The sequence below is a fragment of the Grampus griseus genome, assembly GCF_964374135.1.
Source record: "Grampus griseus genome assembly, chromosome: 3".
NCBI classification, from domain to species: Eukaryota; Metazoa; Chordata; class Mammalia; order Artiodactyla; family Delphinidae; genus Grampus; species Grampus griseus.
In genome coordinates this window covers 854,695-919,787 of record NC_139019.1, presented here as the reverse complement: position 1 = coordinate 919,787, position 65,093 = coordinate 854,695, and the positions used below count along the sequence as shown (strand labels likewise).

General features: G+C 58.1%; 1 protein-coding gene across 1 annotated transcript; it reads left to right on the top strand.

Moving 5' to 3' along the window:
* Nucleotides 1-5,991: 5,991 nt before the first annotated feature.
* On the top strand, nucleotides 5,992-42,211 carry SLC6A3 (solute carrier family 6 member 3). Its single transcript, XM_082652329.1, has 15 exons — nucleotides 5,992-6,034; nucleotides 7,914-8,233; nucleotides 9,360-9,491; nucleotides 15,093-15,318; nucleotides 19,542-19,680; nucleotides 21,119-21,253; nucleotides 25,104-25,207; nucleotides 26,618-26,742; nucleotides 30,145-30,257; nucleotides 31,415-31,543; nucleotides 32,181-32,280; nucleotides 34,639-34,739; nucleotides 35,886-36,053; nucleotides 36,893-36,964; nucleotides 42,114-42,211. Exons 2-15 carry the CDS (start codon nucleotides 7,948-7,950, stop codon nucleotides 42,135-42,137), a joined length of 1,854 nt encoding a protein of 617 aa, XP_082508455.1. The 5' UTR covers nucleotides 5,992-6,034; nucleotides 7,914-7,947; the 3' UTR covers nucleotides 42,138-42,211.
* The last annotated feature ends 22,882 nt before the right edge of the window (nucleotides 42,212-65,093 follow it).

The following is a 65,093-nucleotide window of genomic DNA, read 5'->3' as shown; positions in this document are numbered from 1 at the left end:
CAGATTCAGCTCAAACATGCTGAGTGGGAGGAAGAGACCAAAAAACAGCCCTTCCTGTAGGTTCCACTTATATAAAATCCTAGGAAGAAAAAAGGAATCTATAGCTGTCGGACGAGCGGTTGCCTGGGTGGGGTGGATAAAGATGGATACGCAGGAGCTTATCACGGACATGGTCTTACCACTCCACTTCCTCCGGCCCTTTTAGTTCTTCAGCTGTGTCTAGATTTCAACATCCACGTCTTGCACGCACGCATTTTATGCCTAAGCATTTTGTTTCGGATACTGTTGTAGATGAAATTATTTTAAATTTTACTTTAAAGGTCATCAATTTCCCGATTTTCTTTGAACTCCCTTATCACACAACCAAACACTAGCCAATGTGTAAGAATCACTGAGACCCGTACCTCTGACTGTCTTCTTCCTGGCTAAGGTACAGCCCTGTGCACTGCTCAGGTATCTGCCCACTGGGAAGACTTCCCTGTGTCTTCCGAGCGTGGCTGCAGTGCTGCAGGCTTCCACTCCCCGGTGGGGTCGGTACACTGTGGGATCCATGTTTCCGCAGTCAGATGGTCATAAGAAACGCCCGTGAAGCCCAGGTACGGGTTAACGGGGTGATACCGGTGCAACAAGGGGGGCACCTGTTCCTGCAGCTTAGTTGTGTCTGCAGCACCCGCCCGAGCCTGAAAGCGTGTATATTGCCTCCACTTGGTGATGGCAAATTGCTGTCAGTACCAAACTTTATGGGTTGGCTGGTTAATTTATGCCAGGCAGCTCAGCTTATATGCTAACTGAGTTTCTTTGAGTTTCTACTACGGCTCAGCGGTATATAATTCAAACGGAGCATAAGGCTTTTCAGAAGACTGTTTGGTTATTCTCCAGAACTCCAAGTGTTTGCACTGAGTCCCTGCAGGGGCTGCCGGGGGCTCCACGCTGCATCTCTATCTTCCAGAATCTTCCACACCCCATGGGTCCGGCCAGGTCAGTGTTTCTCAGAGTGTGGCCCCACAACCAGCAGCAGTGGCATCCCCCGAGTTGTTAGGAATGCAGGTCCCCAGGCCCCACCTCAGACCTGCTGACTCAGAGTCTCTGAGGGTGAGACCCAGAATCCTTGCTTTGGGTGCGGGCCAGGGTTTACGCGGGTGACTTGGGAACCGCGCTAGGTCACAGCCCCCTCTTGCCAGTGCCGCCTGCTCTGCGCTCCCCTCAAAATGAACCCCATGAATAACTTGGGAAGCAGGCTCGCCCACGGGCCTCCTCCTCCGTCTCTGCAGCTGCCCCTGCGGGCTTGGCCGGTCTTCCCACCGCAGACCCTGAGCTGGCCTGACGGAAGCCCTTCGGGAAGCGCAGTCCTAGGCTCCAGCCTCGGCACGTGGGAGCTTGGGGTGCAGGGTTCAAGCATCTATCCGGACAGATGGCCACAGCAGCATGGAGTGCCCGGGGGCGCTCCCAGGCTGCTGGCGGCTTTTCTTTCCGTCTGCTCGCTGCCCTTTGTCCCTCGGTGAGGAGAAGCCAGGCCAGGGTGGCCAGGACCCTCTGAGCGCAGGAGGCCGCTGAGCACAAAGCCCGGTGCTGCCCTGAGGGTCGCTGCCGGAAGCGATCGTTATTTCGGTCCCTTTCGCACCGTGTGAGGGTGGTCAGCAAGCAGAGGGGAGGACGGAGGCTGGGCCACCTCACGAACGTCGTGTGACCTGTGAACTTGGGGCGAGGCCTCGTCCGGCCACCTGGAGCCCGGCATTCTGGTCTGGTGTCGATGCCTGCAGCAGCGTAGGGTCAGAAAGGGCGAGGGAGCTGTAGCAGAGGTGCTCCCATGGGCTCCGAGCCCAGCGCCCAGGGAGGGTCCAAGCACCACGGTTCTGCTTGGCCCCTTATGTCTAAAGCAAAGCCAGAGGGAGCGAGGCCTGAACTGAGCCCCAAGGGCCCTGCCAGTGCCCTGAGCAGGGCATCTTCTCCCACCCTCTGTTGGCACCGCCCCCGAGAGTCCCTTCTTCCCTGGAAGCAGCAGGACGCCTGAAGCCAGCTCTCCTGCACCGCACTCCTCCCCCTCCAAGGCTTTGCGCGTCCAGATTAAACTAGCCTGAGCTGCTGGGACCACGTGTCGGGAGGCTCCGACGTGTTCTAAGCTGCTCCCCTCGAGAACGGCCCTGTTAAGGTTCTTCTTTGTTGTGGGTTGAACTGTGCCCCCAGATTCAGATTGTGAAATTCTAAGCCCCAGGACCTCAGAATGTGGCCTTAATTGGAGCTGAGGTCTTTGCGGAGGTAATCAAGCTAAAATGGAGCATTAGGTCCGGCCCCGATCAACATGACACAGACACACACACACACACGCACACACACACAGAGAACACCATGTGAGCGTGAAGGCGGAGATGGGGCGACGCTTCTACAAGCCAACGACGCCAGGGATGCCAGCAAACCCCCAGAAGCTGGAGGGGGGCCTGGAACTGACTCCCCCTCAGTCCTCGAAAGGAGGCAGCCCTGCCGATGCCCTGATCTCAGCCTTCTGGCTCCAGAACAGAGAGGACGCTATTCTGTCGTTTAAGCCACCCCATCAGTTACGGCAATCACCCTTAAAACCCAGCCGGGGACCGACCCCATCACCAGTGTGGTGCCACCTGAGCTCTCCAGCTCTTCCTAACAGAGCTTCGGGGTGGCGGCCCTCCAGCCAGGCACCTCCTGACAGACGTGCATCTGGGGATGAAGAAGCACCTCCCCTCTGCTGTTGGACTGCTGTGCTCACCGGGCACCACTACCCCGGCCTCACCTGCAGATGGCTTTCTGAAGCGCAGATAGAATTCTGCGTTTATCCACCATGGCTCCAGCCTCTCGGGAACCTCGAAGGCCTTGACATCAGCGTGTGGCCTTTGTCCTCCCGTGGATGGGCCCCCTGTCGGGGGAGCACCCACGCTGCCTTCCAAGTCAGGGTGAAGCAGGCTGCTCGAGACAGGACACAGGGCAACGTCCAGCAGCGACCTCCTCGGTTGGCGGCACCCAGATGGGTGTCACCAGCGGGGCAGAGCCGCTCTGGGGGCAGCAGCTGGGAGCCAGAGCCCCGGGCTCTCCCCTGGGCCCCCCCACGGGCTCTGCGGCTGCAACAGGTCCACAGCAGACAGCGAGCGACTGCCCTGAGGGTCGGCAGGACGATACTCTGAGATACTTCGTCCATCCAGGGCTCTGAGCCAACAGCAGCCACGCCAATAATAAACCTTGGGCAAAGCTCCAAGCATGCGAAGGCCGCCGTCTAATCAGCTCTAACCCCACAGGTTCCACCCGCACAGGTGCCGACAGGGAGGACCCTGCCGGGGACGATGCAGGTGCCGACAGGGGGGCCCTGCCGGGGACGATGCAGGTGCCGACAGGGGGGACCCTGCCGGGGACGATGGAGGTGCCGACAGGGGGGGCCCTGCCGGGGACGATGGAGGTGCCGACAGGGGGGGCCCTGCTGGGGACGATGCAGGTGCCGACGGGGGGGCCCTGCCGGGGACGATGGAGGTGCCGACAGGGGGGCCCTGCCGGGGACGTTGGAGGTGCACAGGAGCCGGGCAGCTGCCTGCTCTGTCTTCTGCGGCCAGGCTGCGGGCCCAGCTCCCACGTCATTCTGCTCCAGCGCACCCGGGCTCCTCATCCTGCGTCACCATTAGAAGAGAGGGGCGGGTGGGGCGGGGCGGGGGGCGCTCCTGGACGCACGCAGGACTCTTCTCCTCGGTGCAGGTTCGCTGTTGGGCTTGAGCCACAGCTGCTCCCACCTCCCCGGCCCCGGCAGGGTTTGCTCTGCTTCCCAGGTGTTTCCATCTAGTATGTGTGCTTTTTTTTTTTTTGCGGTACGCGGGCCTCTCACTGTTGTGGCCTCTCCCCTTGCGGAGCACAGGCTCCGGACACGCAGGCTCAGCGGCCACGGCTCACGGGCCCAGCCGCTCCGCGGCATGTGGGATCCTCCCGGACCGGGGCACGAACCCGCGTCCCCTGCGTCGGCAGGCGGACCCTCAACCACTGCGCCACCAGGGAAGCCCTAGTATGTGTGCTTTTAACATACACTGCTGAGCTCACTGGCTCTGCTCTGTGTTCCTGTGACCCTGCCCATTAGGCCCAAACCTAGGATCACTCCTCTTTCTTGAAACCCATTGTGGAGCATCTGTGGGGAGAGCCCGCCTGCTGTGATGGCCACTGGTCACAGATTCAAGGCGGCACATCACCATCTTCTGAAATCCCTGCCCCTCCCCGGGTGTACGGAATGAATTGCGTCCCCAGAATTCATGCTGAAACCCTAACGCCCGTGCGATGGTCCTAGGAGTCGGGCCTCTGGGAGGTGGTCAGGTCACGGGCTGAGCCCTCATGAGTGGCCCAGTGCTCTCATAAAGGTGGTTCCAGAGCACTTCCGCCGTGCGAGGACTTGACTTCCAGCCAACACTTCCCTGTGCGTAAGCTGCCCCGCCTGTGGCGTTTCTGTTAGCATAGCCCCGCCTGTGGCGTTTCTGTTAGCATAGCCAGCGGAAGCCGGGACCCTGAGTCGTGGGGTCTTCCACGGATCCCAGTCCTGCCTGGAAGAGCAGCCCCTGCCGGTGCTTCCCCGGTACCAGGTACCAGCCCTGTCCTGGGCACCAGCCCCTGGTGGGGAAGCTGCCAGAGGGGCAGTGAGATGAGCCAGGGTGCTCTGCGGGCCCCTGTACAGGGTCACTGCTTCTGCGGCACCGCCGAGGAGGGACATACGGCCCAGACAGGGTGGAGAGCAGCTGGCGGGGACGCCCCTCTGCAGCCAGCGCAGGGCAGGAAAATCAAAGCTCACACGGAGTGGGGAGGGGCGGGTTACGGCCCAGGCTTGGGTCACCAGGGCCTCCACCATGTGCAGAGCCAGGGTGCCACCTACCTTGATGCTGTCCTGCACCTGGGGGTCCTGGGCCTGCTGGGTGGTCTGGGGACTCCATTCCTCCGCGTCATGAATGTGCAGACTTGCTGGGGGTCATCTCAGCAATGATTCCGAATCAGTCCGTCCTGAGCCAGTATCGACAGCTGTGGCTTTCCGGGCTGTCCCTGGAAATCGTGTTCCGATGCGAGTGTGATTCGAGCCCCTTGGTTCCAGTCGATTCGCTCTCCATGTGGGCAAAGCGCGACGACGCTTCGCTCCTTGCTTGACGCGCGCGGACACTGGGTCCTGCGAGGGGTCGGCTCTCGGGCCACAGAAGGACCCGCGTCCCCGCAGCCCGGATCCGGGCGAGGATCGGGTACCTCGCGGCCGGGGCGCAAGACCGGAGGAGAGAAGGCAGAGACCCGGGCGGGGTCTCCGCGGCCCGGCTAGGGACGCCCACAGGACCCCAAACGCCAGACGCAGGACCCCTGCCCCCAGGCCGGCCCAACTCGAGTGGGACCGGCTGGTGGAGGTTATGCCCCCAGGGCGCCAGACCTCGGGATGGGCGGCCGCGGGGGGAGGAACGGACGGAACCGACGTCTGGGGAGAGGGGTCGGTGCAGCATCGGGAACGCGGCCCCTGCGGCAGCGGCGGGAACAGGGAGAGTGGGCAGGAGAGGGGGAGGGAGGCAAGACCCGGCTCGGCCCCGCGGGATCCCGCGCTGTGCCCCGCGCGCCCGCCACCCAGCTTCCTCCCCGGGCGGAGCGGCGGGTGGGCCAGGGGAGCCCCGCCCCAGGCAGATGCGCGGGGCAGCCCCGGGGGGCGCAAGCTCGAGTGGAAGGAGACAGAAAACCGCCCGTCTCGGTCCTGCGAGGCCTGCGACCCAGAAGGGACCCTGCTGTCACTCGCCCCAGGTTCCGGGACGCGCGAGGCCTCGGGCAGAGCGCGCTGCTGGCCGCTGACTGGCGCCGGCGGTCGGGTCCCGGGGGGCGGGGCTCGGGGGCGCGTCCGGGCTCGTCCTCCGCCCACCCGGGGCGGCACGGAGGCGGAGCCAGGGCGGGTGAGCGCCCCCGGTGGCCGGCGGGGCGGGTCCCGGCGACAAGATAAGAGCCCGGAGCGCAGCGGAACCCGAGCGGGAGCTTCCGTGGACGCTCGGTGTCAGGACCCCAGCAGAGTCGAGGCTGGGGCGCACAGGTGAGGCCGGGCCGCCCCGTGGCCCGCTCCCCGCACAGGTGCCCCTGCGCATCCTCCGGGCGCTCCGCTCCCGCCTCTGAACCCGAAGGCTGCGGCCGGGGGGCGCCGGGCCGGGGCGAGCACCGTCGGGGAGCGCCGTGTCCCGCAGGCTGCGGCGTCTCCAAAAGTCGCCAACAGTTGGGGTGCACAGCGCCGCGACAGTGCCGTTGGCGATCTTAAGGTGAGGTGGCCGAGAGGTGCGAGCCCCGGAGCGGGCACGGGGCTGATGTGCGCCCCCGTGGCCCCTGGCCCCATCCTGCCCCAGGCTCGGAGAGACGGGGCAGGGGCCGGCTGTCCCGGCTTCCCTGAGGCGCTGACCCCTCCCTGCTGAACCAGACCTGCCCGGGGTTGGGGGCACCTGGGCAAGCGGCCCCCAGAGCCAGTAGTGGTGATTTTCTCAGCCATCGCTTCTTCTCACAGGGCTTAGTCTTTGACTTTTAAGGCGGGGCAGGGGTGCAGGGTTGTGGGGTGCTGAGCGTCCAGGCTGTAGGGTCGGACTGCGGCTCTGTTTCTGTTCTCGGTGCAGAATCACACTTTCTAAGCACCACATTCGCTTTCTGTACCCAAACCTGGCCTCTGAGGCCGGGGCTTCAGGGGTGGGGTGAGCTCACCACAAATGCAGAGCCGGGGTCTCCCTGGCAGGTGGTCCCCGATGCGCCTGCGAGGGCCGCTGTCAGAGCAAACCGGCCGGGATCTGGAGCCTGCCCGGCCCTCTCCGCTGGACCCCGCTGCAGGCCCGTCCCTCCCGCTTCTCCCCACCCCCGAGTCCCTTCTGTCCCTTTTCATTCATCTCAGGAATGTGCTGTTGTGTTTGTCACAGGGACGTGGTGCATACGATGACGTGTTGTGGGTTTCTGTTCAAACTTGGGTGCAGAGGAAAATAACCCCTTTACCACTACCATCCTGCTACCTGCTGCTTCAGAGTGTGTGTGTGTGTGTGTGTGTGTGTGTGTGTGTGTGTGTGCGCCTGTACACGTGCAAGCGTCTGCAGTTGAAACATCCAAATGCCAGAAGAAGTCATATTTGAAGCTGCCCTGGGCCTCGAGGGCCGCGTAATTTCTGTGTTACGCACTGTGTGTAATTCCTTCTGTTCTCCTTGATTATGTTACCCAGAGTTTCAAGAAGGTAACCTGGAGATGATTTCCCTGGTAAAGCTACTACGTGCAGGAGCTAGTCCTGTAAACCCCCAGGTAAATCCTGGCTGGAAGGATTTACCTGACCGGGAGCTCTTGTCCCTGCCCAGCCCTTCCAGGTGTGGCCACAGGTGGACGTGGAATGTGCAGCCATTCCTTGAAGGAAACTCTTGTAATCGTTCCTTTGAAACTTTGAATTCCCGTGGCTGACTCTGGTTTTAGAATTTTGCTTTTGCCTTTGGTCTCTGAGTATAAAGCATGTATGTGCACTGTCGTATTTGAAGATTGTCGAGGCGGGGCAGGGGTGCAGGGTTGTGGGGTGCTGAGCGTCCAGGCTGTAGGGGTGCTGCCAGTTACTCCCTGGCCATGTGGGGAGTGCGGAGGTAGCATCTTGCATTATTACTAAATTAGAGAGGACACAGCCTTGCACTTGGATGGGAATGGAGAGGGGTGCGTGGGAAGGAGGGAGTGGAGCAGAGTCTGTCCTGAGGTCTCCACGGCCCGTCTCCCAGCCCCACGAGGAGGGCAGCTCATCTCCTACTGTCCTCAACCCTGGCTGTGTCCTCCTGGGTGCTTGGAGTGCGTTTGCTCTGCCCCCCAAAAATGGCTGGAAATGCCTCAGATCTGTGCTCAGGCCACCGGGTGCACCGTGATCCGGCTACTAAATCAGTGCATCCCTGTGTGTTTCTCTTTCATGCTGGTTGTAGACCAAGAGGGAGGAAGCTCTGAGTCCAGGAGGCCATGAGTAAGAGCAGGTGCTCTGTGGCACTGATGTCTTCCGTGGTGGCCACAGCTAAGGAGGCCAATGCCACCGGCCCGAAGGCGGTGGAACTCGTCCTGGTCAAGGAACAAAATGGGATGCAGCTCACGAACTCCACCCTCCTCAACCCCCCGCAGAGCCCCGCGCAGGCCCAGGATCGGGAGACCTGGAGCAAGAAGGCCGACTTCCTCCTCTCGGTGATTGGCTTCGCTGTGGACCTGGCCAACGTCTGGCGGTTCCCTTACCTGTGCTACAAAAATGGCGGGGGTGAGTGCGTCCCCCCTCCCCCGCGCCCTCCTGCCAGCCAGGGCCACACGGCTGGCATCTGGAGGAATGCGGCGTAAGTGGGGCGCAGTTTCCCCAGATGAATGTCCTGGAGCTGATGCTGAGGCCAGGAAGGCAGGGTCCCCGAGCGAGTGGTCAGAGGCACCGTGGCTCCGCTTTCTGTTTCCAAAGGTGACTTTCACTTTGGAAAAGAAAATTCTCCAAGGCCCAGAGAGTGGTATCTTTGGCTGATTTAACCCGTGTTTACAAGCATGCAGAGGCCCGTGGCCGTTGACAGCACCAAAGATGCCCTGGGAGTGTGCCCGTCCCCCTCCCCCTGCACAGCCGGTCCCAGAACTCCCGTGTGTGGGCTTGAGGCAGAAAACTAAGAGATGGGCCAGGGTCACCACGAAAATTCGAGCTGAGAACAGGTTGGTGCCTGTTTCCCGTGAGTCCCCCGACTCTGCCAGCCCCTGTCAGGGGTCACTCCATGCCCCACACTTGGGGCTGCGGCAGGCTTCCTTGGGGAGGGCCTTCCAGGGTGCCTGGGCGTGGGTCGGCGTTTTGGCACCCCACTGGAGACCTAAGCAGGTACAGAAGTTGCCCCAAGACAGGCATCAGTCTGGGGTCTCCCTGTCTCCCCCGCCCTCCCTGGAAGAGAGCCGAGACAAAGCCCTTATCTGAGGGGGAGCCAGAGGGCTTAAGGAGGCTGAGCCTGCGGGGCCTGAACTTTGTGCCCTGAGCGAGGCTGCAGGTTCCACATGCCAGGGGCCGGGCAGGGTCACATCCCGAGGATTCACGGCTCAGGAGGGGGGAGGGGGACACAGGGCAGGCCCTGCCGCGCAGGTGGGGAAGGGACGGCGCCCAGGAGCAAAGCCACGACGTGGGCTGACCCGTGACTTGGGGAGGGAGCTGACCGGAGTCTTGGACAGCGGGGGCCAGGCATGGAGGCAGGAAGCTCACCGCCCCTGCCTGCAGGGAGCTTCAGGGAGAAACAGGGACAGGAGACGGATGACAAGGGTCGTGCCCAGGACACACGTGGTCGGCTGGGACGGCCGAGCCCTCGCCCCAATGACAACAGGCCAGCCCGTCCTCGGCCGCAGGCTGAACACGCTGTCGTGTCCCCCAGGTGCCTTCCTGGTCCCCTACCTGCTCTTCATGGTCATTGCCGGTATGCCGCTTTTCTACATGGAGCTGGCCCTCGGGCAGTTCAACAGGGAGGGCGCTGCCGGCGTCTGGAAGATCTGCCCTATCCTGAAAGGTAACGGCGGGGACGGCCCCTTGCACGCGGTGTGGACCAGGGCAAGCCTGGAGCGATTCTGAAGCAAGTCAACCCCAGCTGTGTGCGTTCAGTCCTGCTTTGCTGGGTGTCTAGGCACGTGGACACATCCTTTTAATGTTGGTCCTGCTTTAAAGCTCTGTAATGACTAAGGATTTGAGTGTGTCTCCTTGTTCCCAGGTGAGGCCAGCCTGCAATGGATGAGTAGTGTTGTTTTGTCAAAGTGCTAAAACAGTAGAAAAGATAAAAAATACTCCTAGCTCTAGATCTGTCATCCGTCACCTATAATCTGTCATTCATCTATCTCTGCATCTGTATTAGTTTGCTAGGGCTGCCTTACGAAGTGCTGCAAACTGAGTGGCTTAAATAATAGATGTTTGTTGTCTCAAAGTTCTGAAGTCCAAACTCAAGGCGCTGGTGAGGTTGATTCCTTCTGAGGGATGGAAGCGGGGGGCGCTGCTCCAGGCCTCACTCCTTGGGTCGTGGGCGGCTGTCTTCTCCCTGGGTCTTCACATCCTCCCTGCATGTGTGTCTCTCCATCCAAACTTCCCTATTTACAGGGACATCAGTCACACTGCACTAGGGCCCACCTCTGTAAAGACCCTGCCTCCAAATAAGGTCACATTCTGAAATACTGGGGGAAAACTTCAACAAATGAACCTTGGAGGCCACGATCCAACCCACAGCACGATCTGTCTGCCATCTGTGGTGGAGTTCTTCCTTTTGGTGGCCTGCTGGGTGAACCCTAAGGCATGAGCCCCTTTCTCCTAGGCTAGATGATGCACAGCTCGCCCAGCAATGCAGCTGCAGGGAACCCCTGGCCCAGCTCACCCCACACGCCTCTGCAGGGCGAGGCAGCAGCTCTGGGTTCAGGTGCCAGTGCTGGGCGTCCCCTTAGCAGGATTTGCTCACAGCAGTCAAAGCTTAAGTAAGTCACTGGAACGGCCTCTGGTGCGCTCGGGGTTCCCGAGGGCGGAAGCGCAGGAAGCTGAGGCTGCGGGCGCCTCTTCAGAGCCGGGCAGGTCGAGGGCACGGCCGGTGTCTGCGGGCAGGGCCGATACCGTCAGGGGCGGCGAGTCCACCCTGACACTTCAGGACGCGTGAGTTCATCCTGTCCTCCGGGCCTGCCGGGCAGCCAGCATCTCCCGCGATGGGCTGCGCAGCAGTCGGTAGTTACACAGCACGAAGGTGCCGGGTCGGACGTGAGGCGGGCCCGCCCGCAAGTGACCGTCCTGGGGGCGCCAGGGAAGGACGCCGGCCGTGCGACACGTTTCCTTCGGCCTCTTTCCCGAGAAAAAGGACGCTGACCCCAGGGCTGCAGGCCCGCAGACAGAAGCACATTTCCAGCCGTGTGTCCTACCAGAAGAAGAATTTTCTCCAACAAAACTGCCAAAGTGAATCTCTACACTGCAGTTTGTAGAACGTCAATGAGGGGTCTCCAGGGGTCTCGAAGGACTAGTTAAGCCTGAAGAATTTGGTTACTGCAGAACATCTGACTCAAACAGTGAGAGTGTCAGCCCCTCCACGGGGAAGTTACGCGTGCAGCTGCGGGGCCGTCAGCATGGCCTGGCCTCGGAGCCTGGAGACCCGGGCAGACGCCAGCTGGCTCCGAGCTCTACTCCACGTCACGGCCCATCCACGCTGCTGCCTCCCAGGTCTGGAAACTCATCCTCCTGGAGGGCTGTGCGGGGCCAGTGAGGCCACATGGAGAAGCAGCTGCAGCGCCCGCGGGCTGGAGATTTGGGGAAATCGCACATCACAGGACGTCAGCCGTGGAGCCTTGGAATCCTTGTGTTATCAGCACAGGGCTGTTTGTTGCAGACCAGAGAATCAACGCAAGAACTTCTATGTGTGAAGAAGAGAAACCTTGAATGTTTGATACTAACAAAGCTACGATCCCTAGCAGGTGATCACCTGCTCATTCAGGTTAAGTTTCTCCATAGGATGCCCATTGGACGGGAGGTCGGCATCGCTCCTTGAGTGAGGTGAGGCAAACCGTGCTGTCCTGGATACCCTGATACACGTCTTCCTTTCCTTCCTTGTCTTAAAAAAAGTTTAACTAATAAAATTGCACGTACTTTCATGTGTCATCAAGTAGGGGGAACACATGATAAACGAAGACATCAGTTAAAATGCCCCAAACGGTCATCATGGGGCTGCAGGTCCTCCAATGGGCGATTGGCGCATCCGGGCCCTGCGGAAGGGAAGCCAGCTCTCCGGGGAGCCCTCTTCCCCGTCTTTCCCTTCCCTGGACCCGGGAGTCCTTCCATGGGCCTGACAGCACTGAGATCAACCCGAGAAGGCCAGGCAGTGACGCCCACGGTCAGGGCGAGGGCCCTCAGAGGGCCGTGCCGTGTCCTTGGTCCCCGGCACTGTCCCTCCAGAGGCTGTCGGTGATGCTGAGGGCAGCCAGTGTGACCACGGGGCCTGGGACGGGGTCTCTCCAAGCTCTCCCTCCCTCCCTCCCTCTCCTTCCTCTGTCTCTGTCTCCCCTCTCCCTCTCCCTCTCCCTCTCATTCCCTCCCTGCCCCTCCCCTCCCCCTGCCCGCTCTCTCTCATAGACACACGCACACACACACACACACACACACGTGCACATACATACGCACACACACACCAAGTAGATACGAAAGGCGCTCAGACCCACAGCGGAGGAATTCTCTCCTGTTTTCTTCAAAGACCTGCCAATGAGTCTTGCAAGGAATGGGAGCTGCCCCATCAGGGCGTGTCCTCCAGCCGGGGTCCTGGAATTACTCTTTGGCCCTGACCCCCTCTTCCTGCTGAAGCCAGCTCCGGGGCACGCTCTGGAGTGACCTGGCTTTAGTGGTGGAGGAGGGGGCTGTTGTCCCTCTTGAGGCCCGAGGATGCCCCGTTTCAGGTTGTCTGGTTAATTGCCTAAGAACCCCCCCCCCCCCGCCACTGTGTGTACGGCATGGAAAGCACCTATTTTAGCGACTATCAAATAATTTATTATATTTTGTGGTCAGTAATATTTTAGTGTGGTTTACCAACTCTCCCTCTTTCTAAAAAGGAATTTTAAGTGGCTTGAAAGAAAACAAAATGCATGCAGAGTTGATATTAAAAATACTGAACAAACTGAGATTTAAGAAAATTGACCTTAAAAGCTGTGATCGAAATTCACACTCGGTCTCGAGCCTCCAGGACAAAAGAGGAACACATCAAGTTTTCCTTCATATGTTCACTGGAAGTATTAGAGGGGACCGAGCCTGCCACCTCCTTGGGAGGGACGTTTCCTGTGACACAGAATAACAGAAGAAACGTATCAGGTGGGGCTTGATTTAGCGTATGTGATGACGTATGAACACTGATCGTTCACTGAACAGGAGCGTGCTCAGAGCGAACAGGGCAGTGGATTTCGTGCGGCTGGGTCTTAAGTGACAGAAAGGAAGAAGTTGAAGGGAGGGTCGGTGAGGGGCTGCCCTTGGGCGGCCCAGGGCCAGGGCTTCCTGGGGCTCTGTGGTCCTGGAGGACAGAACTCAGAGGGACCGAAAGAATGGCTGGCGCTCACAGCCACATTCCCAGGAAATCGCTCCTTCACGCAGGCCTTTGGGGCAGCTGGACGGCAGCGCCCTTGGATGGGGGACCCTCCGGGGCTGGTGTGCTGCGGCTGATGGGGCAAAGCCCACGTGTCCTAGGAGCCACGCCAGCCCGGGGCACCCTTGTCCCTCTGCTGTGACAGCGAGAAACCTGGCCTGCCCCGCGGAGGGCTGTCCACACGGCGGTGGGCTCTGAAGGACCGGAAGCGGAGGCAGCTCTCTCCGACCCCGGATTGGATCCGCTTTAGCGTTTGATCAGAGGCTCCGTTGAGTTCCCCAAACTTCAAGCGGAGGATTTGGTGTGCAGCGCTGTCACCTTCCCAAGATTTCCGGGCAGGCACCCACAGCCGCTCACCACCACGGAACACCTTCCGTGACGCACTTCCCGCCGACGTGGCTGCCGGGGCGAGTTCACGGGCAGCCAGCCTCTCCTAAGGAGCTCAGGGAGCAGAAGTGCAGTAAAGAGTTATTTCACATTGACGAGTCCACGTTGCAGAAGGCCTTCTGAAGGAACAGTTTGGGTTTTGCCATCACTGCTACTGAGCGTGTTTTCCAAGAGGGACCACGTACCAGGGACTGTTTGCTTTTAAATAAATCACTCCTGATACTGTATCTGTTTAATATCTACACATAAGTAAATTGTAGTCCCTCTCTTTTTGCTTTCAGAAGAGGAAAGAGAATTTTAATGAAGTGTCCTGAGCAGGAAAATAGCTTCTCCTAAGGGCTAGACCCATAAAAAACAAGCCAAGCCACTCCGCGAAGACGTCAGCTTGAAGGCAAGCTCCTCCCTGGACACAGGCGGGAAAGACGGGGCAGGGCGCCCCCCAGGTTCTAAGACAGTGAAGTTACAGTCAGAGCCCAAACTAGTCCTAGCAGCAACGCCGGGAAAGAATGCTGAAACAGGAGAGCTCTGCATGGAGCCTGTTACAGTCACCCGCAGTCGCGGGACCCGACAGTGCTTGTCCGACGCTGAATAGGGAAGAGGTCTCACTGCCAGACCGTCCGTCCACCACAGCCAGGGTGTCGCGTCTCCAAAGACTGCTCACCACTCTGTTCTGCTCCAGGAGCCAGGAGCCCCTCAGGGACTGTCAACAAATTCCAGGGCTTGTGATCCGGGAAAGGGACTCTGACAAGCCCTGGGGGCCCCAGCGTGGTCATAGGTGACCCTTGGAGACCCTGGATGGTCATGCATGGTCCTGGGTGATGTTGGGTAGACCCAGCTGACTCCGTTTGCCCTGAGTGGCCTAGAGGCACTAGGTTAGCTATGGTTAGCTATGGGTGGCCATGAATGGCCCTGGACAGCTCTAGGTAGCCCAGGTAGGCATGGATTGTCTTGGAGGCCCTGGGTGGTCCTGGATGAGCCTGGATGGCTGTGGAAGAGCGTGAAAGACCCTAGTTATCCCTTAGTGACTATCGGTGGCCCTGCATGGCTCTGGGAGGCACTGGGCATCCCTGGGTGACCCTGGATGGCCTTCATGGCCCTATTGGCATGGGTGGCCCTGGATGGCCTTAGGTGACCCTGAGCGGTTTGGGGTGGCCTTTGTCGACGTGATGTTTTGTACCCTTGGGTGTTCCTAGATGGCCCTGGCTGGGCCTGGGTGCCTGCAGACGATTCTGATGGTTTTGTTTGGCCAGCGGCCCTGGATAACCCTGGGTTGAGTTGCCCTGGGTGACCCAGCGTGGCCCTAGATGACCTTAAGTGAGCCTGGATGACCCGGACTGGCTGTGAGTGATGGTGGACAGCCACGGATGGCCCTCCGTTACCCCGTATGTCTGCGGGTGACCTGGCTGTGCCAGGGCGTCCCTGGATAGCCCTGCATGTCTGGGTAGACGTCAAGGGCCACGGATGGTTTTGGAAGTGGCAGCCCCTTCTCTGACCATGACGCGACGTCTGGGACCCACCCTTTCCCTCGTCTTCCGGCGTGTCCGAAGGCGCTGCCTGGTTCCGGGACAGCCCAGGTGGAGCTGCGGCCCGCGGGGGGAGGGGCACGGGTGAGCTGCTAATGGGGCCATGCTCTCCCCACAGGCGTGGGCTACACGGTCATCCTCATCTCACTCTACATCGGCTTCTTCTACAACGTCATCATCGCCTGGGCGCTGCACTACCTCTTCTCCTCCTTCACCCCGGAGCTGCCCTGGACCCACTGCAACCACACCTGGAACAGCCCCCGCTGCTCCGACGCCCGCGCCCCCAGCTCCAGCCCTGACCCCAATGACACCTTCAGGACCACCCCTGCCGCCGAGTACTTTGAGTAAGTGGGGCCTCGGGGTCTGATGACACCCCCGGGGGTGGGGAGGGGGACCCGGGCCAGCCACCCGCCCCTGCTGCCTCCCGAGGATGTGGGGAGGACCCCTCCCTGGCCAGTGCCACGTCCCGTTCCTCTGGGCTCTTGTGGGCTTATTTCTGACCCCGCCTCTAGCAGCTCAGCACGGCTCCTGCAGGGAGACCTCGCAGGGAAGGGAAACTGGATGGGCTGCCCCACCTGCTCCCTGCGGCCCTTTGGGGTCTGTTGGGGGGGATGGCCTGTGACCCTGCAGATGCCGCAGGGAGGAGGCGTGTGGGGCTGGGCTCCGGGGGCTGCAGCACTGCCTCCAGAGGGGGCCGGGCTCCCCTTTCCCAGTCACCTTCCCCGTTCTCCCTCCGCTCATGGCCCGGCCTCCAGCCGGAGGCAGGACCATCAGACAGTTGCCCGAGGTCTTCCCTGAGGGAAGGCACCGTCCCACTCCTGGGGCCTGTGGAGCTGGGTGAGACAGCAGGTGTGCAGGAGAGAAACTGAGCCTTCGGGCGCTGGGAGAATCTGTCGTGTGGGGGTAGGAGTGACACCGCCAGAAGGGCAAGGGATGTTCATGGAACCTGCAGACATTCAGCATCTGAAGTTGTGTGTTTCAGATACTCAGGGTCTAAGTCCTTTGCTCTAGAATCCCCGCCACACGTAGGGAACGTATCTCCAGGACTGGCTGCTTCCGAAAGTGGCAGCGATGGGCAGGAACGGAGCGAGGCGGGGTTTGGGGGGCCTGGGGGGACCGCCGGAGGGATGGGGTGCCTTTCTCAGGCATTATTGGGAAGAGCATGGTTAGCGTGCGGACGAGGGTTGTGTGTGATGGGACTTGTTTAATTTTTTGGAAGATACTCTTTTGGGCAGTTTGGGATTAGAGAGTGAAGGAGTCTGGGGAGGGCAGGGAGGGAGGTTCCGCAAAGCGGGAAAGAGAGGGGCCACTGAGAACCCGCCTGCCCGGAGGAGGGAGAGTCCAAAGCTGGGGCGTGAGGGCCTGGGTCTCCAGGAGCTCTCAGGAGGGGGCGAGCGGGTTTCAGAGGACGGGCTGGAGACGAGAGTCCACCTGGGATGGGTCCCATTAGATCTGCCTGAAAGACACCAATGCGGACGTACCCGCGAGAAATGGAAACCCAGGCCCTGTCACCTGAGTGTGTGGGCAGGACACAGAGCGACAAACAAGCAAGAGATGATAGATTCGTCCAAGTAGAGGAGAGCACAGCGTTCATCAGAGCTGCCTGTGCATTCTCAGGGGCTTGTTGCCAGCCGGTTCATTACTGCATTTCCCAAACCTAAGAGCATCTCATGGACAGGCCAAAGCCCGGGCTGCAAGTACTCTCACCAGTGGCCCAGCTCTCAGGTTTCGTGTGTGATGGGAGACGGGGGACCAGAAGAGAGAGAGGGAGGGGTGGGGACCCCTGCACCAGAAAGCAGACATGGCTGTGGGCGAGCACCTGGGAGCATCCCACCCGTCCCACCACTGACAGACGTGCAGAATCAGCTCTCGCTAGAGTTGGGTTTAAGTTATCATTTCACCAACAAAACGATGGCTAAGTTTTTAAGCTAGTGTGTCTTTTGCAATTTTAAGATGGATTTTGGTGCAATTTAGAATGTTTAGAAAGCTTTAAGAGATATCAAATGTGTCAGGTGAGGCCATTTGGGGATACTTACCTTTTGTTTGGGAGGTGTGGAAAGAGTTGATTTAAGTAAATGATTTTTCAGGTGAGAAAAATAGAGGGAAAAAAACTGATTAGTCAATGATTTATTATTAAGAATGCTAGAAGGAAACATATGTGATAGGTGAATTAAAAAAAAAAAAAAAGAGCTCACTAGTGAAGTCTGTTTGGAAATTCCAAGTCTGGAAGAGAAAGATTGAGCTGGAAAGCTGCCTGAACCCTCCACGTAAAGGGCTGTTAGCAGGAGCAGATGTCCAACCGTATTTGGAGGTGACCCTGGGACAAAGGCGGGGCCTTTGAAGGTTTACGACGAAGTCATAGATCATTAATGACACGATGAGTTATTAAACTGAACTGATGACACGCCAGGTGATTTCACTAACGGTGGTGACTGGGTTTCCCTGAGACAGGCCCCACTGAGTGTCAGGTCTGCAAGGGTTTTCTGGAATGTAAACCCACTTTATAAAGCGGATCTTTGTGGAAAGCATTACATGTTCTTGAAGGCACGTGTAATTAGGGAGCTCACATCCCACCATGAAATTCCAGGATAACTATAATCATTGAAGTAGTAAAGCTGTAAGTGCTACAGAGTGCATGTGGGCTTCGGAAACCCCAAAAGATTGGCCCCTGTAACTCCAACGAGTGTTAAATTTCCCTCAACTCCATAAACACTTATTAAAACCACCTTCACCTACTTCCTACTATAAGTTAGAACGCGATATATTTAAAGCTACAAACTTGCCTCTAAGAGACTGCTTTAGCTGCCTCCTGCACGTTTAGTATGTTGTGTATTCAAGTATTCCCTGATCTGCCTTGTGATTTCTTCCTTGATTCCCAGGAGATTTTTAGAAATTTGTTGTTTGACTTTAAAATACTTGGAGGTTTTCTAGATATATTTCTGTTACTGATTTCTAATTTAATTCAGATTTGGTGAGATAATATATTTTAAAAGCTCATTATTCCTAAGTATACTGAGATTTTGTCATATTGCCCAATATATGGTTTATCCTGGTAAGTATTCCACGTGCACTTAGAATGTGTGTCCCGCTGCTGTTGGGCAGACATGTTGGCTGGGTCCTGTCAGCTCCTAGTGCTGTTTAAGTTTTCTACATCCTTACTGTTTATTTGTTCTATCAGTTACTGTGAAAGGGGTGTTGAAACCTCAATTATAATTGTGGATTTGCCTATTTCCCTTCACAGTTCTATCAGTTTTTGCTTCATTCATGTATTTTAAAGCTCTGTTCTAAAGTGCACACATGTTTATCAAATCTTTTAATTGAGCCCTCTTCCATTATGAAATGTCCCTCTTGGTACCATTCCTCATTCTTTTTTTTTTCTTTCTTTCTTTGGCTGCATGGGGTCTTTGTTGCTGCGCGCGGGCTTTCTCTAGTTGCAATGAGTGGGGGCTACTCTTTGTTGCGACACGTGGGCTTTTCATTGCGGTGGCTTCTCGTCACGGAGCACAGGCTCTAGGCGCGCGGGCTTCAGTAGTTGTGGCACGCGGGCTCAGTAGTTGTGGCTCGTGGGGTCTAGAGCGCAGGCTCAGCAGTTGTGGAGCACAGGCTTAGTTGCTCCACGGCATGTGGGATCTTCCCGGATCAGGGCTCGAACCCGTGTCCCCTGCATTGGCAGGCGGATTCTTAACCACTGTGCCACCAGGGAAGTCCCTGTTCCTCATTCTGATGTCAGCTTTGTCTGATATTAATATGATCGCTCCAGCTTTCCTATGAATAGTGTTTGCATGGGATATCTTCTCCATCCTTATGTTTTAAACCTATATGTATCATATTTGAAGTGGGTTTCATGCAGACAGCACAGAGTTGGTTCTTGCTTTTTTATTTACTATGACAATCTCTGTCCTTTAATTAGAGTGTTTCCAATCAATAATTATCAGTATGTTTAGGGCTTAGTCTTTCGTCTTGCTTGTCCCACCGGTTCATTGTTTCTTGTTTCCTCTGTTTATTTTCTTTGGAATTAATTCATTATTTTGGCTTCCACTTTACCTACTCCATTGGCTAATAAGCTCTAGCTCTTCTTTTCTTGTTTTGTTTTGTTTTCTTGGCCACACCACACGGCATGTGGGATCTTAGCTCCCCGACCAGGGATCACACCCGTGGCCCCGGCTTTGGAAGCGTGGAGTCTTAACCACTGGGCCCCCAGGGAGGTCCGTCTAGCTCTGTCTTCATCTTCAGCGGCTGCTACAGGGTCTGCAATCTGCGTCTCTAAGTTATCACACTCTACTTGCTCCTGACCGTGCGGCCCTGGGCCAGGGCTGGGCTTCTGTGGGCTCCCAGCGTGCGGTGGCCCACCTGCTCTGCTCACCTGGAGGGTGGGCCCTGCATCTCCACTAAGGCTGGGGTCCTGGCCTTTCTGGGGTGGGGGGCGAGGGGTGGGGGTCTCCATCAGGCCAGGTCCCTGCTGCCATGCCGAGTGGGGGAGGGCGGGTCTCTGCACAAGTGCAGCCCCCTGTTCCAGTTCTGGGCAGGGAGGCAGCCCCCCCAGGACCCCCATCTCCTTCCTCTCCAGGCGCGGCGTGCTGCACCTCCACGAGAGCCAGGGCATCGACGACCTGGGCCCTCCCCGGTGGCAGCTCGCATCCTGCCTGGTACTGGTCATTGTCCTGCTCTACTTCAGCCTGTGGAAGGGAGTGAAGACTTCTGGGAAGGTGAGGCAGCAAGGCTCGCCAGCTGGGGAGTGGACAGGTGGCCGTGGTGGGTTGGGAGTGGACAGGTGGGCTGTGGTGGGTTGGGAGTGGACAGGTGGCCGTGGTGGGTTGGGAAGTGGACAGGTGGGCCGTGGTGGGTTGGGGAATGGATAGGTGGGCCGTGGTGGGTTGAGGAGTGGACAGGTGGCCGTGGTGGGTTGGGAATGGACAGGTGGCCGTGGTGGGTTGGGAATGGACAGGTGGGCTGTGGTGGGTTGGGAGTGGACAGGTGGGCTGTGGTGGGTTGGGAGTGGACAGGTGGCCGTGGTGGGTTGGGAAGTGGACAGGTGGGCCGTGGTGGGTTGGGGAATGGATAGGTGGGCCGTGGTGGGTTGAGGAGTGGACAGGTGGCCGTGGTGGGTTGGGAGTGGACAGGTGGGCCGTGGTGGGTTGGGAGTGGACAGGTGGCCGTGGTGGGTTGGGAGTGGACAGGTGGCCGTGGTGGGTTGGGAAGTGGACAGGTGGGCCGTGGTGGGTTGAGGAGTGGACAGGTGGGCTGTGGTGGGTTGGGAGTGGACAGGTGGCCGTGGTGGGTTGGGGAATGGATAGGTGGGCCGTGGTGGGTTGAGGAGTGGACAGGTGGCCGTGGTGGGTTGGGAGTGGACAGGTGGGCTGTGGTGGGTTGGGAGTGGACAGGTGGCCGTGGTGGGTTGGGAGTGGACAGGTGGGCCGTGGTGGGTTGGGGAGTGGACAGGTGGGCCGTGGTGGGTTGGGGAGTGGACAGGTGGGCCGTGGTGGGTTGGGAGTGGACAGGTGGGCCGTGGTGGGTTGGGGAGTGGACAGGTGGGCCGTGGTGGGTTGGGAGTGGACAGGTGGCCGTGGTGGGTTGGGACAGGTGGCTGTGGTTGAAGAATGATGTCAGGAGAGTGCTTTCAGCGTGAAGACAAGCACAACAAAATATTTTTGCTGATGAAAATATTTTGGTCCTTATCTGGGCGCCCAAAGCAACGATGACCAGAATGCCCCCGTCCCTCGGGCTCACACCTGCAGGGGCTCTCCAGCACCTGAGGGTCTTCCGACGGCCACAGGGGCTTCCTCCACACCCCCGCGGCCCAGAGTCCATCTTTCACAAGTGAGCCAGGTGCCCATTTGCACAGTCAGTGCAAATCACTCACATCTGCCTCATCAGGAGTTCAGCCAATGCTGCCTACTGCCAGAGCCCAAGTGCAGAGAAGGAGGGCTCCTTCCTTGCCAAATTGTTTGTCCATTTTAATCCCCGGGAAAGACAACATACTGGATAGAAGGCACTGGACAGTCTCGCTCCAGGAGGCATTTTTTGAGCTGGCGTCCTGTGACTGTTTGGGCGCCGGGCTTCCCAGTCTGAGGTCCCCCTCTCTGAGCACAAACCATGAGGGTGGCCGGGGGCCGGTGCGGCCTGGTGACACTGTGCGCTCCCCAGGTCGTGTGGATCACGGCCACCATGCCGTACGTGGTCCTCTTTGCGCTGCTCCTGCGAGGCGTCACCCTCCCTGGGGCCGTGGACGGCATCAGAGCGTACCTGAGCGTGGACTTCCATCGGCTCTGCGAGGCCTCGGTGAGTGCGCCCTCCGCTCGCGGCCCCAGTCCTTGTGGGTCACGGGGCTCTACATCCCAGGCAGGAGGCCCCAAAGGCTCACTCCCCCCGCTGTGTGCTGGGCCCACCGAACAGAGTTCCCTGTCCAGGTGACGAGGGGCCGTGTGGGCACAGCAAGCAGCTGAATGGACCAGAGTAAGGACATTAGGGGAACAGGTCACCCAGGTTTCTGCAGGGAGAGGGCGGGAGTCGGCTGCCTCTCGACCTCTTCGCCGTGGGCCGTGCTCTCCCTGGAGGAACGCTCCCGGCTCCTGGGATGAGCACCTGTGGGGCCGCCCGGTCTGTGCCCGAGGCTGTTGCCGCTCAGCTGGATCGCAGCCGCAAGCTCTGGCCCCGGATGCATCCTCGGAGCTGGGCTGAGGCTGCGCGAACTAGGGTCCCCCTCGGGGAGCCAGACCTTGATGGTCAAGCACCCGGCGCCCCCGGCATAAAGGCGCGATGTGACCGCATCGTGGCCAGAACTTACTCCACAGTCAGGCTGCAGGTTTCTTCAGCAAAGGAAGAAGTAATTCTGGGTTGAAATATGAGAAGACAACCTCATGAAGAGAGGAGGCTCTGCCAGGCAATGGCGGGGCGGCGGTGGGTGGCGAGAGAGAGAGAGAGAGAGAGGGGGGGGGGGGGGAGAGAGAGAGAGGCAGCAGCATCGCAGGGAAACAGGCCCAGAAGCGAGGAGGCTGGGCGGGAGGCAGGGTCACTGGAAAATCAGATGGACTAGACTGGGCAGAGGGAGGGGCCCCAGTGGCCACCCAGGGAGGCTGAGCTACCGGGAGCAGCACGAGGGCGAGGGCGTGGGGCCCGGGCCTGACGCTGCCAGGTTGTGAGAGGGTCGGCTGTGGGGCTCATCGGGCCGGAGGAAGCACCGCCTGGGGCAGCAGTGGGCAGGAAGGGCGAGAAGGGGAGGCAGACGTGGCTCCGACCCCAGGAACCGTGGGAATGGGGGGCGCTGGCAGGGCGGAGGTCGGGTGCCGAGGGGCAGCGAGAGGAAAGCCCCATGGTCTCGGCCCCACAAGCACACAGGCGAGGGCAGCCGTGAGCAGGGCACCAGCCGGGCAGCCCACCCGAGGACCGAGGCTGTGAGGACAGCACACGGGTCTCCACGGACAGCTAAAGGCAGAGTCCGTCCAGCAGCGGGTCCGGGGCCCCACAGCTGCAGAGCCGAGCCCGGGGAGCTGAGAGGTCAGCAGGGCATCCGTCCTCAGGAAAGCCCGTGGCAGCTGGGGGGTGCTGGCAGGAGGAGGTGGCCTTGGGCGTCCAAGGCCAGCTGGGCGTGATCTGGAAGTCAAAGAGAAGTGGGGCGTCAGGAAGGACAGGCGGCATGAGGGTGCGCAAAACAGATGCCAGGGGTGTGAAGAAATCAGAGAAAAGTAGGAACCGGTGGTTGTCACAAGCGAGGTAGATTGGCAGATGGACGAGACAGATAATAGATTTCAGTGGACGGATGATGGATCATAGGCAGACAGGCAGTGGATGACAGATGGATGACAGAAGGACAGGCGTAGGTGGTGGGCGACGGAGACACAACAGGACTGGACCTGACCTGAGTGTCCCTGCCTCTAACAGTCCCGTCAGCTAGGGAGGGGAAGAGCAGAGACCAGGACAGAGCAGGCCCACAGCACTGGGCTCCTGGGAGACCACAATCCCCAAAGGACAGGTCTATGCAGTCCCCAGCGCAGAGGCTGGGGCCGTTCCTGGTGCCCCCGTGGGGTTCTGGCTGACTCTGCACCACGTCCTCCAGGACAGAGCAGGGCCTGGGCCTCACCCGCTGGGCGGCCGTCCTGAGCCGTCCTCCCAGGACTGCTCCGGGCCCAGCGGCTGCCTGTACACCCTCTCCCAGGCTCAGGACAGCCTCCCTCAGAGACTGAGCGGCCCCGGCACCCTTCCCCTGGGGCTTGGCAGTGGGGGGCCAGGTCCCACAGGCCCCGAGGGGATGTGGTTGGGGACTGGCCCAGATCGGGGTGCAGGGCCCCAGCACCGTCCCAGGCTCATCCCTGCCCACCCCCTGGGGGTTCAGCCATGATGGCTCAGTCCAGAGGGGCCACAGGGAGGGGCCTGGCCAGGTCCTCACTGGTCCGGGCCGGGTGGGAGCAGAGGTTCCACTGAGGGGCCGGGCCAGCAAGTGGATGGGGCAGAAGTAACCGTCGGCTCCGTCCCTTCTTGTGCCCCTGGCAGCGGGGACCCTGTGCTGCTCTGACGTGGAGGCTGCCCTGCGGCCTGGGGCCATTGCTAGACCCCCATGGGGATGAAGGGGACTGCCTTCAGGGTCAGCGCCACTGTCCTCAGTGGCATCCAGAGGCCCAGCCCTTTCAGGCCGTCCAGACTCTCAGTCGTCATCTGCAGCTCTCGTGGAGCTGCTCCAGCGGACAGGCGGGGTCTGGGCTGGACAGAGTGCTGTCCGGGAGGGCTCCATGCCAGCAGGAGAGAGGAGGACGGGAAGTAAAGGAAGGGCAAGTCCAGGCCAGTTCTGAGAGGCTGCCCAGGCGGGCCCCAGGGTGGACCGTGGCCTGGGTCTGGAGCTGGGTCCTAGGAGCGGCAGTGAGCAAAGGCCTGGACAGATGGCTGGGAGGCGTAACCCGATGGGTGAGCTGCACGTGCAAAGACTCTGGGGTGGCCGCTGCCCACTGTGAGGACCTGGGGTTGAGAGGAGACAGGAGCCCCCCGGCGACACCGCCTCCTGTCCGCAGCTACCTGCCCAGACGAGCTGGCTGGTGACCAACACGAGGGGACCCCTCGGCCCCCTGCCCACCCGGCCACTCTAGGCCTTGAGCTGGGAAATGCTGTCCCCAGTGCTGGGGTGACCCCAAGACTGGGCGTGCTGCCCGAAGGACCAAGCACCACTGGTCCTGGCGTGTGGGCTCCACGTCCAGCCCCCTCACTCAGTCACACTCAGGCCAGCTGCCCTGTGTCTCCAGCTGGGGAGCTCTGGAGTCACTGCCTGAGGACCTCGGCCCACAGGCCTGCACCACGGGCTGTGGAGACAGCCCCCAGGACCTTCCGGCACAGCAGGTCTGACCAGGCCCCCAGGGTGGGCTTCCACTCTCTTCATCCCTGCCCCAGGCTATGCAGGACCAAGGGGGGCCCACATCGCCATCACCAGCTGGTCTCCACATCACCCTGACCAAGAGGGTCGTGTCTGACTTTTAAAATACCTCCTTGGTCCAGTATCGACTGCAGGCCTTCACTTGTCATGTGTGTTGGCACCCGGATGTCACCTGTGCCACCCCCAGCAAGCGCACAGTGTCAGAGCCACGGTCAGCTCCACAGGGCTTTCTTCACGTCCCCGCGTGCTCACCCTGCACTCACATGTGCTCACCGTGCTTTCACCGTGCGCTCACCGCGCGCTCACTGTGTACTTACCATGCACTCACCAGGCACTCACCCTGCACTCACGATGTGCTTCCATGGGAAGGACAGAAAGTGCGTGTTGGTGGGCACGTGTCTGATTGAGGCACGCACGTCACACAGCATTTTCATAAATTACTGCTGTTACCAGGGTCACGGGCCAGACCAACCCTCACCAGCTGGAGTAATGAGAAACCGCAGGTCCTGCAACAAGACGCAGCCCCCTGTGTTTCAGGCTCTCTCGGGCCAGCAACGCGGGAAAGGTTTATTCCCTGAGATGACATTTGCTTGTTGACAATGATGTCGAGTTTAAGTTCGACCCTGTTCCCTGGAGCCCCTGGCGGCGAAGGCGCGGCCGTCTGTGGGTCCACCCCAGTGGGTCCACCCCATGATCACTCCCTGTCCTCGGGCTGGCCGAGCCCCCCGCAGGGACCTCTCACCGCCGCTCTGTCTGTGTCCCTGCTCCGCGCAGGTCTGGATAGACGCCGCCGTCCAGATATGCTTCTCGCTGGGAGTGGGGCTTGGAGTGCTCATAGCTTTCTCCAGTTACAATAAATTCACCAACAACTGCTACAGGTGAGTCCCGGGCTCCTGTAAGAGGCTCTGCAGAGCCAAGTGGGGGCACAGCTGATGTGGGGGGGCATCGCTGGCTTTAGGAGATAATGTGTCCCTGGATGAAGGGAGGGGGAAATGAGCTGTGCTTGCAACTCAAAGCAAATGGCTTTTAAAGTGGAAACCGAACAGGAAAGCTCTAGGCTCAATGCTGACTGTGGCTTTAAGGGAGCATCGAAGCAGTGGAGATGCTGATCGCCTCGCTGGGAGGAGGCGTCCCGGACCCCCCCACACACCCAGGCCCCTTCCTCTGCCCCCTGCTCCATCCCCTGCCCCACCCAGCCGGCCTCATCCTCCCAGCACTCAGGGTGGGTCTCCTCCCCCACGTGCCCCACGAGGAAGGGCCTGCATGTGTCCCCACCCGGCCCACACCTAGGGATCCTGGGCCCCAGGGGCATCCCAGACTGTGCAGAGGCCGCCGGGGACCCGGCACCGGGACAAGCCGGAAGGTGGCTTCACTGTGCGCCCAGGGCTCTGGGGCCTCCCCGCCCGGATGACCTGAGTGACCTGCAGCCGCTTGCTGGCCCTGAAATCCTTCTGAAAACAGAGAAAGAATTTCATCCAGTACTGCTTTCTTTGACCTTCATGAGCCTGTATTTATTCTCTCTCATATCATGAGGATAAAAATGCGGTAAAAATACAAAGACGGTGCGCACAGCAAAATGGCCAGGCTGACTGCTACCCAGAGGGCCACACAAAGGTGGGGTCTGCACGGCAGGACCAGAGCCCACCCTGTGCCCACCTGGGTCTGAGCACCCTGCAAACGTCCTTCCACTCGGGCACCAGGAGGGCTGACCCCACACTCCCCCCTCCCCTGCTCTCTGAATTCTCAGCCGTCAGAGTGGGGTCCACAACCGGCAGCACGGGACCCCCAGGAGCCAATGGGAAACACAGCATCTGGGGCCCACCAGACCCGCCCCGTCAGAACCTTCATCTTAACAAGCTCCCCGGGAGACATCTCAGAGCCCCGCCTGGCATCCCCTGTCGAGCGGGGCTCGGGACCCCTGTGGTCGTCTGTGCTGCCCACCTGGAGCCCCAGCTTTGCTGGCTGGACTGTCTCGCCTTCAGCACTGAGTCGGGGTCCCCAGGCAAACATGGACGGGCCGTAGGGCCTGCCCTAGCCAACGTCTGACCAGAGCCCTAAGCCGCTCAGTGGGGGCTCCAGGTGGGAGGTCCTGTCACCATCACCGGATGCCAGCCTCCCTCCCGCAGGGCAGCCCCGGACAGCCTCTGGGGCTGCAGGAGGGGCTGGCCTGCTCGACTGGGGAAGCGCCCCCGGAGCTGCCTGCCCCAGATGCAGTAAATTACGAATAATGACTGGAAATTGCAGCGGCTCCAGGCCGGGTGCTGAGACAGCACGTCTTGTTCCTGCAGAGACGCGATCATCACCACCTCCGTCAACTCGCTGACGAGCTTCTCCTCCGGCTTCGTGGTCTTCTCCTTCCTGGGGTACATGGCCCAGAAGCACAGTGTGCCCATCGGGGACGTGGCCAAGGACGGTGAGTGCCCCGGGGCAGGCAGGTCCCTCCCCCCACCCCGCCCGCTCCCGGGGTTCAGGCTGCCCAGTTCTCGATGAGTGTTTTCCCTGCAAACCTAGAGGGAAATGCACAGGCCTCCAGAGCCCTTCCCACGAGCTGCTGCTGCTACTGAGAACAGGATCCTGGGTGCAGCGCGCCCTGCGCCTGCCCCCTCGGGCCACCGCATGCAGAGGCTGGGGCATCTTTGCCCCTCGTCCCAGGGTGCCTTGCAGAGACCACTCGGCTGCAGGACGAGGGTCTGGTTCCCCTCACTGGGTGGCCCCGCCGTTGTTTACACCTGGCCAGGGATGTGACGTTCAGGGCTCTGAGCTGTTCCAAGCGGCACGGACCTCGGTGTGGTCAGCCAGAAGGAAGCTGGACTGGTTTGGACATAGCAGTTACTCTGTTCCAAGCTTTTCCTCCAGATACCCAGTGGCCACGGCACGTGTAGATGGGATTTGGATAATCGCTGAGAATTCCCTGAAGTCTCTGGACACGGTGACAACAGAGACCCATGTCCCCAACCTGCTCACCGTGCTGTCACAGACACCGAGTGTCTGCAAACCAGGAAGTTAGCTGAGGGGGAGTGGGCGGGGGAGGGCTTGGGCCCAGGTGACACAGGGGCCGAGCTGGGCCCCGCAGGAGAGAGCCCCCGGGGTGCTGGGCAGAAAGTCACGGCTTAGGCAGCCTGAAGCTGGGTCAGCCCAGGACCCCAAGGCCTCCCGCGACGGCCGCCACCCTCACCGGCCTGCAGGATCGCTGTGCGCGAGCCAGGAGGGGCCTCCCCCGAGACCGTCCTGCTCAGGGGTGGGCCCCTCCCTTCCCCTGGGAAGCCCCTCTTCTCCCGGGGGCTGGGGGACTGATCTCCTCCTGGGTCTTCTCACTCTTGAGCGGGAGGGTAGGCTTCAGGGAGGGGCTGAGGGGGACAGAGGGCCAACCCCACCTGCGCCCTGAGCTCTCAGCGGGTCGGCCCGTCAGCCCATCCAGTTCTTGAGAAGTTGAGTGTTGGGAGCCGCACTTTTTTTTTTGAATTTTTGAATTTTATTTATTTTTTTATACAGCAGGTTCTTATTAGTCATCAATTTTATGCACATCAGTATATACATGTCAATCCCGATCGCCCAATTCATCCCACCCCCACCCCCAGCCCCACCCCCGCTGCTTCCCCCGCTTGGTGTCCATAGGTTTGTTCTCTACGTCTGTTTCTCAATTTCTGCCCTGCAAACCGGTTCATCTGTACCATTTTTCTAGATTCCGCATATATGCGTTAACATACGATATTTGCCTTTCTCTTTCTGCTTACTTCACTCTGTATGACAGTCTCTAGACCCATCCACGTCTCAACAAATGACCCAATTTCGTTCCTTTTAATGGCTGAGTAATATGCCATTGTATATATGTGCCACATCTTCTTTATCCATTCGTCTGTTGGTGGGCATTTAGGTTGCTTCCATGTCCTGGCTATTGTAAATAGTGCTGCAGTGAACATTGGGATGCATGTGTCTTTTTGAATTATGGTTTTCTCTGGGTATATGCCCAGTAGTGGGATTGCTGGGTCTTACAGTAATTCTATTTTTAGTTTTTTAAGGAACCTCCATATTGTTCTCCATAGTGGCTGTATCAATTTACATTCCCACCAACAGTGCAAGAGGGTTCCCTTTTCTCCACACCCTCTCCAGCATTTGTTGTTGGTAGATTTTCTGATGATCCCATTCTAACCGGTGTGAGGTGATACCTCATTGTAGTTTTGATTTGCATTCCTCTAATGATAAGTGATGTTGAGCATCCTTTCATGTGTTTGTTGGCAGTCTGTAAATCTTCTTTGGAGAAATGTCTATTTAGGTCTTCTGCCCATTTTTGGATTGGGTTGTTTGTTTTTTGATATTGAGCTGCATGAGCTGCTTGAAAATTTTGGAGATTAATCCTTTGTCAGTTGCTTCATTTGCAAATACTTTCTCCCATTCTGAGGGCTGTCTTTTCGTCTTGTTTATGGTTTCCTTTGCTGCGCAAGAGCTTTGCAGTTGCATTAGATCCCATTTGGAGCCACACTTTGAAAGCAGGAAACAAAGGTTTGGAGACGGGGCAGACAGACCCCTCCAAGACTGCGGTGGGAAAGCTGGGGGCTGGGGTGGAATCTCAGCAAGTGTTTCCAAATCCATACTCTTTCCTGTAGGAAAAAAAAAAAATCCAATATAGGCAGGAGAAAGGGAACATAATGCAAATGAGCGCAGAGCAGTGAACTTTACTCTGTGGCATTTATGCATTTGCACCGCGCTTCTGCCCTTTATTATGGTGAGTAGCAATAGTTTGCAGGAACCTCCATCAACCCCTGAAGTCAGCTGAATGTATTCTATGCATTTCCGTGACAAGCAAAGTAAATGTCATTTATGGCTCTAATTCTCAAGAAAACAGGGTGAAATGTTAACCCGAGAACAGAAATGAAAGGTGAGGATGTTGCGCTTACGTTCGGCCGAGCACATGGTTATATCTTCCTGGGTTTGTGGCACTTAGACTGTGGAGCTTTTCAAACGAGCCACCCCTTCGCTCCACACCGGAAACCCTGCTCCTTCCGTGGGGTTGGGAATCGCAGAGCACAGGCCTGACACCAGGGCTCCTAAGAGACCCTGGGGGGTGGACCCTGGCTCTGGCCTTTGTTTCTCTAGCAGGGTCAGTAAGTGCCCTGTTCCTAACAGCTGGCACCCGAACAGGCCCCGCTGAGGACGAGGGAACCAGAAAAGCTGTCACACCTCCGTGATCAGGTGCTCGGCAGCCCGTGCCCGGGAGCTACGTGGCGCTTTTTAGGTTACCCGTGAAAATGAGCAACTAGCGGTTTCCTGTGGGCATCTTTTTTACTTTGGGAACACTTGCTGAGATTCCACCCCAGCCCCCAGCTTTCCCACCGCAGTCTTGGAGGGGTCTGTCCGCCCCGTCTCCAAACCACGTAACAGTACGTGGTTTCTAGAGATGATACTCAGAAAAATGTGTACAGTGTGGGCTACATGGACCACAGCATGCCTGAGCGTGTGGGCAGCGCACGTGTGTCCACGACAGGCATGAGAGACAAACCAGGAGGCGCCCCGAGTGCTTGGAGGGATAAAGGGTAGGGCCCCTGGAAGCCACTCCCACCCTCTTCCCGTTGGCTGTGCCCCCTCCTCTCCCAGGGCCCGCACAGCCCCGGGAGGCGGTCGGGGGGGCTGGAGGGGACAGAACAGAGGCCCTCCCTCCCATGGATCCAGTTTCCATTCTCCAGAGTCCTGGGCCCTGACTTCCAGGAGGGAGGACTTTCCAAGGAGGGCGGAAAGAAGGCCGTGGGCAGGGCTTTGTGGTCTCCGGGCGGGGGTGGAGCTGGGGGTGGCGGGAAGCAACGGCGGGGTCTGCTTTCAGGGCCGGGGCTGATCTTCGTCATCTACCCCGAGGCGCTTGCCACGCTCCCGCTGTCCTCCGTCTGGGCCGTGGTTTTCTTCGTCATGCTACTCACCCTGGGAATCGACAGCGCCGTGAGTGACCTCGGCGCTCCGCGTGCCGTGGGCCCGCCAGTGACAGCCAGCCCTCACAGGGCCGGGCCGGCCCCGGATGCCCTTGCGGGTCTCCCAAACCCCTGTGCCTGCACAGAGCCCCTGCATGGGAGTCAGGGTCCCACAGTAACTGGCAAGGAGGCTTCGGACCAGCTCGCCCCTCTTCTTCCCCTGGGGGTGGGGGGGGAACAGCAAGCCCCCTGAGAGTCCTAAACACACAGGCACAGGGCCGGGGGCAGCAGGGCCGTGCAGGAAGACGAGGCAACGGGGCGACGGGACACACAGGGCCCCGGCAGCCTGACTCACGCCTTCCCTGCCCCTCAGCCGCCAGGAGGAAGGGTGCCCGTGCGGGGTGGGAAGCGGAGGCTGCAGCCAGGCCCTCTGAGCATCCTGTGGCGGCCCTGCGGGCGCATGGGCGCTGGCTCGGCAGGCGGACTTCCTCGGGCTACTCCTCCACGTGGCCTGCTGGGACCACCAGCCGGGACCTCAGGCCCCACGTTCATCCGAGCTTCCTGGGAAGTGCGGAGGCCCACGGATCCCCACCGTGTGACCGCTGGCCACGCGCTGTAGCCCTCCACCTCCATCTCCCCGTCAGCCTTGTCACCTGCCCATTGGGTGGGCACAGCCTTGGCGGTGACTCCCATAGTCAGCACTTCCTGGAGGAGGCGGTCCCAGCAGCGCAGGGCAGGGAGGCTCACCATCTGGCCGGGTTTCGTGGGCGACACCCCGTCACGACAGTACTGAGAGTCAGGAGGGCTTAATCAGTGAGGACATGGCCAGTGGCCACGCCAGGTCCTCCCTGGGAGCAAAACTAAGCTGTGCTTGTGGGGCAGACACTTGCTTAGAAAAGCCCAGCAGAGCTGAGCCTTTGTGGCGACGCAGGGGACGGTATTACGAGGGCCACGTAGCGCTCCACCCCCGTCTGGCAAATCCTCACCAGGGGACGGGGCATCTACCCAGGTCCTCCCTCTCCAGTGGCCGCGTCTCCAGGGCAGCCCGTGCCGAGGGTGTATTCTGCACCCCGGACACCGTGCAGCTCCTGACTGTGCGCGTCCGTTGCGTTGCCCGAATGGCGGCCTAGGCGGGGTGCAGAGCGCCGGCCCCGCCCCCAGCGCTCCTCTGCCCTGTGTCGCCTGCAGATGGGCGGGATGGAGTCGGTGATCACCGGGCTCATCGATGAGTTCCAGCTGCTGCACAGGCACCGGGAGCTCTTCACCCTTGTCATCGTCCTGGCAACCTTCCTTCTCTCCCTCTTCTGCGTCACCAACGTACGTACCTGCGTACCTGCGCTCGCCCGCCTGACGATGTCTCATTAGAATTTGGTGTTGGGCAGCAATGGTTACTGCTGTCAGACCAGACAGAACCACAGCATTTCCGAAGGCTGCACCCCTCCAAACAACCCGTGACCCGTAATACATGGGTGGCTGTGGTCACACTCGGGGTGGCCTTGAACACACGCAGGGAGCCACGGTCACTCAGAGTCGCCATGGTCTCACGCGGTCCCTGGGTGCCTGAGCACTTGGTCTGGAGTGTTTCAGAACCTGGACAGCTCCCTGGGAAGAGCCCGTGGGTTTGTGGGCCAGGAGGCTCAGGGGAGGCCTGTCGGGGAGATGCAGGACCCAGGTCCCCTCCCTCACAGAGTCCCTGCCAACTTTGGCATTTGCTTTGCCTTCATCCCTAATTGCTGGGGAGGAGAGGAGTTTTTCTTTTTCGGAATAGATGGGTCCCTAAGCTGCTTGTGGACTGAATTTTAGTGATTCAAATAACACTCTCTAGGGAGTAAACTAGAAGTTGTCTGTCAACTGAAACTGCAGGCCAGGTTTATGCTTTGGAGAGCGCACCTTCGTGGGCGAGGCGTGCCACACCGGGCACCCCGAGTTCAGCAGGCGCTCCCCTCTCTCCTAGGGTGGCATCTATGTCTTCACGCTGCTGGACCACTTTGCGGCCGGCACGTCCATCCTCTTCGGGGTGCTCATGGAGGTCATCGGGGTGGCCTGGTTCTACGGTAAGGACGGAGCTTCCCTCGGGGGGCTGGTGTGCTCCAACCGCAAAGACCCAGCCCCTGTGCCGTCACTGTGACCGGCCGGGCCGGCGTCCTTGGGCTTTGTCGCTGTGCTGCTTCCTTTCTGGCAAAGCTGCCCTGCTCTGTGGTCACCACACATCACAGAGGAGGCTTGGCGGCCAGCGGTTCCATGGATCAGTGAGGACAGCCTGGACGGCAGCCCGAAATCCTTACTGCGGTCAGAGCTCTCGGGGTGGCCACATAATCACGCTGCTGGTTCTTGAGGAGGAAGGATTTGCGAGGACGCTGGGACACTGGCTGGTGCTGGAGGCGAGGTCTCAGCACCGAGGTGGCAGGGGAACAGGCTCAGTGGGCTTCTTTCTGGGGACGTGGCACTAAGGCCCTCAGCTGACGGGAGGGGTGACGGTGGTGTTCAGAGAGCCGCTGTTCAGCGTCAGGCCAGAGCTCCTGACCCTGCGCGGACAGCACCACCTGGACTCCAGACCACCCCCCGCCCTGGTCCAGCGCTCATTCGTGGATTAGGCCTGGGAGCCCCTCGAGGCCAGGGGCCTGCTGGTCAGCAGGCAGCCCCTGGAAGAGGCGCAGCCCCGCCTGCAGCCGTGCTCCCCGGCCCCTCCTGGGGCGCCCGCCATGTTTCCCGGGATGTCCTGCTGTAGGTTTGACAGCTGCAGACGCTGTGCCCTTTCCAGCCTGCTGCCCGGGCCCACCTTGCTCTCTCTCCGTTTCTTTCCTGTGACCTGGGGTCATGGGGCCGCTCAGCTCTCCTAGCCAGGTATCCTTGGGGGAGTTTGCAGTGAAAGCTCGCGATAACGGGCACACGCCTCTGCACGTGTACGTGCCGCAGCCCAAGCCAGGTCTGTGCTGTTCAGGAACCGCAGTGTCGCAGCAGCCCTGCTGTCACACGAGGGGGTCACGGTCTCTGCCTCGGCCCTGGAATTACAACCTGAAAAGCACTCTAGCTTTGAGAGGCTTAACCTGGCAAATAGTCCATATCCCAAGAACTCTCCCAATTGTAGTTACTTTGCTACAGAAAAGGGAAATATCGAGCTCTCTGTGCCTTCATTGGCACCTGGAATCAGTACTTGCCTGTAGCTTTAAATCATAATCTCCCCACCCCAAAATAAAACCTCAGAGAAGGAGAGAAAGTGCTTCAAACGTATCCCGCAGCCACGAACGTGGGGCTGGCGGAGACGGAGGGAGGCTGGCCCTGCAGGGACCGGGTGCTCCCCGAAGCCTCCGAAGACAGAGGTCACACTGTTTCTCCGGACGGCAGCTCACACCCAGAACGCGCCCACCTCTGTGCCCCCAGGTCCCTGAGGACGGGCTGGCCCGCCCTGGACCTGCCTGAGGGCCCGAGGGGCCTGGCGGACACGCCCGTCTCTGCTGGCCTTTGGGGTCAGCCCCCTCCACCCCACTCCTCCAGGGTCCGAGTCCGGGATCTGCTGGTGGGGTTGGAGTGTGAAGAGGGGATTCTGCACGGCGGTGTAGCTCTGCTGTGTCCCCGCATGTGGCACAGACTCGGCCAACCAGCTGCTGTCACATGACCAGAGGCCAGGCCAGGCTCAGGGCAAGAGAAATCACTGTAAGATCTGGAGAGAGCTGTGGCACACGGAGCTTCTAGAAGTAGCTTTCCTTACAAAAGAACGTTCACATAAACGGAAAGGACATTGTGACACATGCTACTACAGCATGGAGGAGCCTTGAGGACACCATGCTCGGTGACATAAGCCAGTTACAGAAGGACAGATCCTGTAGGAGTCCCGTGAGGTCCCCGGAAGAGTCAGGTTCACAGACAGGAAGTGGGATGGGGGCGTGGCATGGGCTGGCTGAGGGGGTGGGGAGTGAGCATTTAATGGGGACAGAATCTCAGGTGGGGAGGATGAGAAGGTTCTGGAGGTGATGGTGGTGGTACTCGCACAACAGTGTGAATGTACTTGATGCCACTGAGCTGTGCACTAAAAACGGTTAAATTGGTAAGTTTTATGTTGTATATATTTTATTTTATATATGTTATATATTTTATGATTTTTGTAAATGAGAAAAGTGATTACAGAGGGGAAGCACGGATGGCCGTGGGCCACAGGGAGGACCTGAGATGGGAGGAGGGCGGAGGCCCCACAGGCCCCCTTGGGGTCATCGGTGATCCCAGTGTCACCACGGGGACATGCATCGGGCCCGGGTCAGCAAGACCCCTGGGCGGCTGGGTGGGGCGGCCTGGGCACCAGCGTGCAGCCCGAGCTCCAGGTCTGCTGGGGGTGGCCCGGGGTTGGTAAGGGCCCGGCGGGGCCCGCGTCTCGGGCAGGTGCCGTGCTGACCGCCTGCTTGGCCGCCTCCCCACAGGCGTGTGGCAGTTCAGCGACGACATCAAACAGATGACCGGGCAGCGGCCCAGCCTCTACTGGCGGCTGTGCTGGAAGTTCATCAGCCCCTGCTTCCTCCTGGTGAGGCCCCTCTTCCCCGCTCCCCCGCCACCTGGTCCAGCAGGGGCCACACACGCCTGATGCTGGGGGAGGGGCTCGGTGCTGCCCGGGGACCAGGGTCTCCACAGGCGGGAGTCAGCAGGTCACCGGACTCAGGCAGGAGGGCAGGCTGGCCCCCCACATCCTCTGGTCTCCTGAAGATCCCCCCCGACTGGAGCCACTGAGAAACCATTCATGGGAGGCAGGGCTCCCACCCGATTAAGGCCCTGCTCGTCCCCTGTGCTTGGAGGGTGTCAGCTGACCTCTGCCTGGAGGCCCGAGAGAAGGGTTAGAACCTGGGAAGACGGGTGCTCAGATGCGAGGCCGGACGGGAGCCGCTCAGGTTCTGTGACAGCACGGCCCCCAGGGCTCCCCAGTAGCTGCTGTCATCCAGGCCAGGGGTCTGCAAGCTCGGGCCTGCGGCCAGGTCCACCCACCGCCTGTTGCGTTGGAACAGGGCCGTGCTGGTTCATCCACACATCCACACCACAACCTCAGGGCTGGGTGGCTGTGACCGAGCCCCGACGGCTCACGAAGCTGGAACTGCCTGCCCTGTCTGGTGGCCCCAGGCAGCCGTTCAGCGGCCTTCCAGCTCTGAGTGCAGAGCCCAGGCCGGCGAGCACCTCGTGACCTTGGCCCTCCTCCTGCCCAGCCAGCCCAGCGGCACCCAGGGCGTCCACAGATGGGGCAGGGGCCTCGGGCAGCGCCCCCTCCACCCCAAGGGCCCGTGAGAGAGGAGGCGGAGTGGGGGTGAGGTTCCCGGTTCAAGCCCCAAGCTCCCTGAGCTGCTCCAAACCTGCAGGGGCTGCTGGTCACTCCAGCTACCCAGCAGCCTGGGGCATGTGACCTCCAGACCAGCCAGCTGTCCTGCTTCTCCCCGCGTGGCAACCTGTGAGGTATACAAGGGACAGCGAGAGAATCCCCACCCATCAGACTTAAGAACTGGAGGGCTGTGTGCCCCCCAAGCACGCCCGCCCCGTCCCGCAGCAGCCCCGGTCTGCAGAGTACACACAGACGCCCGCTGCCCAGGTTCACGGCCTAGTCCCGTTGTGCGGGGGGCCCTCCACCGGAGCCACCCGCTTGGCACCCCTGCCCCCAGCCGCCCCTGACCCCGTCCCTCGGTTTCAGTTTGTGGTCGTGGTCAGCATCGCGACCTTCCGGCCCCCGCACTACGGAGGCTACGTCTTCCCCGAGTGGGCCAACGCGCTGGGCTGGACCATCGCTGCGTCCTCCATGTCCGTGGTGCCCATCTATGCTGCCTACAAGTTCTGCAGCCTGCCCGGCTCCTCGAGGGAGGTGTGTATCTGGATGGGTCTCCCTCACCTGCCCTTCCCCCCGCCCCCGATTGTGAGGCCACCAACAAGGTCAGGCGGGTGTCCCTGTCCCAGGCCTGCTCCCGCCTGCTCATCTCTGCCCAGCAGGAGGGGCTGGAGGGGCCGGTGATCATGCCAGAGACACGTGGGCTGGTGTGGGGGTGGGCTGTGCCTGTGCGTGTGTGTGTGTGCGTGTGCCTGTCTTTGTGTGTGTGTGCGCCTGTGTGTGCCTGTCTTTGTGTGTGTGTGTGCGCACCTGTGTGTGCCTGTCTTGGTGTGTGTGTGTCCTCACGTGGGCACATACACGAGCGTACTTGCCTGTGTGTGTCTCTGTGTGTGTGCACACATGGTCTATGGCGTGCAGTGCAGGTGGAAGGGCAGTGGTCTGAGGGTGGGGGTGGAAGCAGCGGACCCACCCTCTCCTGGGACCGAGTCCACGTGGGGCTGAGCAGGGCCAGCGGGATCCCCAGGCGGGCACCCCCGTGTGGGTTGGGAGTGGCTCTGGGCCTCGCAGTCGCTCGGGCAAGCTTCTGCATCACCTATGAAGGAGGAGGTGGGTGGGTTGGGCACAGGGGTCCCTCCACCTCACATCTTGATGCCGGGATTCCTGGAAGAGATGGAGGGCGCCTTTGCTCAGGGCCCACCGTGAGCTTGACGTGGAGATGAGCCTCCTCCAGTAGTGGCTACTTCGAGTTGGGCTGGACTTTGCTCCAGGGTCTAAGGAGACCCAAGCCATCAGCTCCCACGTCGACAGCCATTGACCAGGGCCCGTTCACCCCGCTGAGGCTGGGCCGGCGCCCACAGTTGCTCCTTGTCTTCTAGAAGCTGGCCTACGCCATCACGCCCGAGAAGGAGCACGAGCGGGTGGACAGAGGGGAGGTGCGCCAGTTCACGGTGAGTGCCACTCTCCCCGCCGCTGGCTGGGGGCGGAGGCAACCTGGGTGGGTGACCCTCCTCCAACCCCAGAGCGAGGTGCGTGGTCAGGACGCCAGCGTCAGCTGTGAATGCTGCACAGCTGAGCCCTTCCAGAGCGTGGACACTCTGACTCAAAAGCTGCGTAAGGGGCATGATTTTAGGCAGGGGCAGAGGTGGGGGCCTATTGGGACAGAGAACTTCCCCTTGTGCAGTTCGAAGGGTCGCGACTTGGTTGCATGATGCTCTGTTTGTGCTTTGCTTTCTGTCTCGTTCATTTCAGCTGTCATTATTTCTCCCTTCTACTTTCATTGGTCTACTCTATCATACATTTACTAACTTCTTAACTTAGACCATGGATCATTAATTTTCAACCTTTCTTCTTTTCTAACATAAGCATTCAAGGCTAAGAATTTCCCTCAAAATACCCTGTTGGCTGTGTTCCACAACTTTTTTTTTTTCTTATAATTAGACATTTTTGTTAACATCTTTATTGGAGTATAATTGCTTTACAGTGTTGTGTTAGTTTCTGCTGTATAACAAAGTGAATCAGCTATATGTCACAACTTTTAACATAGCATTTTGTGTATCATTTAGTTCTAAGCGTATTTTAATTTTCATTGTGACTTCTTCCACCCATGCTTAGAAGTCTGCCTTTAAATTCCCCAATATATGGGGATGTTTCATTTATCTTTTTGTTATTGATTTCTAAATTAATTGCATTGTGTTCAGACACCTTTTTACTCATTCTTTGGAGTGTATTGATACTCCTTTATGGCCAAGTACCTAATCAAATTTCATAAGTGCTACGTGTATCTTTAGATGAGATGTATTCTCCAGTTGTTGACATGCAATTCTCCTTCTGTCCATTAGATTGAGCTTGTAACTGCGTTGTTCAAATCTTTTACAATTTTGCACATTTTAGCTCTGTTTAACCATCAGTAATCAGTAGATATTTACGGGATATCTGACCTTGAAAGCATATTTGTCCAATTTTCCCTTGTAGTTCTACTGGGTTTTGCTTTATCTACTCTGAGCCTGTTTTCTGGGACAGTTATGGGTTCAGAATGATCACATCTCCTTGGCCGATCCTTGCTCCTTTGCTGTGTTTTTGCTCTTAAAGTCCTTCTTGTCTGAGGTGACTACAGCTGCACTAGGTTTCTTTTGAGTTTACCTGAAATGTCTTTTGTGATCTTTTAACTTCCAATTTTGCAATCATCTTAACATTTAGGTGTCTTTTGCAAACCTCGAATACACTGGAATGCTTTAGTCTGGCAACTGGGCAGATTAATCCATTTATATTTGTTGTGATTATTGGTACAGTTGGGCTTCATTCTTCTATTTTTTAACCCTGTTCCATTTTTTAATGTTTATTTTTCCACCTTATTATTGCCTTTTATGATTGATTTCTTGGTCTTTTTTTTTCTTGTTCTACTCTTTCCTCTCTGTTTGGAATTTATATACTTTATTCTATTCATTTCATAGTTGTTTGTGAAATTGTACCATGCATATTTCACTTTAAGTATAAAGTTAAACATTATCTGAACCCCCATCCTGAATATCACAAGGACTTAAATTTTCCTCCTACAGATTAATAAGCTATTATTGTCCAATATTCCATTTATGTCATTTTTAACCCACAACTTAGTCACTATTATTATTGTTGTTATTTTGTCCAGAAACTTCCCTGGACAAGTGTGCATGTCCAGTGTTTATTTGTTCACTCTACTTTTTGGCATATACGTCTTTCCTTTGAGGACCATTTTCTTGCCTTTCGAAGAAGCATCCTTCAGACATTCCTTTAAGGGGGTGTCTTAATAAACTTCCTCACTGTTGTGTGTCTGTGAATGTCTTTACTTTGCCCTTATTTATGACAGAGTTTCCACAGGCATGTGGCTCTCGATCAAGTTATGGTCTTTTAGCATTTTGAAGATGTTGGTTCTCCACCTGCAGCCCTGCAGTCCTGCTGAGACATGTGACTCCATGGGGCGGGGTCCCCGGACCCGTTCCAGCTTCCTTTGCATTTGGTGCTGCAGTTCCCCTGTGATGTGTCTGGGCATAGATTTCTTTTATTTATATTATTGCAAAGCTATTATAAGTAGTTTTATTTACTTATTCCTCCCGGCATCTCTTGTGTGCCCAGGGTCTGTAAATTCATGTTTTTTGTGAGTTCTGGGAATTTTGCAGCCCTACTTAAATCTTGCCCCTTGCCTCTCTGCTTCCGTCCTGGGCTCTGCCATACGAGGCTTTCCTGGCTCCTCCGGGTCTCATACTCTTTCAGGTGTCTTTTTAGGTTTTGTGTCCGGGTGCACCATTGTACATTAGTCCACCCGTGCCTGTGTTTCATTTATTTAACCACATAACAAAATAAACCCTTGTGAACAACGGTACAAAAGTCCACCTTGATAGTAACTCACATCTACCTCCGTGTCTGCCACCCTCCTGCCCCTGATATCAACACCATCTCAGTCTAGCTGAATATTTCCCATGCATTTTCTGCTGCACAGTTTTGTTGCATCTGTAGGTACTGCTCTATTCCTGAAAAGTAGACTGTTTGGGTTCAGTTGTTTTTAAATTTATTGAAAGGGCATCACGCTGCCTGAGTCTTTGGGTTCATTTCTCCACTGTGCACGGTTACAGCACCGTACTTCATGCTTCTCATACCCACAGTCCACTGAGCCTTTTGGAACTGTGGGTTTATAATTTTCAGTGTATTTGGAAATTTGGGGCTATCATTTCTTCCATTTTTTTCTGTCCCACCCCCTTCGTGGGCTCCAGTTACACATATTTTAGGCCACGTTAATTCTCTTCCCTCTGTGTGTCTTATTTTGCGTGCTTTCTGTTGCTTTTGTTTAGTCCACTAATTTTTTTCCTCTGCAAAGTCTAATCTGCTAATAATCCCATCCAGCACACCTATCATTTCACACCTTGTAGTTTTCATCTCTAGAAGTTCACGCTGGGTCTTTTTATGTCCTTCGTGCCTCTACTTACCTTTTTGGACATGTGGACTGCAGTTATAATCACTGTGTAATTCCCTCATCTGCCAGTGTCAGCATCTGTGTCTGTTCCGGGTCAGTGTCAGTTGCCTTTTCTCATAAGGGGTTGAATTCTGCTGCTGCTTCACACATCTGGTCATTGTTAATTGGATTCCGGCTGTCGTGAGTTTTACCTTGTTAGAGGCTGGATGTACCTGTGCTCCTTTACGTATTCTTGAGCTTTGTTCTGGGTCGTCATTAAGTTACTCGGAGACAGTTTGATCTTTGGGGGACTTGGCTTTTAAGACTTGTTAGGTGGGACCAGAGCGGCATTTAGTGGGGGGCGGTTTCCAATGCTGGTGCAAGACCTTGGTGAACACTCTACCCGGCGCCCCGAGATCCAGGAGATGCTCCAGCCTGGCTGCGGGGCGGGCACAGCTCCCGTCCTGTGAGTTTCAGAGACATTTCCCGAATCCTGCCGGGAGGGTGTCTCCGGCCTCGAGTGCCCTGAATGCTCAGCTGAACCCTCGGGTCCCTGTGCACGTGCCCAGGGCTCAGTGCCGCACTTGCCCCTCTGCAGCTCCATCCTGTGAACTCCAGCCACCTTGGGCTCCCCAGCGCTCACCCCAGCTCATCAGGCCAGGGGTTCGCTGCCCCACCTGGGCGTCCCCTCCCCCACTGAAGCCTAGATAGCCCCTCGAGGCCGCAATGGGGCAGCTGGACAGACCCCCCTGCTTGTCTCCCTCGGGGAATCTGTCCTTTGTCGTCTGGCCTCCTGTGTCTGAAAACCCACTATTATATATATTTTGTTCACTTTAAGTTGTGTCAGATGGTGGAATATATTCAGTCCCCATTACTCCATCTGGACCAGAAATATCTTTGTCTGTAGCTGTGGCCGTTCACTTTGACGCTGCACATGGAAGTGTCACGTGTGCAGTTATGGAAACGCGTCTCCGTCACGTACCCCCTTCCTGTGTCCCCCTTCACCGACAGTTACATTGTTCACGTGTCTGGAAGCAGCAGTTGGCCTTGGAACTGTGCAGCACCGTGCGTGGCATCTATCGCTTTTTAAACCATTTCTTACCCAGCTGCCCAGTAATCTGAGGACCACACAACCTCTCTGGTCCGCGGGGATCTGAACTGGAGTTTCCGGTTCTTGCCGACCCGCCCGGGGTGGCTGCTACCTGTGCTTCTGCCCTTCTGGCTGCAGCATCACGGCCTGATCTCCACCTGTGGGGACTCTGAGAGGCCCCGTAAGCACACCTTCCTCTGAGAAGGTCGCCTTCGGCTCATCTGTGGCCAGGACACAGGGCCACTTCACCCCCGGGGGCGGGTCTCAGCTGGGGCCCCAGGTGTGGCCCCCCGGCCTCAGCACTGGTCTGGGGCGTCCCTGGTCAAGCCCTGCCCTCTGGCGGCCCTTTGGCTGCTGTGTGGGTGTGTCCTAAGCAGGCTCTCCCCGTGGTGACGGAGGGCCCTGCGGTGGGACCGGAGGCAGCATCTTCCTACCCCCGGTGTGGCTGTGTCAGAAACAAGCCCTGCCCGTCTTTGTCTGGAAATGTTTACAAAACACAGTCCTTGCCATTTAGTGTGATCGAATGGCCTGTGCTCAAAACTAAGCTGAACTAACAGCTGGGTGATAACAGGTGATGACATTTGTGGACAACTAAATAGGGCCCCGTCCGTCTCACCCTTCCCCGAGCGGTGAACGAGGCCTCATCCCCCACCCACAGGGTCACACAAAGCAGACAGCTCCACGGGGTGCAGGGTTCCACTGGGTCGGGATCAGAGGCCCCAGGGGGCCAGGGGCGTCGCAGGTCACGTGCGAGCCAGTAGGCGAGAGCTCTGGACCAGCCCAGGCACGCTGGCATCCAGTGTCTGCCCAGCAGCTGATGCCACACTGGCCAGGGATGGCAGAGGCCGCTGGTCCCCGCTCTGGCCCCTCGAGGCCACTGTGCCCGCCGACAACATCTCTTCGTGAAGTGATGACTTGTCTCCATAGGCGTCAGGTCTGTGGTGCCCCAGGAGCAGTGCTGGGCCCCCAGCCGCCCGCTGGGCTCAGGGATCTCCCAGCTACAAGCCGGGCCGCCGGCCCAGGAGCGGCTTTTATCCAAGGAGCTCCTCCCTTCACGTCTGAATAAGCCCTGTTTTCTTTCCAGCTCCGCCACTGGCTCGTGGTGTAGAGGGGAGCGGAGGAAGGAGACCCGCAGGGCACCGTCCACGGCAGGACAGAGGCAACGAGGAAGGGAAATCGGAGTTTTGAGAGAAAGGAGGGCTGCTCCCATGCTGCACCTTCTGCTTCGCCGGACACACTCAAGCCCTTCCCCTGACTGGTCACACCCTCTGTGCCACGGAGAGACGACCCTCTGTCCGCCGTGTCACTGTGTAACTTCCCTAGTCTGTGCCCGTCCCACAGGTAGAAACGTCTGAGTCGTGTTCTGTGCGTTAGAGCTGCTCCCTTCTCCCGTGCCCACCCCAGGGCCCCCTGGAGCCCACAGCTTGCTGTCACCCACGTGTGCAGGAGAAATACGATAATTATAGATTACGGATTCTCTGAGAATCCCAGCGCCCACGATAGCTTCTGGGATCTTTTGTTTTGCTCGTATTAAAAATACCGAGTGCCGTATTTTGCCTAATTGTGCAGAGGTGAAATGGCGGAAGCCATACGCAAGGTGACGAGGTGGGCCCACGTGTCCCCACATCACGCAGGTCTGCTCAGAGCCCACGGAGGGCCCGGGCCCGGGTGGGAGATGCGGGTGCTGTTCGTTTCCTTGTAGCTACAAGAAAACTCCATAAAATGCATGTGGGCTGCCACCACGCCTGCCCGACGTGGACCCCCAGCCACGGAGAAAGTGAGCTTGGCACGAGCAGGAGTGCGTCCCCCGTGGTGGTCCCCGACACGCAGAGCCCCCGAGGTGGCAGCCTGGAACCCCGCAGTCTTGGGAGGGAGACCCCGCCGGAATTCTCTCTGAGGCACGCGTCACGTCAGGAAGAGCACTTGTTTCCTCAGGGAACGGCTTTTAGAATCGTATTGACATGGGAATCAAAGCCAGTTCTCAGAACGCAGGGCTGGTTTCTGAAATCTGTTTGCTGACGTTCCCGTGGTCCTTGGCGAGGGTGTTGGACCCTCAGCTGGGAAATGCTCCCAGCACTGCCATCCTGGAGGGAGCACGGCCGCAGTCCAAGCACGGGCTGCTGGGCCGCAGGAGAGGCACTGCCAGACAGGCCCACGGCGGCTCCTCGGCCATCCCTGCGAATGGACCTCGGCCCAGGCCTGTGGAACCGGCCGCTCAGGAAACCAGCTTGCGGACCGGAGCGCGAGAGGAATCGGGCCCACCCTGTCCTTCCCAGGAGTGTTGAGCACTCGTGTTGTCCACGTCCATCTGTCTCACAGTGGCCTCTTGTGTGGTCGTCACCAACAATAAAAGAAACCCATGGGAAAACGGCCAGGTTCCCGCTCGATGTCGTTTTGTGCCGGAGGCTGCCTCGGGCCCCCCCTCCCCCTCCCTTGAGAACCTGCCTTCACTCACCTCTCCCTGGCCAAGAGCAAGCACAGCCCCTCCCAGGTCCAGTGGGCTTAACCCAGACCCACCCCAGGGCCCCCGCTGGCTGCGCGCCACCCCCTCCTGCCCCCATCTGTCCCACCTCTCTCTCAAGCCCTCACCTGCCTGGTCAGCTCCCCTGCAGTCTCCCCAGGTGTCCAGACTCCAGCCATGTGGTCTGACCACTGCTACTGCCCAGCCCAAGAGCCTCTTCTGGGGAGACAACACCAGAGTCCCGAGTGGCTCCCTGCCTTTGGTCCCTAAGGATCTCTTGTCCACCCTGGCCAAAGAGGTCCTTCTAGACACCAGTCAGCTCTGGTCACAGCCCAGAGGAGAGCTCCGTTGTTTATCATCATGCTTGGACGCCACCTCTGGAAGTCTTCTCTGGCCCCGCTTCTGGGTTCTGCCCTGCTCAGTGCTCCTTGATCGCCCACTGTCCCCAGGCCTCCCCAGCAGGTGTCCCATGGAATGGAGAGCGCTCACTGCCCACCCCCCCCCCCAGTTTGAGCAGGCGCTCCCCTGGGAGCAGGGGCTGAGCTGGTCTCCTTCGCTTCTGCCATTGTCTTAAATAGACCTGGTACACAGTAGACAGTGGCACTCAATTTATATTTACAGATGAATGAGTTAATGGATGGGTATTTAGGTGGATGGGTAGATGGGTGGTTGGTGGACGGGTGGATTGATGGATGGATAGAAGGAGGAAATGGAGAAAGGAGTGAGGGAAGAGGGGTAGAAGATGGATGGATGGGTGTGTAGACAATGAATGGACAGATGACGGAGGGAGGGATGAATGGATGGATGGAGGGCTGATGAGCAAGTGGCTAGATTGATAGGTGAATGATGAATGTGTAAGTGGAGGAATGGTGGACTGATGGATGGGTGAGTGGATGGATGACGGGATGGATGGGTGAGTGGATGGATGGGTGGGTGGGTGGGTATGTGGATGGGTGGGTGGGTAGATGGATGGATGGGTGGATGGGTGGATGGGTGGGTGGGTGGGTGGATGGATGGGTGGGTGGGTGGGTGGGTGGATGGGTGGGTGGGTGGATGGGTGGGTGGGTAGATGGATGGATGGGTGGATGGGTGGGTGGGTAGATGGATGGATGGGTGGATGGGTGGATGGATGGGTGGGTGGGTGGATGGATGGGTGGGTGGGTGGGTGGGTGGATGGGTGGATGGGTGGGTGGGTGGATGGGTGGGTGGGTAGATGGATGGATGGGTGGGTAGGTGGATGGATGGGTGGGTAGATGGATGGATGGGTGGATGGGTGGGTGGGTAGATGGATGGATGGGTGGATGGGTGGATGGATGGGTGGGTGGGTGGATGGATGGGTGGGTGGGTGGGTGGGTGGATGGGTGGGTGGGTAGATGGATGGATGGGTGGGTGGATGGGTGGGTGGATGGATGGGTGGGTAGATGGATGGATGGATGGGTGGGTGGGTGGGTAGATGGATGGATGGGTGGATGGGTGGATGGATGGGTGGGTGGGTGGATGGATGGGTGGGTGGGTGGGTGGGTGGATGGGTGGGTGGGTAGATGGATGGATGGGTGGGTGGATGGGTGGGTGGATGGATGGGTGGGTGGGTGGGTGGATGGGTGGATGGATGGGTATATGGATGGGTGGGTGGATGGGTATATGGATGGGTGGATGGGTGGATGGATGGGTAGGTGGATGGATGAGTGGGTGGATGGGTGGGTGGGTGGGTGGGTGGGTGGATGGATGGGTGGGTGGATGGGTGGATGGATGGGTGGGTGGATGGGTAGATGGTGTGTACCTGGGTGGATGGACAGGTAGGTGGATGGGTGGAAACACAGATGGTGGAAGGTCCTGTATTACATGTAAAGGTCTACCATTCTGGTCCAGTCTCACACACCCCAGTAGCCATCTGAATGCTGTGTTTGGCATCTGTTCTCCAAGGGGAGGTCAGGTTCTTTAATACAAGTGAAACGTGTCAATTTTGAAACACCCGAAGAAGTGTTTTCTTTCCACACTAACCTGGTGCAGAAGCCAGCTCCCTGGGCAGGAGGAGGCCGCCCGTACCCTAATTCTGTTGATGGGAGGCCTCGGTCCCTCTGTCCACACCGCACTTTGCCATCAGGTTCACACTCTTCACCCAGTGACCTTTAGACACAAAATCTGGGTGTTAAAGCCCAGAAAAGCCGTGTGATTTTTCCTTTGAGAGAAGCATTTTAATAAAAGTTTGGCAACAGTGAAATAGGTGATTTGAAGGGTAAACAGATTCCTCCGTAGTTGGCTTTCTTTGGTTTTGCCCCACAACTTCTCCCTTAATCTCTATAGACGCACCTGACCAGCATCTTTACCTGTCTCCTGGTCACTGACAGCAGGAAAAGGTCACTTTTTTTGAGACACTTAATTAGCAAGTCCTGTGTTCCATGGTCCCCTGTGGAAGATGCTGCCACGCCCTGACCTCGGGGGACCTTCCTGTTCCCCTCCTCCCCCAAGGACCCCCAGGGCCCCAACGCCACTGACAGAGCCTCCTAGCAGATCGGGGGCCTCCCACTGAGCACAGAAGGCCCACCCAGAGTTAGGAAAACAAAACCAAAGATGGTAGTCCACCTGCCCAGCCCCTGGCCTTAGGTAATGGTGCCCCAAGTGATCCCGGCCGCCCCTGCACTGGGCCACGGCAGACAATTTGTGGTGTCGTTACACAGAATGGGAAACGTTGGACTATGCCAATTTAGTGAGTCTGCCTTGAGTTTTTTTCAATTTAACAAAATAGAAAACATCAGAGTCAGCGCACCTAAGAAGGGCAAGGTCTGTTTTGTGAAACATGTGTTTCAGGTATGCATCTTACCTGCGCGAGGGAGCGACCTCGAGAGAGACAGAAAGTCAGAGACAGACAGAGACAACAGGGTGGGGGGAGACAGGCCCTTGCAGGTCAGGGTCAAAGGCCTCGGGGCCCCGCCCTGGGTAGGGCAGCGAGCACCCCAGTCTGCCTGGTACCTCCAGAACGGCCTAGTCTCCAGCCCCCTGGGGCCCCACTGCGTCCCCCAGCGCAGGCTGGCTTGCGTTTACTTAACAAAACTTAAAACCCAAGTCAGTATTGACTCGGTGCTGAAGATGTTTACCTAGAATTTGAATAATTCTACTTATTCCAAGAACTGAGTTCTTTGCTTCAAGTCATTTGTTGTGTAGACAGGGCGTTGCTCTGGGTTAAAACCCGCCTGGCGTCTGTATTTACGCAGCAGCGCAGTCGGCCAGCTCCTTCCCACCGGGATCAAAGGTTAATATTTGGAACAGTTTTCAATAAATGTATTCAAAGATGGTGTTACGAGCCATCAGCTATTAAATGCTCTGATATCTTTAAAGCCTTGTGCACACAGAGAAACTAAATGTAAATTCTAAAATGTTCTATTACACCAGAAATGATCACCTTGAATGAGAAGCCGCCGGAGGGTGACCCTGGGCTCCCCCTCTGGTGGTGATGCCGGCCCGGCTCACCCTTTATCTCCTGGGTGGGGACTTCAGCTCTCTGAGGACGAAGCAGCGGGAGAGGGAGGCAAGGGCAGGGCTGGCCCGACTGTCCAGGTGAATAACTGGTCCTGCCGCTGCCTGGGTCCTCACTGCCCACCTGTTTGCCCACCTGTCATAGGTGCCTCCCCCTGCCCACCTGGGTGGCTATTAAAAGCGTTAAAGTGTTAAAATGTGGGAAGTGCTGAGAAGTCCTGGGTGAGTGTGGCTGGTGGTGTTTCCGTCTGCTCTGAGCGGTATCTCAGACAGAGAGCTGACGTTTTCTAATATGCTTCCTGGTTACGGCTGGCATGTAGAAAAGTTGTTTTTAATCCAGCTAATGGTTTGCTTTTATGGCTCTATCTGACTTTGGAAATGCAAATTTATTTGAACCCCTAAGCTGTCCGTTCCTTCGCTCTCTGACCACAGCACCATTACCTTGTGCGCGCGTTGGGACGCCCGTCACTCTGACGCGCCCCCTGTGGGCGTGGCCCGGGTACGCCTCCCTGCAGGCATCCACGGTGCCCACGTGGATACAGGGGCCAGGGCTTTGGAGATGTGGGCACAGCCTTGGCCGGGAGACGCTCTGCCCGTGCAGTGAAGTGTCCGTAGCAGCCAACGAGGACCGGGAAGAAAGTGCCTCTTGGGCAGGAAGGAGGGAGTGGATAACGCCAGCGAGGATGGGCGCCCAAGGGTCCAAGGCACCCCCCCCCCCCGCTCCCGTGGGCCCCGCTCTGAGAACCTTGTAGATGCAGGGCCCGTTACACTCAGCAGACCGAGTGCAGTGCTCACACCCCCTCCTCCAAGCCCCCATCCCCTTGCACCACTGATGGGTGTGACTCCGGGTGAGATGGGAGGGCCTGGCCGAGGTCTCCAGCCCTGCGCTGCCCTGTGACGTCTCTGGGTCCAGGTCTAGAATTCAGCCTTTAAACACCTGCTCTCTGTGCTGAGGCTCTTCAGCTGGGAAAGTCTTAGACCTTCTCTTCTCTGATGGAAAAACACATCCCTGCGTTTGGGCTCATATCAGGAAACTCTTCCTTGTTTTAGCAAAACAACAGACTTTCACCAAAAATAAAAAAATGCTTTGAAACTAAAATGGCACAAAATGAGATTCAAGCTCCCAGGCAGGGCTGGGAGATTCCAGGGAGCACGAGGGAGATTAGAGCCTCAGCCGAGTCCAAGACCCCTCCCACAGGCCCGTCGCCCGCGACCCGGCGCAAACAGGGCAGGCGGGGAGGGGCGCTGGGAACGCCCCCTCTCCCCGCCCCCGCCCGCAAACGCGCTGCCTGTCGCTGAGCGTCCGGCCGACCACCGTCCGGCCCCTTGGGTCCCTGGGCGGCTTCTCCATCCTACTCATGTCGACCAGACGCCGATGCACGTGTGCACTGGCCTCGCTGGGGCATCTTCTCTGCCATCCCCGCCCCGGGAGGGTGTGGCTCACGCACCCAAGCCTCCACCTCCACCCCACAGAGCTGTTTGCCCTCTGGGGACACCTCCCGTCTCAGCCACAGGTGCCCCAGGCCCCGCCATCGACCCTGTCTCCAGTCGCCATTGGAGGAAACGAGTCCGAATGGGGCCGTGTGACCCTTTCCCCGTGGCCTCTCCCCTGCCCCATGCCGCAGGCCTCCTCTGCTCCCAGGGGTCTGGCTGCCCCGCCTCCCAGAGCTCACGCCCTCGGGTGCCCTGCCCCCGCCGCCCAGCCTACAGCTCCCATCTAACTGACAGGACGCAGCAGAAATGAAGGGACAAACCGCGGAGGCCGCACCCGCTTTACTGGAGTCTCCTCCGTGATGAGGACGCAGACGGCCCAGGTCCCGGGGGCAGCGGGAGTAGCCTCCGGCCAGCATTCAGCAAAACCGAGTCCGGCCCGCGGCCACGAGAGCAGCCTGGGGGCTTAGACAGAGTCCTTCCCCGTCGGGCCTCAGACGGGCCGCGGCCCGAGACCCTCTCCTGCCCGGCCCCCAGCCTCCCATCACGGCAGCAGTCGACAGACTGGCAGACCAGTGGCTGAGCAGGCCAGGGCGTGAGGCCCCCGTAGCTCAGGGGAGGCCAGGAGGGCTCCGAGTCCCGCAGGGCTGGGACAGGCGGGCAAAGCGTTCGAGGGGCCCCTCGACGGCCCACCGCCCTTCCTGCATTCGGGTTTGGGAGCCAGCTGGGTCCTGCGTGCACGTGAGCCCCTGGCCAGGAGGACTCGGCACTCACTGTGGACGCGTTGAGTTGGGGCTGAAGAAACAGAGGCCCTGAGGGAGAGCTGGGGCCCGCAGCCTGGACGCCGGCCCCCGGGATTTCCAGGACTCCACCACACTTCTTGTCCAGTTAGGGCTGCACTTGTGCCCCCAGATTCGTGTTGAAGTCCTAACCCCCAGTACCTGGGAGTGTGACCTTGTTAGAAATGGGGTCTTTGTGAATAGATTTGGTTAAGATGAGGTCACACTGCAGGACCAGGCCCTGATCCAGTAGGACTGGCATCCTTGTAGAAACAGGACATTCGGAGATAGACACGTTCCAGGGAGACGCCATGTGAAGATGGGGCAGAGATGGGGTGACGCTTCCACAGGTCCAGGGCGCCAAGGACGCCAGCAGAGCAGAGAAGCTGGAGGGGGCCTGGACCAGGTTCTCCCTCGGCCTTAGAAGGAACCAGCCCCACTGACACCTTGACCTCAGACTTCCGGCCGCTGAACAGGGGTTATGGCAGCCCCGGGACACTCACACCTCCCCTCCCTCATCTTTCTGTCCAGTGAACACACATGACATCCTACTAGTGCCAAGCACCTGGGAGGTGCTGCAGAGACAACGGAGCCCCAGACAGGCCTGGCCACGTCCTGGGGTCCACAGCTCACCGGGGAGACTCTCAGCCTAACAAACACAGCAAATGCACTGACGCTGATGTGCTAAGAGGCCCCAGAGCCCCAGGGTCCCAGCACAGCAGGCGGGATGCAGAAGAGATGCTTCAGTGGCAGCTGCAATGATCTGACGAGCTCATGGGGACGCGGGAGAGGAGAGGGCTGAGGCCCCGCTCGGGGGCTGACGTGGGCGGGTGTGGCCGGCACAGCCCCTCCCTGCCGCTCTGTGAGCCCCACCAGAAACACACAGACGGGGGTGGGAGGGGCGAGGGCCGTGCTTCCCGGCCTGCAGGTCATAACCATCAGTGGATGGAGGATCCAACACAAGGGTAGCAACTTTCTTTTAATGAATTAGAAAACGCCACGTGCGCTGTATGTTACAAGGGTAAGAATTGTTTCCGGAGACTTTTTGTTCAGTTACTTAGACACAGGTTACGCATGCACTGGGGCTGAGGAGTAGACTGCTTCCTGTCTGACGCCGCGAGTGCCCACCAGGAAACAGATGCACACGACTGATCCACACCTCGATGTCCAGCCCAGGACGGAGGAGGCACCTGGGTGCCGAGACAGCCCCAATGCCTTCCACAGCAGGCAGAGCCAGGGTTCTGGAGCCAGACTGCCAGCCTCTTCCTGAGCGACGGCCGCAGGACAGAGCCTGGGTGCCGGACCCCAAAACCTCACGTGCCGACGGATGCCAGCTGTGTGTGCCCTGTGCTGGCGGTCCCCATCTAACGCTGCCGGGGACCCCAAGTCCCACCCGCTGCCCATCCTGGAAAGCGCACGATGGCCCAGGGAAAAGAGGATTCCCACCAACCTCACCGGTGTCGTGGTCGAGAAAGCACGTCACACGCTCAAGGGAGTGATGTAGGTGTACTCGTGCCAGTGCACGCGTGAGTGTGCACGTGTGTGTAGATGTGTGCTCATGTGAGCATGTGCACGCGTGTGGGGTACGTGTGTGCACTCACCCACACACACCATCGTGGTGCCGGGCTGGGGGTGGAAGGTGCCTGGATCTCTTCCCCAAGTGACTCGGGGGGCAGAAGCCAGAGAGGAGCCCCAGGGATGCACGACAGTCACTGGACGGTGAGATCCGGGGGAAAGCAGGGGTCGCTGAAGGCGAGGGAGGCGTGGCCAGCCCTCCAGGTGTCCCAGCAATCCGGGCCAGGCCGGGGCAGCCGAGGAGCGGGTGCTGGGAGCACCAGAGGCGCTGCCCTCTGCACCCAGTCCAGCCGGTGCTCCCCTGAGGCCGCATCGGGGCTGTGCTCGGCACCTCCCTTTCTGCCACCCTGCGAGGGGCTCCCCACTGCTCCCTGTGCCCCGCCGGAAGCCGGAGGGCCAGTCGCATGTCCACATGCTCCACAAAGTAGGTGTGTCCCGAGATGTGAGTCTGCACAGGATGTGCTAACGAGGAAGGGGGCCCACGAAGCTACAGATCCCACCCACGGCGCCAGGCCAGGCTCAGCAGCCACAGCGGACGCGAGTGCCCCTGCAGAGCCGCCACCAGGGCTGGCCGTCCAGATGGTCACTCCTGACCCCTGGCCGGGTTGCTGACCGCTCGTCCCACACAGGAGGGGCTGCTCCGCCGTTGGGCACTGCCCCCGTCATCCTCCCCCTGTTTCTCATGGGAGTGATGCTAAGCCGTTGCCTCACTCGTGAGGTTAGTTTAATTAAAACTGAATGAGCTGGGTGACCAGGTGCAGATAAAGCACAAACATGCCAGGCCCGGCCACCGGCCTGGTGCCCAGCTCGTGCTCCCGTCCAGCCAGACGGGGGCCAGCCCTTCCCTGGCCCAGGCCTGAGTGTCCCCACGTCCCTCCCTCTCCAGCCCTGCATGCCCCTCCTCCCTCAGCCCCCCTCACTGGGCCGGCCAACCGTCCACCGGACCTAGGGTGTGCCAGCCCAGCCTGTGTGGGTGGACAGATGGACACCTGACCCCAGCCCAGCCCGGTCACTGGAAGACGGTGTTTTGACTGAGAACCGTCAGGCGTAGAGCTGTGCCCTAGTTAGGGCGTTTGTTTTGCACAGAGATGAGTGAGCCATCCTGAAATTGCTCTGTATTTATTCTAGAATTAGGCAAGCAGGCAAACGCGTAGGTAATCAGAACGGCTGCACAGTTTGCAAGTTCTGTTCAAAATGAGAACGCAGGGCCCTTGCTCAAAACTCGCTCAGAATTTCAGGATGGCAACAGCAGAGCCGCAAACCCTCCAAGCACGAGGCCCTGGATAATGCGAGTCTGGGCTGGAGGAAGGAGCCGCAGGTCAGCAGGGGAAGGGGGAGGGGGGCTGCCGCCCCACATGGGAGTCCGCACGCGCTCAGGACTGTGACACAGATATGGGTGTGGACACGCACGGCCAGGCAGGCAGGCGGAGACCTGGGCACACGTGTGTGTGGAAGCATGTTCTGAGCTCCGGCCTCAGACGCCGCAGCGCCCAGGTGGGCATGGAGCCCACTCTGAGCCCAGACCGCAGTTCCGAAGATCCTTCTCCCGCCAGAGGCATCAGGGCGCCCTGGAGAAACCGCTGATTCCAGAGCTCAGGCCCAGAAGGCGCCAGTGAGCCTGGAGTGTCCTTTGGGGTCACAATGGGGGGCCCATGGGAAGGACAGAGCCACCCCGAAGGGCTCCCGAAGGCCAAACCTGGGACGAGCTGACCAAAGAATAACAATAATGACAGTGACGGGTTACAGACTCCTGCCTCAGCCCAGGCTGCCCTGACAAACACCACAGATGGGTGTTTAAACAGCAGGCAGATTTCTCACGGCCCCACAGGCTGGAGGCCCCAGGCCACGGGGCTGGCAGGGTCCTCACGCAGTAGACACAGACACCAGTCCCACCACGGGCCCCACCTGCGTGGGCTCGTCTGATCTCACGGCCCCGGAGGCTGGAGGCCCCAGGCCACGGGGCTGGCAGGGTCCTCACGCAGTAGACACAGACACCAGTCCCACCACGGGCCCCACCTGCATGGGCTCGTCTGAACCTAATCACCTCCAAGGCCCACCTCCCCATACTTCCCACTGGGGGTCAGGGCTTCAACATACGGATTTGGGGCACACAGATGTGTAGTCCATCACACCAGCTAGGAAAACAAATGCCCAGATAAGGAGGAGAAGCCGAATTATGGTTCATAAACGCAGAAGGGCCAATGGGCTCAGAACGGCCACTCAGCAAACACCACAGTGATCACTGTGTTAGGCCAGAAGCATCTAGGGATGTAAAAATTGGTGGGAAATTATGATGAGACGTGAGATAGTCTCCCCATGAGACAGCGAACGGAGACGCAGCAAGTTCACGGTGGAGCAGACCACCTGCCGCGCACACGCGGACAAGAGGCCCCCAGAAGGGCCCAGTGCCGCCCCTGTGGGTTCCTACCCAGGGGCGCGTCCTCAGCGTGGCCGCAAGGCAGCAGCAGACGAGCCCCAGCTGACAGGCCTAGCCTGGGCCAGTGTCCCCCAAACGTCCAAGAATGAGGTCTCCTTGGAGGAGACCCAGGAGACATGGTGACTAAACGCCATGCATGTCCTGCGGTGGGTCCTGCTCAGATGAGGCCACGTTGCACCGGTGTCAACAGTGCTCACGGAGCTGGGTCGGTGTTCCCTTCCCCGCCGTGAGCAGGGCATGGTGGCGATGGAGTCGTTGGCTCCGGGGGTGCAGCTGCAGGACACGCCGGAACACCCTGTGCGGTTTTGCTTTTTTATGAGTCCAAAGTCATTTCCAAACGAACAGTTAGAACGTGACCCTGAAGTAAACGATGTTCCTTTGTCCTTGGCGTATACCTCACTGACACACAGTGTGAGCGCTGTGCTCGAAGGCTTCGACTTGCATGGTTACGTCACCGCCGCTTTGTCCTACGGCTGTGCCCGCGTGCAATGGCACCTCCCCAAGTTCATGTCCACCCAGACCCAGAACAGGCCCTTATTTGACGTAGGGTCTCCGCAGAAGTGGGTGGCCAGGACGAGGCTGTACCGGGTGGCGCGGGCCCAGTCCAGCACGGGCGTCCCGTAAGAAGAGGGCGGGCACGCAGAGGGGAGCCGCGGGAACAGGAGGGTGGCCCCTGCCCAGGGACCCAGCCCCGAGCTGCCAGAGCGGGGCAGGTTCTCCCCAGGCCTCAGCGGGAACCACCGTCTGGCACCTGCTCCCAGACAAGAGACAATAAACCCCTGTCGCTTTAGACCCTGCAGTTTGCGAGCTCGCTGGGCAGCCCCAGGCGCTTGTTCCCATCGCCTGTTTCTTTTTTTTTTTTCTTTTTTTCTTTTGGCCACAGCACGCAGCATGCGGGATCTTAGTTCCCTGGCCAGGGATCGAACCCGTGTCCCCTGCAGTCCTGCAGTGGAAGCGCGCAGTCCTAACCACTGGACAGCCAGGGAATTCCCAGCGGTTGCCCGTTTCTTTCTTTCTAACGATATGATATTATTCCATGTGTGGGAACTCCACGCCCTCAAGTGAGAAGACGAGGCCGATTCACCGGAGGCTGGCCGTCCTCAACCCCGACGGCTAGATCAGTGCTTCCATCATTACAGTGTCGCACAGAGCATCCCCCGCCCCGGAAGTCCTCTGCGCTCTGTCTGCTCATCGCTCCCCACAGCCCTGGTGACCCCTGATGCTTTCACTGTATCTGTAGGCTTATCTTTTCCAGAATATCGTACATTTGGAATCACACCGTCTGTAGCCTTTTCAGATTGGCTTCCTTCACTCGATCATATGTATTTAAAGTTCCCCAGTGTCTCTTCACAGCTTCATAGCTCACTTCTTTTCAGTGTCTGATGTACCACAGTTTATTTACCCCGTAACCTACTAAAGGACACCTTGGTGGTTTCCAAGCTTTGGCAGTTATGAATAAAGCTGCTATAGACGTCCATATGCACGTTTTTGTGTGGACATAAGTTTTCACCTCCTTTGGGTAAAGAGCAGAAAGCCTGATTGCTGGATCGTATGGTAAGAGTAGGTTTACATTTGTAAAAAGCTGCCCAACTGTCTTCCGAAGCGTCTGTACCACGTTGCGTGCCCACCAGAGTGAAGGAGGTTCCCGTTGCTCCACGTCCTTGTGAGCATTCGGTGCTGTCGTGTTCTGGATTAATAGGTGCATGACGGTGTCTCGTTGTTGCTTTAACTTGCACATAGGATGTGAAGCATCTTTTCATATGTGAATCTGTCATCTGTGTATCCTCTTTGGCAAGGTGTATATTCAGATCTTTTCCAATTTTTAAAATGGGGTTGCTGGTTTTGTTATTACTGAGTGTAAAGAGTTCTTTGTATATGTTGGATAATAGTCCTTTATCAGATGCGTGTTTTGCAAATATTTCCTCCCCATCTGTGACTTTTCTCATTCTCTTAGCTTTCACAGACACTTCATTAGTTTCAACAAATCCCAACTCATCAATTCTTTCTTTCATAGATCATACTTTTGGTGTTGGGTCTAAAAACTCATCTCCAGACCTGAGGTCATCTAGGTTTCTCCTGTTTTATCCTCTGAGAGTTTCATAGTTTTGTAGTTTCATTTTAGGTCCCTGATCCATTTTGAGTGGATTTTGTGAAGGGTGTGAGGTCTCGATTCATCTTCTGTGTGGACATCACTTGTCCCAGCACCATTTGTCGAAGAGACTGTCTCTGCTCCGTTGCGTTGTGTTTGCTCCCTTGTCAAAGGTCAGTGACCACATTTATAGGGTCTGTTTCTGGGCTCTGTTCTGTCCGTTGATCTATACGTCTTTTCCGTCCCCGACACCGCAGTCTCGGTTACTGTAGCTTCACAGTAAGTCCTGGAGTCGGGTGGCGTCCGTCCTCCAACTCGGTCCTTCTCCTTCAATGTTGCCTTGGCTGTTCTGGGTCTTTTCCCTCCTCTCCATGTTAATTTGAGAATCACTTTCTTGACATTCACTTACAATAACTTGCTGGGATTTTGATTGGGTACACTTCATTTTAAATGGTTAAACTTACTGATTTTTATTTGTTCTACTGAATTGTAAACTGTAACTAGAAAGGCCTTTCTCCCCTGTGTTTTCCTCTAGAACTTAACGTTTCATTTTTTTGTATTTATCTCTCTAGTCCTTTGGGGGGTTATTCTGGCGTAGAGTATGAGCTAAGGATTCCGTTTTATCCTTTTCTAATGGCTGCCCAGTTGTCCCAAGAATATTACTTTCGAAAGTCCATCTTCTCCCACCTTTACCATAGGCCAAATGTCTATGTGCATCTGATTCTATGCCTCCTATTCCACTGGTCTGCTGTCCAAAAACTGAAATTTCAAATATTCAGACCAATAGAAGAATTTTCAAGAATTAATGACGAAAACCCTCATCTCCATCCACCTGGGCACAGAAGGGGCCGAGAGTGGCCTCCAGCGCGTCCTCTGCTGCTGTCGCCTCTCGGATGGCACACGTTCCGTGGTCACCATTCCCTCGGCCGTCGTAGAGGATGTTCACTGGCCGTCCGTGAGTCCCAATCTTGCCGACCTTGGTGCCTGCCTTTTATAACAAACATTTTCCCGTCGCCTCTTGCTCTGCCGAAATGAAAGTCAGGGTCAGTGTTACCTACTTGTACGTATCATTTCGGAAAGATCAATGTAACGGCCTGTCATAAAGGAGCAGAGGGTGAATAAGTTTGCACGTGCAAACAGGTACTTTGGTACCTAGATGCACAGATGCCTCCCCTGGAAGGCAAGGTATTGGACCCAGCGTCCCCATCGTGGTGCTGTGGGACTGCAGCTGCGGGGAGGGCAGGTGACACGAGTGCCCTGTTGTCCAGAGTGACGGCCACTACCTGCTTGTTCTCCACAGAGCCGAGCACCGTCCTCCCCGACCACCTTATTGCAAATTCCTAGAAAGATCAGACTTGTTAAAAACATGCAAAAATTATGTGTTTATATGTAAATAATCAGAATCTGGGCTCAAGCTTTCCACCGGGTGTCCGGCAAGACCTTGCGAACCGCTCACACAGGGCCAGGGCACCCTAACGACCAGGCATGGGGCCACCAGCCAAAGGCCCACAGCATCCAGCGCAGCCCTTGGGCCTGGTCCCCCCCGGCAGGGGGCACCGGGTCACAGGGGAAGACAGAGGGAGGAGAGTGACAAAGGCGGTGGGGGAATCCACGTAACTGGCTGCCTGGACCCACGGCCACGCGGCACCACCGTGCAGCACCTGCCTGTGCGCGAGGCCCAGCCGCCTCCTTCAGCCCTTGGCCCCCGTCAGAGGCCGTGGTTGTCACCAACGTGCCCATCCAACAGAGGCTTTGACGCTGGACAGAGGCGGAAAGAGCCGGCTGGACGTGTTAATTCTTGCCCAGGGTCTGTCTTCCTCAGGCCTCTCCTCACCGAGATGACGACCAGGACGGCGGAGCAAGTCGGGCTTCCACCCTGAAGGGCGATGAATGGACCCTGCCTTCCCCTGGGTAGATAATCCCAGCCCCTACCCTGCCAGACTCCGCCCCTCCCTCCCTGACTCCCCCCCAATCCCCTGCGGGGTGACTGCAGGTCCTGGCCGCATTGCACCCCAGGGTGGCAGTCTCCTCGCGGCGCTGAGCGGCCGGCCTTCTCTGCCAACTCCCCGTGTCCTTCTCTTCCCTCTGCTCTCCTCCCTCGGCCTCAGGACCTTCCACATCCAGACTGCTTGGTCTCGACCTCCTGTCCCCGGAGCCGTCACCTTCCACCCACCTCGCCCCATGTGGCCTCTTCTCTCTGGCTGTCTTTCCAGTCCTCTGGGGTCATTCACCCCATCACTGCCACCCCAGCCATTGGTCGGGCTGCTGTCACGCCCCCTTCCCCCAATGCAGACCCCACGTTTTGGGCCTGAGCCCCTCCTTCCACGCAGCCGGCCCTCCGTCACCTGACAGGCCAGCCGCACTGCACTCAAAGCTCCAAACGCGCCCAAACCCGGCGGCAACTGTGCCCCCAACGTCACCCACCTCCCAAACCCGTAAGGAGCTCCCATCCGCCCGCTCCTATTGCCACCTGAGACCGCGGGCCCCCGAGCCCCCGTGCCTGGTGAGAATGGGGTCCTGGAGGGCGCCCTGCCCTCTCCGTCTGCTGCACATGCGCGGCCCTGCTCCGCGGAGGCCTCCGCGCCCTGTGCTCTGCAGCCCTGCTCGGCGGAGGCCTCAGTGCCCTGTGCTCTGCAGCCCTGCTCGGCGGATCCCCAGAGCTTTGGCCTCTGCGTCTCCCTACATGGCGGCACCCCGCCAGCCCTGACTGGCACCTGCAGTTGCCCTGCTGACCACCCGCCCCTGCCGGTCCGCTCCCCCAGCCCCGGGACTCGCCAGTGCTGGCATCCTCCTTCGGGTGTGCATGTCGGGGACCGCACGGCAGCCTGGGGTGACAGCACACCCACCGTCGCCAGGGGCCCGGGAGGATGCAGCCGTGGCCAGGGCTGTGCCCCGCTCCGAGGGACTGCGAGGGCCTCCCCAGGGACCCCTGAGGCCATCTCCCCGTCCTTCTCAGCACCTCTCTCTACAGGTGAACCCTGAGCTGCGGGGCATTAGACGTCCACAGCACCACATCTGCCAGAGTCTTGCCCCCCCCCAGGCAGCCCGCCCTGCCCCCAGGTCATGTGACATCATCCCTGTGCGGGGGAGGGGGAGGGAGGGAGGGAGGCAGGAGGCACCCTCTTGCTGCAAGTCCCCCCCCACCGGCCCCGCCCCAGGTCTGCTCTGTGTCCCGGTGCTGGCGGTGCCGGGTGATGTTCTGCAGCTGCTGGCTGTGCAGTGCGAGGGTCCCGAGACCACCCTGAGGTTCAATGACTCACTAGGACTCAGCTCAGCAAAACTGACTTATGACTTATGACAGCCAAGCGCCCAGATTACAGCCAGCCGGCGGGGGAGGGGTGTGCAGGGGGAAGACACAAAGGCAGGGCCCAGGGGAGCCCGGGCACCCTCCCTCCGAGGAGTCCCGGACGGTGACAACACGCCCGGGGGGCGACGGTCAGGGAGCCCGGCCTGAGCCCTTGAGTCCAGGGTTTTATTTGGTGTGACCACATGGCGTGGCTGACCTGAGTCATGTTCCCTGGGCCAGGGAAGCAAGGATGCTCGCATCAGGCCAGACATTCCAGGGCCTTGGAGTCGGGGGCAAAGGGCCAGGCCTCACCTGGGCAGGGCAAACCCTCCGCCGCACAGGCCGGGCCCTGGACGTCGGCTGACAGCCTCAGTGTCTGCCTCACGCTGGTCCTGGAGATGGTGGTGTGTACGGTCCCGGTCAGAGTTTTAGTTAATTCAGGTGGGGACAAGGGACTGGCCAATGGAGCTTCTGCTCTTCTGGAGAAAAGACAGCAAATTCTGAGACACTTATAGCTTATACTATACTATACTATACTAGCTTATACACTTATAGGAGGGGGCCTGAGTCAGCTTAAAGGGAAGCAAAACTCGAGATCAAATCAACAGAGACGTGAAAACTGGAGGCCACCAGTGAAGAACTGGAAAACCTCAGATCTTAACTCAGGCTGGAAAGAGAGACGTTGAGAAAAGATGTGAAGGAAGAGAAAGCTAACCGTTTAGAACAAGACTACCTGGTGGCCAGAGGAGCATGACCCGGAGCTCCCTGGGGACGTGTCCAGCTGGGAGCAGCTGAAGGGAGTGGTCTCGGAAGCCCACCAGGAGATGTACGGCCACAGACAGCAAGGAAGGCTCCCTGAGTCGCGGGATCCCTCCTCACCCACGCACCCCAGACAGAACGGGCGACTGGGGAGGCCCAGGGCCCACCTGAGGTCACATGGCTGTGCACCAGCTCGGGTGGACGTGTGACGAGGGTGACTCTCCCGGGGACAGCATCTCACAGACGCACTCTGTTCAGACAGAAATGTAGTTATTTCGTGAGCAGATCGTCTCCTGTTCTCTGAGTTCTGGACGCCGTACGGAGGGCTCGCAGTTAACGTTTCTGCCCAACCCCCCGCCACGGTGAACCGCACGGAGTTTGCCTGAGCAGCTGACGTCACTGGAGACATTTGGGACCCAACGTCCACCGAGCGAGGGCTGTGCTCACTCTGCGATGAGATGTGAGTGCTGGGCTGACCAGTCCAGCCTGGAAGAAAGCCCTGCTCACAGCTCTAACGAGCTCAGTGTAAGCAAGGCCAGGCCCGAGACGATGTCAGCGGGAGAGGCCGGGCGGGGACACTGTGCAGGACGCCACCCACCCCCAGGAGACCGGCCCCAGCCGTCCAGGTCTTGAGCACGGGGCCCGGCCTCTCTGTGCCCATCCCACTCCCGCTGCTAAAAGGCTCCCTCGCTCCCTCCTGGCCCTCGCCCTGCGCTGGGGCAGCCTCTCTGGACTCAGCCCCAGCTCCCCGTGCGCACCTGCGGCAGGTGTGCAGAGACTCCGTGCCCTCTGGGAGGGATCTGCACCCTCGCAGTGGGGTCTCCACGTGGAAGATCCAGGGCTGTCGATTTTGCTCTCAGTCCTGGGCGGGGTTGTTATAGCAACAATCAGGGCCCAGGGCTGGAGCTCAGACAGAAACATCAGAGCACAAGGGAAGCAGGACAGAGCTCCAGACGTGGCCATGTCAAATTGGCCTCTTCCTGCCATGAAGGGCTATTTCCTGAAGGTTTGGGGCCTTCAAAAGCTGTTTGGCTCCCCGCATGTTCCAGAGAAGAGAATCTATTATTTGTTCAAAAACACGTTTCCAGTACCGACACGGAGTCATGTTAGAAGCTCTGCAGGAAGGTTCGCCCAGCTATGTGTGAGATGATGACAGGGCTGAGCTATGTGTGAGATGATGACAGGGCTGAGCTATGTGTGAGATGATGACAGGGCTGAGCTATCTGTGAGATGATGACAGGGCTGAGCTATGTGTGAGATGATGACAGGGCTGAGGGCTCTAAGGCTGAAACCTCTCGTCACGTTGATCTTCCTCCTGGAAAGCTGGTCCGTCCGTGAGGGCACCGCGGGGCGGACCACCAGCACCTCGCTGGGGCAGAGGGATCTACGGGCCTGCCTCCCGAGCCCCTCAGGACACGACCCACACCAGCCCCGCTCGCGCAAGGACGGCGCACGCTGCCCCCGGGGTGGGGACTGTGCCCTGGGGCCAGGGCCAATCCAGCTGTGAGAGAAGCAGAGGGCGCCCAACTCCTGAGAGGGTGAGAGCCGCTGCACCCGCTTGTGTGCACCCCTCCCTTCCCGTGACCTCACACTCCTGCCCGCCATCTCCTCTAAGCCTCGAAACAGCCGATTTTGGTGACATTCCAGGAGGATTCGCAATGGAGTTGGAGGAGGGGCTGTATGGGATGAACTGTTTCCCTCCAAACTTACATGTTGACGCCCTAACCCCCAGGACCCCAGAATGTCACTGAATTCAGACCTAAGGTCTTTAAAGAGGTAATCAAGCTGAAAGGGGTCACCAGGGAGGGCGCTAATCCAATCCGAGCGCTGTCACTGCAAGAAGAGATTAGGACACAGGCAGGGACAGATATGAGGGCACAGTGAGGAGATGGCCCTCAAAGAGACCTTGATCTTGGGCCCCCAGCCTCCAGAACTCAGACAAGGGATGTCAGCCGCTGAAGCCACCACGGCAAACCCACACGGACCCAGAGCCAGACCCTTCTGACCCTCCCTCCAGGCCGGCCAAGGCCTCACAGGGCAGCCGTCCAACAAACGATGGTCCGGCGGCCAGGACAACCTAGTAGGGCCTGGCTGGTCCTTCGTGCTGGGCTCTGGGCCGCGGGTTTCCAACATCTGCTCTCCTCAACTCTCCGCCAATAGGCGGATTATCCCGATTTCATCAAAGGTAACTCTAGGAGGAGTTACATGTCTCACCTGAAAGCTGAGTCCAGTGTCCAGGACTGACTGGTCACGGCCAACTTCACTCCGCGAGCTGTGACCACACCTAGGAATACAAGCCAACCCACCCCAGGGGAGAAGGGGCCCAGAGGCCGGCACCCACCCCATTCGGCGCCTCCGATCTGTTCCTGCTGTTTCCACATAGCAGCACCTCAACTGCATTTCTCACAGTTTCTCTTCACAGGGTTTTATTTTGGCTGATAAATAAACCCTGCAGAGTCACCTCCGATGCGTCAGGATGAATGGGCTCAGGAAACACCCCAAGTTCAGCACAGAATGGGGCTCAGAGCGGCCACAGCTCTGCTCCAACACGGCCAGGCGTCTCTCGTCTTCAGAGAGACACCCACGAAAACTCCCACCACGTAACATCACCTCACCTGTCAGACTGTTTGACACTGGACCCTGAACGCAGAGCACCAGAAGAGCACGCACGCTCACACTGGCGGTGAGAATCTGAGCCGTGTGCCAGCCGGGGAAGAAACGTGGCTGCACCTGGTGAGAACACCTGCACCTACCATCTGAACCTACGCCTCCACCTCTCAGAACCTATCTCAGACACACCGTCAAAAACTATGAGAAATTGTATATTCAAGGGTATGCATTACAGCCCTAGTCTTAATAACTAAAGACTGGAAACAACCCAGTTGTCTAACAACATGGAGACCATTGAATAAACTGTGGTACATCCACAAAATAGAGACGTGTGGCTGTAAAGAAACACAAGAAACACCACCATTTACCATAGGGTGTTTTCTCCAGATGCAGGTAAACAAAAGAATTAAAAACTCAATGGAGGGCTTCCCTGGTGGCGCAGTGGTTGAGAGTCTGCCTGCCGATGCAGCGGACATGGGTTTGATCCCTGGTCCAGGAAGATCCCACATGCCACGGAGCAACTAAGCCCGTTCACCACAGCTACTGAGCCTGTGCTCTAGAGCTCGTGAGCCACAACTACTGAAGCCCGTGTGCCACAACTACTGAAGCCCGCACTCCTAGAGCCCATGCTCCACAGCAAGAGAAGCCAACGCAATGAGAAGCCCGCTCACTGCAACTAGAGAAAACGCACGCACAGCAACAAAGACCCAACGCAGCCAAAAATAAATAAATAAAATAAATAATTTTTTTTAAAACTCAGTGGAACTTCTAGAGATGAAAACTATAACATCTAAAATGAAAAATTCACAGGATAAGCTTAAGAGCAGTTTGGAAACTGCAAAAATATACCAGGGAGCTTGAATACATAGCTTTAGAAAGTACTCAAACCTAAGCAAGGAGAGGAGATAAAACCCGAAAAAGTCAACAGCCTCACTGACATTGGGAGAGCAGGCTGTCTAACATACACGTCAACGTACATACCCCAAAGAAGAGGCAGACGAAAAGTATTTGAAGAAATCCTGGCTGCAACATTTTAAAGTTTGATGAAACTCACAAATTGAATAAGTTCAACTGGCCTCACACAGGACAAACAAGGGAAAATGCTACAGCAAACTGCCGAAAACCAGCGACTTTTTATAAAAATTCTAAAAGCAGCCAGAGAAAATAGACAGCCTACATAAAGTGAAACAAAGGTAATATAGCTATAACCGCTAACCTCTCATCAGAAACAACGCAAACTGGAAGATAATAAAACAATATTCTTTAACATGCTGGAAGAAAAAATGCCCATCAACCTAGAATTATACACTTAGTGAAAATCTTTCCAAAAAGTGAAGGCAAATTAAAAAGAGTCTCATACAAGCAATAGTTGAGAGAATTTACCACCAGCAGATTGGCAGAACAAGAAATGCTAACGGAAGTTACTGAGGCTAAAGGAATAAACACCAGCTAGAAGCCAGCATATGTACACGAGAGCCAAGAGCACAGGTGTATGTACAGAAACAAAATGTATCTTTGCTCATTTTAAATTTACTTAAAATATAGTTGAATGTTTAAAGCAAAAACAACAATGGACTCGATGGCGTACCTGGAAGTGAGGGGGTACGGAGGAGGTTTCTCCCCCCGATGGCAGCCCCCTCCCTTATCCTGGGAACCTGGGTCTGTGGACTCCATCCAAGGCTGTCCATAGTCATTCATCCTCAGAGGCGTGGTGAGTAGTTCTTGGGCCCAAAAAATAAAATAAAAACTTGGGATCATACCGGGAGTCCACTCCACTTGGGAATTACCATGAATGAAGTAAAGAAAGGCCCTTGGGCGGTGGGGGGGCTCCATGCAGCCCTGGGCGCAGCAGCTGCTTCCCCTCTTTCTCCAGGTGACCCCACGCCGTGAGGAAACAGCGCAGAGCACCCGGCTGTGACGGCCTGAGTGGTGTGTGTGTGAGCACTGGGGTTCTGATCTCACACAGCGCCCGGGGCTGACATTTGAGGGGCCCTGAGAATAAGCCTCACTCTGGAGGAAAGGGATTAGCATTCGAGGGACCCCAACCAAATGCCCACCCTCAACAGTAAGTTCTCCAGATATCACCTACAAACCAGCACCAGGAGGGCCGCTCAGAAACAGGAGAGCTGTTATGAGGAACTTTCCAACACTGAGTATTTTTTGTGGGTGGGAAAGAGAACCCCGTGGGAGCCACATCCTCACCAAGAGGGCTGGGCATCGGACACAGGGCGTGACCTGGAGTCTGGAAGCTGTGTGGGCCCCAAGCTCCCACACACCAAGGCCTTTTCATAGCTCCTGGACGCACAAACAGCGGGACACCCAGCTCTGCGAGACGGCTCTCCTCCCTGCAGAACAATAACCAGCTGCACCTGGAACGGAGTTCAAACTGGATCAAAGCTCAGTCTGCAAGATTAGGAGAGGGATGTAAAGCTGCATCCTAGAGCCCCCCCACTGAAGGCCGGCTGTATCCTGGCCTCTGGATGCCATGAGATGCCCTGCCCTGGGTACCGCACCCATCCCCTTGTAGGCTCACAAAACTGGAGGTGGCCTTTGTTCCCTGCAGACTAAGAGGCCTATAGCATGCCTTCCTCCGCTGCACAGTAGAGCACCGAGGGCAAAGCCGCAGGGTGTAGGGCAGCCCAGCCCTGAAGGTGCTCCCCAAGTGTGGCAGGAGCACAGCGCACGACAGCTGAGGGCAAAGGGCTGGCAAGCCTGCTACGGAGGATGGATTTTATACTCAGGGTGACAGGAGTCAGCAAAGGGTTTCCAACAGGAGGGCAGGTGTGCTGAACAGGGAGCAGGCGGGAGGGGAAGGTGGAGACGGGGGTCCAGCTGCATGCTATTCCAATGGCGGAAGCCAACATGGCCACAAGAAGATGCTACGGGGGAGGGTGAGTACGTGAGGGTGCAAGAGGCAGGGAAAAGTCTCCGATGCCCCTAAGTCTCTGACCCATATCCCAGGGGGGTGACCCAGAGCCACCGCTGCACTCCGCCCCTGATGCCTTGCTCCTGGGAGGCCTCCATCCCTCCACCGTCTCGGCAGCAGCAAATCACTCTCCCATCTACTCAGCGAGCCCCCACCCCCTTCTCTGAAGCCCTGAGCAATTTATTGGGTCTTTAACAGCATCTACTGTTTCTATAAACGCTTAGCAATGTTTTTGAT

Excerpts from the sequence above, each read along its gene's own strand:
- SLC6A3 (XM_082652329.1), top strand. The coding sequence starts at position 7,948 with ATGAGTAAGAGCAGGTGCTCTGTGGCACTGATGTCTTCCGTGGTGGCC. Across the intron at positions 19,681-21,118 it reads GAGTGAAGACTTCTGGGAAG|GTCGTGTGGATCACGGCCAC; the intron begins GTGAGGCAGCAA and ends TGCGCTCCCCAG. Across the intron at positions 31,544-32,180 it reads CCCTCTTCTGCGTCACCAAC|GGTGGCATCTATGTCTTCAC; the intron begins GTACGTACCTGC and ends CCTCTCTCCTAG.